Source organism: Myotis daubentonii, chromosome 10 (assembly GCF_963259705.1).
Source record: "Myotis daubentonii chromosome 10, mMyoDau2.1, whole genome shotgun sequence".
Taxonomy (NCBI): Eukaryota; Metazoa; Chordata; class Mammalia; order Chiroptera; family Vespertilionidae; genus Myotis; species Myotis daubentonii.
In genome coordinates, this window is record NC_081849.1 from 34,736,021 (window position 1) to 34,808,109 (window position 72,089).

Sequence of the window (72,089 nt, forward strand, 5' to 3'; positions counted from 1 at the left end):
TCATTTCCTCAGAGCCTTTTAGGAAAGGATTAATTTTGGTTTGCTAAGCACATTGAAGTTAAGTTGTTAATAACTAACAGACTTGATGGTAACATGTCAGGGAAATATACATTTTAACTGGAGACTCCTGAACTCCAATATGGCACCTGCCAGTGACATTTTAGGCAGTGTGAGAGGTCATTGGAGGAAAAAAGCGAGTTTTTCGTAGTGCTTTCAAGATTTATGCATACGGATGACTCCACCCATTCAGAAGGTGGGCTTTAATATAATGTATTAAGGCTACTGAATAAAATATTAACCCAGGACATGAAGGGTCAGGGAAAGTTTGTGGTTAGGAAACAAGAATAAAAGCATCTTTCAAGGAAAAGTTAGGAAAGAAATAGTAAGGTAAGAAATGAAGAACAAAATATGGGTATTTTCAGTCACCCCTGGAACCTCTGTTTTGTTCACATTTTCTTGTGTCTGGCTCAAAAAAGACCAGGCAAATACAAGTTATGCAAATAGAGTTATGGTGTCATTGAGCTGGGAGTGATTTGCTTGCCAAGGGAAATCACAGGGATTCTCTTTTCAAATCCTAGAGAACTGGGGGTATTTGCTGGTACCTAAGCTTTTGCATGAATCCAAGGAGATGACTTTCTAGGTCTCTGGTCTCAAGAGAGTGGCTTGGCCAGAGAGGCTGGTTTTCAATGTGGATGTGTCCCAGAACTCTCAGGTAGAAGCTGAGTCTGAGCAGAATCTTCCTGGAGAAGATGCCCTCCTCACTCTCATTGATCTCCATGGTTATCTTCTTCCTGAGTCGTTCGTTGGCTGCAGTGCTGCAGAATGGCTTCATGGTCACTATGCTTGGTAGGGAGTGAGTGCGATGCCAGACACTGCCCGCAGGTGACATGATTGTGGCCTGCCTGGTTGCCTCCAGTTCTGCCTACATGGGATGGCCCTCCTACCAGACATTGAATAACAGCTCACATTAATAAGTGTAATGCAAGTAAACCTATTTTTCTTGTTCTTCAAAAGTGAAATATTTCCTGTTGCGCACACCAAACAAGTCAGTACAAGACTAAAGACGTGGCAATTGGCTGCTAAAATATTTGCTGCTACTATTAGCGGAGAGAAATAGTGCGCCTGCACATAAGGTGCGTAAGGAAAATAAATGCAACATGATTATAATAATCAGTCATTAGCGAATGTTGTAGTTCATTATTAATAATTATGTATAACAGGATATTGTAAAAATTAAGTTATGAAATTTATATTAAAATGTTTTTTATATACCGTTGTATTGGCTGGGCCACAAAAATATTTGTTGTGGGCCATATGCGGCTCTTGGGCCGCAAGTTTGACATGCTTGCTGTAGGTCAGTAGTTCTCAACCTTCCTAATTCCGCGACCCTTTAATACAGTTCCTCATGTTGTGGTGACCCCCAATTTCATTGTTACAAATTGAACATAATTAAAGCATAGTGATTAATCACAAAAACAATATGTAATTATATATGTGTTTTCTGATCGTCTTAGGCGGCTCCTGTGAAGTTCAACCCCCAAAGGGGTTGCGACCCACAGGTTGAGAACCGCTGCTGTAGGGGCTGCATCCTGTGGATTTCCTCACCAGCTGCCTGCAGATATATGGTCATGTCTTAGGTGTCAGCTTTAAGAAGTATCAATTGCTGTGTAAGAAATGTTGCTAGTAAATGCAAGGGCCTGATATATTATCCACACCAATGTTGATACAGGTAGACAACAGGCAGAGAAAGAGTAGGCAAATAGGGCAAGCAGGAGGACCTTCGAAACTGAGCCTTAACAATATTTGCGTCTGTTTTGGGAAGAAGAACCTCTTTATCCTCTTCGGATTGCTCACATCCTCTATTCTTTCCTCTGCATTTGGTGCTGCTGGAGGGACAACCATCATCCAGGACCTTTCAGAGTAACCCTATAGGAATAGACCTTGAAGTCTTGGCACCCACCTTTTCCACAGGAGAGCTGAATAGGGGTGGCATGGTTTCAGGACTTCCGGTGATGGATAAGAGAGCCATCACCTTGGATATCATTTTATTCATTTTGTGCCTGATAGCTATGGTGAAGAATGGCTTAATTACTGCAGAACTAGGCATGCAGTGGTTGCTGTGGAGAATATTGTCACCTTAAGATAAATTATTGATCAGCCTGGAGCCTCTTGGTTCTGTCTGTAATGGGTGTTGATCAGTGAGAGAATTTGTGGTTTTTCTGTATCCAAAGTCCTTCCTGTACAATCCTGTACTCCAGCTCCTCGCCTTTCACTGGGACTTCTTGAATGATGCTACCTTATGGTTTTCCTACTGGCACAGTGTTTTCTATCATGTGAAAATTGCAATCCTCACTCACCCTGTCTTCCTCTGCCTAAAGCAGAAGGTGTTTGGGTTGGGTTGCTCAGCTCTGGGGTTCTTCAGCTTGAATGCCGTCTTATTTTTCATAAGCAATGAAAGCATATATAGGAATTATTGAAGGAGAGGTCTGCAATCTTGGAATGCCACTGGAAATACTATCAGGAGACTATTTGAGAAATTCTACTTCTTCCCTCTAAAAATTATTACTTGAGCAGTCCCTACCATTGTCTTCTTCACTGGCATGTTTTGCTCATCACATCTTTGGGAAGACATGACAAAAAGACCTTCCTATATATCTTGGGCTCTCATGCACACATCAAGGCTCTCACTGGTGCTCAACACTGCATGTATTTTCCCATCTCAGGAATTTAAATGGAAGGTGGTGATTTGTCCACAGTGGTCCACCCCATCATTCTACTGGTGAGCAACCCTGGCTGAGAGCTGGAGAGGGGATGCTCCTTAAGGTGTGGGGCATCTTGAGTTGAAAACCCTAGAGACGCTAATGCAGAAGGCATGGGGACACTGCCTTTTAGTCTCTTTGCCACATTTAATGCTCTTTTCCTCTTTGCCACATTTCATGATGAGGAGAATAACTTTAATGACTAGGATTTCAAGGTGAGATTGTAGGTCCTGAAATAGGGACTGGCACCAGTGATTTACACACTGAGCAAGCATGTAGCTAATACAGCTATGTTCCCTATGGGACTTTTACTTTCCTTGTGATGTAGCGCTTGGTGTTTAAAATTATCCTTCTGACAAACCAGATGCAAGGATCCTGACACAGCATGCAATTTTTATCTGTTGTCAGACTAGAGAAGATTTTGGAACCTCAGTTGTCCTTTGGCTCCATACTTCAAACCACCTTTCTTTTTATCACTTAACTGTCTTCCAACCATCTCGTTCAGTGAAGTTCTTTGTCCTCCTGTGCAAGAACTCCTGATGTCTGCATTCTCCCAGAGCAAGGCGGGGGTGGGGTGGGGAGGAGGACTTTATGTTTATGTGTGGCAGTGAGTGTTACCTGGGATTGTATATTTGCAGATAACCTTCTGAGTTCCTTCTGAATGCGAGGGCTTTATTATTTATATACTAGAGGCCAGGTGCATGAAAATTCGCGCACTTGTGTGTGTGTGTGTGTGTGTGGGGGGGGGGGTGTCCCTCAGCCCAGCCTACACCCTCTTCCAGTCTAGGACTTCTTGGGGGATGTCCACCTGCCAATTTAGGCCTGTTCCCCGGGGGGATCGGACCTAAGCTGGCAGTCAGACATCCCCCTGGCAGCCTGGGAGCCCTTAACGGAGGCGGGAGAGGCTTGTGGCTGAGCGGAGCTCCCCTTGTGGAAGAGCACTGACCACCAGGGGGCAGCTCCTGCATTGAGCATCTGCCCCCTGGTGGTCAGTGCGCATCATAGCGACCGGTCCTTACCCTTTTATTATTAGTATATAGGATTGTTTATGTTCTCCATAATAGTCCAATCTGTTAGTCGGTTTCCTAAATGTTAAGGTCCATGACCCAGATGTGATTTCTTTTATGTTGACTTTGGGACCTACTGAAATGACATGGATAGTTTCCTCTACATCTATCTGATCCTTCAGATTTAAGAAGGAAAAACGTCCTGGCATGTTTTGGTGAAAAATGTAGCCTGCTTTTCTGCTTGTCACATATCTTCTCAAACTTTCCTTAAGCTCAGTTACCTCATGAACCATTCAAACAAAAATCCCTAAACTTCCCTCTTTTGATTCCTCTCCTTGTTCTTGTGATGCTGACTGGGCTCTTCCCCACCTGCTATACTTTTGTGTCTTTGTGTTTCCCTCTTCTCCTGCCCTTGGTTCTTTCCTTAGCCAGTCCTCTTTTTTTCTTTGAGGTTAATCTGCTCCTGTTCCTTGGTGTTTACATTTACCCACCTAGCTTCAGTTATGAGCTTCACATAAATAACTACCAAAGCCTTGACTTTCCTCAACACACTAAACCTAGATTTTCTTCCTGTTGCTCCAACTCAGCAGGTGCATAACATCTGTCCTCCTCCCCCCTCTCCTCTTTCTTTCTCCCCACCAGCTCTTCCACTGCTCAGTCGAATGTATTTTTTTCTATTATTTTTAAAAAAATGTTTTAATTTTTTTTGAGAGAGAGAGAGAAGAAGAGAGAAGAAGAAGAAGAAGAAGAAGAAGAAGAAGAAGAAGAAGAAGAAGAAGAAGAAAAAGAGAGAGAGAGAGAGAGAGAGAGAGAGAGAGAGAGAGAGAGAGAGATACTGAGATTCAATGTGAGAGAGAAACATCAATTGGTTGCCTCCTGCACGGGGGTCAAACCAAAAACTTGTGCTTGTGCCCTGACTGGGACTCTAACCAGCAACCTTTTGGTGTACGTCCAACCAACTGAGCCACACCAGCCAGGGCTATTCTTGATATGCAGTGAGTCAGGCTTATAACCTCTGAGTTAGTTTTTACTCCCCACTCTCTGAGCCCTTTTACCTAATCAGGAACTTGTTTTCAATTTCAACCTTTGCTAAGTCTCTGTTACCTGTCCCTTTCTTCCCATTTCTGTGGATCCTATTTTAGATCAGAGTGTCCTCCTCTCTCACCTGGCTACTTAAATCTCTTCTTCACCACTTGCTTCATGATACTCTCCCCTCCATATACCCCATCAAAACTACCATTACCAGATTAATCTCCTGAAGGCATGACTGAGCATTTCTTCTTCTTTTTTTTTTTTTATTGATTTCAGAGAAAGGAAGGGACAGGGAAAAAGAGAGAGAAACATCAACAATGAAAGAGAACATCAATCAGCTGCCTCCTGCATGCCCCTTACTGGGGATTGGATTAAGCCTGCAACCGGGCATGTGCTTTGACTAGGAATCGGACCGTGACCTCCTAGTTTATGGGTTGACAATCACTGAACCACATTGGCCAGGTTATGACTGAGCATTCCACCCACAGCCTCCTCACTTCTCAGTGCTTATCAAATAAAGTACAGGCCCTAAACTTGGCATTCAAGGACCTTCAACATATGCCAGTAATTGTGTCTTTCACTGCTTCCATTCTAGTAGAACCCTATTTTGTAACAAAATTTGGATTATTATTATTCTAGACATATCTGGAGTTTTGTCCCTGACATGTTGAAGTGTGCTCTTACCCTGTTTCATATTTCCCCCCTATTTAACTTTTAGAGGTAATTTAAAGGGCTCTTCTTCAGGGCACTTTACTGGATACCCCTCCCCATAAACTTTAATGTCTCCCACCTTTGAGGACGTATACATGGGTATTGCTCAGGTGTGACATGAATTCTGCCTGTGGAATGACCTGTGCACTGGTTTTATTCTCCCCAGTAGATTTTAAAGCTCCTGAAGGCATGGGCTGCCTCCTAGTCTTTCATGTGCCCCTGGAAGCACTTACAAATACTTGCTACATTGAACAGAATGGTTCTATTGCACCTGGAACCCAGCTGTAAACACATGTCATTTTGTCTGTATATTTTTCTACCTACTACATTTTAATGCTTATGTTTGATTTGTATTCCCCTCACAGTCTGGCTGGCTTATTTTTTGGAGGTCAAACTTATATTTTTGTTTCTCTCTGCTTTATGTATAATGTAGAAATAATAAATGGGTAAGTGAGAGTAAAATTTGCCTGATTTTGCTATGCCTGGACTTTTGTTCTTTCTTGAGCTTTTACATGTTGCTAAGCAACTATGAACCACAAGCTTTTAGTTCCTTCATGTGGGAATCTAAGTGAAGCCTGGTTTTTTCCTCTTTGTTACTAACCCCGGCTCCTCTCGGCTCCTTCCACTCTTCACATCATTAGCCTAGGACAGTGGTCTGCAAACTCATTAGTCAACAGAGCCAAATATCAACAGTACAAGGATTGAAATTTCTTTTGAGAGCCAAATATTTTAAACTTAAACTATATAGGTAGGTACATTGTTATTAACTTAATTAGGGTACTCCTAAGCTGGCCTTTGCTAAAAATGTCCTCAATCTGATTGAGGTACATTCGCTGAGGTCGACCCCTTCCAACTCTCCCATCCACACTCGTCTTATATACTTGTTTCGTCTATCTCCTTTCGTTCATCCCCTCTGTATGTCCAAACCATCTCAACATACCTTTATGAATCCTCGACACTACATCTTCTTTCCACAATGTTCCCTAAAATTAACTTAATAAACTTTACTTGAAGTTTTAAGTCTTAGTTAAACTATAGGTACGTTGAATAAAACTTGATATCATACTTAATAACGATATTATTTATTGATAAAATTAAATTCCTTACAATTTACCTTACAATATCCATAAAATTAAATCATGACAATGACTGACAAACACTAATGCGAACAATGGCCTTGGAAAGTTTGGGTAAGTCAGGTTTGTATGTTGTTGTTTTTAATTTTAGGCACGATTCCAGGTTCTCATCAATAAGACGACTTCTCAATTTACTCTTGATAAGGTTCATGCTTGAAAATGTTCGCATAAATATGTAGACCCCAATAAGGAAAGAACAGCAAACGCTAGTTTTTTCAGTTGATTATATGAGTCAGGAATACTATTCCAGGTGTTAAAAATCAACATATCTTCCTTCTCCAGGTCTTTCAAAGCAGACCACTTGTGCTGTGAACTAAGTTCACATTTGCTTTTCTCCGATATTTCTATATCAGCACAAAGATGTTCAAATTCCGAGCTCCACAGTTCTTTGTTTTTTAAATCCAGCAATTGCATTTCAAAGTTGCCAATGTCAATATTAAAGGGAGAAAAATTTAATTCTGTTACAGTAGTATTGAGAGGTTTTTTAACAAAGGCTAACGTTGCTTTGCTGTTTCTGAATTCCTGAAACCTGTTGAGAAAAGCTTCCCTCATATTTAAAAGTGTTGTTTTGAAATAGCAAATGTCAATATCAGAATTATTTTCTTGGCGATGTTTCAACAGGCTTGGAGAGTGAATCAAAGTTTCTCTTTCAAAACCTTGAGCAAAAAGAGATAATTTGTTTTCAAATGAAATAACTTCTTCTAACATCAAAAAAACTGTGTTTCCTTTCCCCTGTAATTTACGATTAAGCTGATTTTTTAAAAATAATATATATTTTATTGACCTACCACAGAGAGGAAGGGAGAGGGACAGAGAGCCAGAAACATCGACGAGAGAGAAACATCGACCAGCTGCCTCCTGCACACCTCCCACTGGGGATGTGCCCACAACCTAGGCACATGCCCCTGTCCGGAATCGAACCTTGGACCCCCCAGTCCGCAGGCTGACACCATCCACTGAGCCAAACCAGTCAGGGCACGATTAAGCTGATTTAAATGAGATGTAATGTCTACCATGAAATAAAATTTTTGGATCCACTCATTGTTCGTTAGTTCTGGATAGTGAACACCCTTCTCAAGGAGAAATGCTTTAATTTCTGTTAATAAGGAAGCGAAACGTTTCAAAACGTTTCCTCTTGATAACCAACGTACCTTTTTGTGCAGCAGAAGATCTGCGTAATCACTTTCCATTTCAACTAAAAATTCTTTAAATTGGCGATGATTAAGAGCTTTAGCTATAATGGAGTTGATAATCTTAATCACCAATTCCATAACTTTGCAACTTTCTTCTGGAAATGTCTGCGCACAAAGCGCTTCTTGATGAATGATGCAATGGTAAGTAAGTATCTCGTGATTAATTTTTTCTTTCAAAATAGCAACAAACCCGTTTGTTACGCCGGTCATACTTTTCGACCCATCTGTTGAAAATGAGACAATTTTATCGAGTGGAATATGATGTTTTCAATGCACTCAATTACAGCATTTGCTATATCCTCTCCACGTGTTTGACCTTTGAGTGGCAATAATCCTAAAAGTTCTTTAGGACCTGCAGATGAAATAAATCGTACAAAAAGTGAAACTTGTGCTGTATCATTTATGTCACAAGACTCGTCAACTGCTATTGATAAAGCTGAAACCAATTTAAGATCTTCGACTTGCTGGTTGGTTATATTAGACGACATTTTGACTGTTCTATCTTTCACTGTTTTAGCAGACAATGGTAAATCTTTAATTTTTTTTTAGAATATCTGCTTTGTTCTTAAAATCCCGAAATAGCTCTACGGATGCATTTATAAAACAACTTTTTATGTATTCACCGTCTGTATATGGTTTTCCTCTCTTAGCAATCTCTTGACTAACCACAAAACTTGCAATGTAAACATTGTTGGAAGATTGCATCCAGTAATTAAATACAGAACTTGATTTTTCTTGACTCTTCTGAAGTTCCTCAACTGCTTTCTTCCTTGCATCACTGACAGGATATTTAGTACTAAATGACATGTGTTTAGTTGTAAATCAAATCTCAAAATTTGATTTCTTGTTATGTGCCAATTTTTCCTGACAAATAAGATGGGTCGGAAGGCCATTTAAGTTTTGAATAAACGGAGAACCAAGATGGCGGCATAGGTTAACGCCGGAGTTTGCTGCTTTGAACAACTACTTCAAAAGTGAAACTAAAACACGGAACGGACATCACCCAGAACCATAGGAACGCTGGCTGAGTGGAAGTCCTACAACTAGGAGGAAAGAGAAACGCATACGGACACTCAGAGGAGGCGCAGGGCTGAAGTCAAATTCTGAGGTGCGGAGTGCGCAGAGCGGGCTGGCGGCGGAGGGCGCGATTGTTGTTTTCAATCGGGAGGGAGTCGCAGACTCTGAGCTCCAGATACAGGCCAGTCTTTAGGGACCCAGGCTCAAACGGGAGAAGCGGACTGTCGGGCTTCGGTCAGAGCGAGTGCAGCTTTCTCTCCGAGCTTTGCAGCGGGTGCTGGGACTCAGAGAGGCAGAGCCCCTGGGGACAGGACTGAGAGCCGCCATAACTGCTCTCTCCGGCCCACCCTGTTGATCCTGTGCGACCCGCCCTACCCAAGCCCTGCACAGAGGCATTTGCCGGATAGCCTCAGGCAAAGGCTAGATTAGCACCTCCCTAGAGGACAGAAGTTCTCTCACTGCTGACACAGCTGATTCTCATAGCCACTTGGCCTGGAGGTCAAGCCCTCCCTGGAATTAGCTACAACAATCAAGATTTATCTATAAGACTTCGAACAAAGACCACTAGGGGGTGCACCAAAGAAGCATAACAAAATGCGGAGACAAAGAAACAGGACAAAATTGTCAATGGAAGAAATAGAGTTCAGAACCACACTTTTAAGGTCTCTCAAGAACTGTTTAGAAGCTGCCGATAAACTTAATGAGATCTACACGAAAACTAATAAGACCCTCGATCTTATATTGGGAAACCAACTAGAAATTAAGCACACACGGACTGAAATAACGAATATTATACAGACGCCCGACAGCAGACCAGAGGAGCGCAAGAATCAAGTCAATGATTTGAAATGCGAGGAAGCAAAAAACATCCAACCGGAAAAGCAAAATGAAAAAAGAATCCAAAAATGCGAGGATAGTGTAAGGAGCCTCTGGGACAGCTTCAAGCGTACCAACATCAGAATTATAGGGGTGCCAGAAGAAGAGAGAGACCAAGATATTGAAAACCTATTTGAAGAAATAATGACAGAAAACTTCCCCCACCTGGTGAAAGAAATAGACTTACAGGTCCGAGAAGCGCGGAGAACCCCAAACAAAAGGAATCCAAAGAGGACCACACCAAGACACATCATAATTAAAATGCCAAGAGCAAAAGATAAAGAGAGAATCTTAAAAACAGCAAGAGAAAGAAACTCAGTTACCTACAAGGGAATACCCATACGACTGTCAGCTGATTTCTCAACAGAAACTTTGCAGGCCAGAAGGGAGTGGCAAGAAATATTCAAAGTGATGAATACCAAGAACCTACAACCAAGATTACTTTATCCAGCAAAGCTATCATTCAGAATTGAAGGTCAGATAAAGAGCTTCACAGATAAGGAAAAGCTAAAGGAGTTCATCACCACCAAACCAGGATTATATGAAATGCTGAAAGGTATCCTTTAAGAAGAGGAAGAGGAAGAAAAAGGTAAAGATACAAATTATGAACAACAAATATGCATCTATCAACAAGTGAATCTAAGAATCAAGTGAATAAATAATCTGATGAACAGAATGAACTGTTGATTATAATAGAATCAGGGACATAGAAAGGGAATGGACTGACTATTCTTGGGGGGGAAAGGGGTGTGGGAGATGTGGGAAGAGACTGGACAAAAATCGTGGACCTATGGATGAGGACAGTGGGTGGGGAGTGAGGGCGGAGGGTGGGGCGGGAACTGGGAGGAGGGGAGTTATGGGGGGGGGGGGAAGGAACAAATGTAATAATCTGAACAATAAAGATTTAATTAAAAAAAAAAAGTTTTGAATAAACGCGAGTCTCGGTCCATTCAACTTTACATTCACGGTTTTCGTCTTCCGTTTTTCTTTGCTTCTTCTTTGTAGCCATGTCAAACAGGGCACCTAAAAAAATGTTTCATTTTATAATAATAAAGCCACCAACACAAAATAATTACAATTCTTAAATTGATGACAAAAATACCTGTAGGATTTGCAGCGGGTTGGAAAAGTACAGGTAACTTTATGCTTCGAGTAGCTACTTTTGTCACCTGCCCGCGATTTGCAGATGCCACTAGCACTAACCACTGCACAATGAGACTGCTGACTGACTGGCTCACTCAACTCGTGCATGAATCGCGCGCACCTCACCCGCACTGCGTAGCGCCTCCCTGCTTAGCGTCTCCTGTCGCCTGACCGACCAACACCCCCCCACTTCTTCTAACGCCACTTCTTCAAAATAGACTCGCCCAGGCCAAAAACCGACTTCCGCGCACGGGCCACAAAGTTTCAATCGCACTGTACGTGCGTGCCCGCACATATATTATAGAAGAGCCACACTCAAGGGGCCAAAGAGCCGCATGTGGCTTGCAAGCCGTGGTTTGTCGACCACTGGCCTAGGAGAACAGAACTTCTGCCATACTCTGAATGACTTCCCCACATGTCCCCTTGGAGCTTGTATGCATGAAAAAATAAAAGAGAAGCAGGTTTTGTTGTATTTTAAAAATACATAGTAATGAAACCATAAAAATACTAGAGGAATCCACAGGCAGCAAAAATCTCATATGCTGAAGCAATTTCTTCACCAATACCGCTCCTAGGGCAACGGAAACTAAAGAGAAAATAAACAAATGGGACTACATCAAAATAAAAAGCGTTTGCACAGCAAAAGAAACCATCAACAAAACAGCAAGAAAGCCCACTGCATGGGAGAATGTATTTGCAAATGTTATCACTGATAAAGGTTTAATCTCCAACATTTATAGGGAACTCATACAACTTAATAAAAGGAAGATAAATGATCCAATAAAAAAATGGGCAACGGACCTAAATAGATACTTTTCGAAAGAAGACAGAAGGAAGGCCAAGAGACAGATGAAAAAATGCTCAAAGTCACTAATTATCCAAGAGATGCAAATCAAAACAACAATGAGGTACCATCTCACACCTGTCAGAATGGCTATGATCAACAAATCAACAAACGACAAGTGCTGGCGAGGATGTGGAGAAAAAGGAACCCTCGTGCACTGCTGGTGGGAATGCAGACTGGTGCAGCCACTGTGGAGAACAGTATGGAGTTTCCTCAAAAAACTAAAAATGGAACTCCCATGTGGCCAAGTAATCCCACTTCTAGGAATATATCCCAAGAAACTAGAAACACCAATCAGAAAGGTTATATGCACCCTTATGTTCATAGCAGCACAATTCACCATAGCTAAGATTTGGAAACAGCCTAAATGCCCATCAGCAGATGAGTGGATTAGAAAACTATGGTACATCTACACAATGAAATACTACGCTGCTATAAAAAAGAAGGAACTCTTACTATTTGCAGCAGCATGGATGGAACTGGAGAGCATTATGCTAAGTGAAATAAGCCAGGCAATGAAAGAAAAATACCACATGATCTCACTCATTTATGGAAAATAAAGAACATTATAACTTGATGAACAAAAAGGTAGGTACAGAGGCAGTAAAGCATCGAACAGACTGTCAAATTACAGCGGGAAGGCCGGGGAGTGTTGGGGAGGGAGGTAAAGAGATCAACCGAAGGACTTGTATGCATGCATATAAGCACAACCAATGGACACAATACACTGTGGGGGGTGGGGGTGGGGCAGTGGGATGAGGGCATGTGACAGGGGTTAGGGGAGGATGGGGGAAGGTCAATGGGGAAAAAAAGGGAGATATATGTACTAATATGTGTAATACTTTAAACAATAAAAAATAAAATAAATAAAAATACATAGTAACTTATTATTGTTAATTTTTATCTATAGTCTAATTTCATCATGCTTTATGATGGTATTAATAATAACATTTGTGAATGCCTATTTTTTGTGAGGCATGGCTAAACTATTTATTTACTTAAATACTTTCTATACTTAATACTTAAAACAATACTGCAAAGTGGAAACTGAGGCTTAGAGGAGTCTACCGAGATCTCATAGCTAGGGAATGATAGAACTGGGATACGTTAGTGCTATAGTATTTAGTGTGGTATTGATGTGGGAGTAAATAAGTATATATTGGTGCTGCCATTGGAAAAATAAAGTTAGAACCAACATTTTTAAAAATACATGTATATTTTTGATTTCAGAGAGGCAGGGAGAGGGAGAGATTGAAACATCAATGATGAGAGAGAATCATTGATTGGATGCCTCCTGCATGCCCCCCACTGGGGATCGAGCCCACAACCTGGGCATGGGCCCTTGACTGAAATCAAACTTGGGACCCTTCAGTCTGAAGGCCTGTAATCTATCCACTGAGCCAAACCAGCTAGGGCCAAAGCCAACATTTTATCATAAATTCCAGAGAGATAAAGTCTAAAGACAGCTGATATTTAAGTTAAATGTTATTTAATTTTTAAAAGCCCTTCCTTTTTGATAAATCAATTTCCCCTTCAATTTTATTCTATAACTAGAAGCCCAGTGCATGAATTTGTGCATCTTGAAAGGAACTGTGGGCTGTGAAGCTGCAGTAGGCACAGGGGCGGGTCTCAGCCCATCCTCTGCACCCCTGTTAGGCCACTCCCACTTGGCCCCAGGTCCCCTGTCTGCTGGCAGCCCCACTCCTGCTGCCGCCACTCCTACGTGCTGATGGCTCTGGCCCCGCTTGAACCGGCTGATGGTGCAGAGCGATTGGGGCCAGCGCCGTCAGTGGGTGCGAGCGGCAGCTGCTGCCCCGATCTCCCCTCAGGAGCAAGGGGAGGTGAAGAAGCCCTCAGGGGCTACCAGGGCCGGCAGCCTTGGCTCGCACCCGCTGATGGTGACGAGTGATCAGGACCGCCACCAGGCACCAGCAGCGTGTGCAAGTGGCAGCTCCGGTGCTGGCTGCCGGTGTGAGTGGGGCCGGTGCTGGCAGTGGGTGTGAGTAGGGCCGGCCGCAGGTGCGAGCGCTGAGCGGGACTGTGGCGTGCGGGAGCAAAGAATTTTCAGTAACCACCAAAGGATCGCCCTGATGACAGCGACCGGTGCCCCGCCTTGGTCTGGTGCCCCTGCTCACCTGCTCCACCATCCCACTGCAGCTAATGCCCACAATGTACCACACATGCCCCCCTGGTTGTCAGTGCCCGTCATAGAGACTGGTTGTTCAATTGTTCCGGTTGTTCTGCTGTTTGGTCTACTTGTATATTAGCCTTTTATTATATAGGATATACTGCCTTTAAGTTTTACAGGAATGTTGACTGCTTTTACCCCATCTTTTAGTATGTAATTGTAAAGTATGTACATACTCTTCAGCTCCTACAAACCAGAGAAGCCCTGTTTTCTTAGGCCTTCTTTTTTTTTTTTTTTTAAATATATTTTATTGAGTTTTTACAGAGAGGAAGGGAGAGAGATAGAGAGTTGGAAACATCGATGAGAGAGAAACATCGATCAGCTGCCTCCTGCACATCTCCCACTGGGGATATGCCCGCAACCCAGGTACATGCCCTTGACCGGAATCGAACCTGGGACCCTTCAGTCCGCAGGCCGACGCTCTATCCACTGAGCCAAACCGGTTTCGGCTTCTTAGGCCTTCTTAAGCATGACTTGAAATATCAGCTCATAATGGAAATAATTGGCTAATTTGACTACAAAAAGCTTAAACTGATTTTTATAATTAAAAGATACTGTAAATGTAGGAATCACTGAAGTCCTCTTCAATTTTAAAGTGCAAGTAACAGACTCAGAAAATATTTACAAACTTTATTAATAGATAAAAGTTAGTATCTTTAATATACAAAGAGCTTCCTCAAGTCAATAAGAAAAATACAGCAAACTAATAGACTGGTGGTAATATGAGAAAAATAGATAATAGATTAGATATCACCAAGTAAAATGTGAAAAGGCACTTATCAACCCTGTTGATTATGGAAGTACACATTAAAAAACAATGACTTTTGCTATAAGCACAACTGCATAAATCCCCTTCTTTCCATGGATATTACGCAAAAGCAACAAGAAAGTTGGAAAGGACTCTAAAAACTCCATTTTCAGTGAAGGTAAGAGATAGATAATCCACAAATTTCAGATGATGTGAAATCACTGCCAATCACAGATGAGATCAGGTAGAATCCAAAGAGAAAATGAAAGAAGTAGTATGGAGAGGAGTCAGGGGCACAAAGCTAAAATTCCAGTGAAATATACTTTCTGCAGAAAAAAAGTCTCACTCTGAAATGCAAAAGAGCCTCTGGTATGCATGTATTACAGTTACTGTTGCTGTATTACAGATTATCCTAACAGTGGCTTAAAACAACCTTTACTATTAACTTATTGCCAACTTTCCCCCCTCTCTTAACTTATAAAAATAAAACTAACATATTCTAAGGTTATTATAGAAATTGAAAGAAGCCAAAAAAAGTGATGAAGGTAGACAAGTTCTATCATACCTCAAAATTTAAAAAGTGTGTATGACTATACCCCAGTAGAATAGACAGTCCAGAAAGTGAATACCTATAATATGGGAATTTGGTGTAAATTCAGTATAGGTAAAAGTAATATTTCAAATCAGAAAAAATAAACCCTTTAATAACTGGTATTGGGATCACAGGATGGCCACCTGAAAAAACAAATGAAGGTGCTGCCATACTTCAAACTCTATACCAGTATAAAGTCCAAATCAAATACAGTATTTTAAAGTTAAAAAAGAAAAAGTACAATTACTGGAAAAAAATGGGAGGATGAGGATTCTCTTAAAACCTTGGGGTGTAGCTCTTTGCCGCATCTACTGCGAGGATGAAGACCATTCTCAGCAATCGGACTGTGGACAGCCCAGAAAATGTGGACATCACTCTGAAGAGATGCACTGTTATTGTGAAGGGCCCCAGAGGCACCCTGTGGAGGGACTTGAACCACATCAATGTAGAGCTCAGTCTCCTTGGAAGAAAAAGAAGAGGCTCTGGGTTGACAAATGGTGGGGAAATAGAAAGGAACTGGCTACAGTTCGCACTATCTGCAGTCATGTACAGAACATGAGCAAGGGTGTTACACTGGGCTTCCGTTACAAGAGGAGGTCTATGTATGCTCACTTCCCCATCAATGTCATTATTAAGGAGAATGGTTCTCTTGTTGAAATTAGAAATTTCTTGGGCGAAAAATACATCCGCAGAGTTCGGATGAGGTCAGGCATTGCTTGTTCAGTATCTCAAGCCCAGAAAGATGAGTTGATTCTTGAAAGAAATGACATTGAACTTGTATCAAATTCAGCAAGCCACAACAGTTAAAAACAGGATATCAGAAAATTTTTGGATGGTATCTATGTTTCTGAAAAAGGAATAGTTCAGCAGGCTGATGAAAAAATCTCAGTTGTCCAGCTATGGAAACATCAAGATGCCAAATGATTTGTCACAGTTGTTTGTGAAACTATAAAAATGTACAATAAAAGCCTTGTATTGAAATAAAACAAAAACAAAAAACAAAAACCTTGGGGTGTAGAAAATCTTTAAACTCAGAAAAGATTAATCAATGAAAGTAAAAAAATTCTGCATAATAAAAATTCATAAGAAACTTACAAAAGATGTAATAAGCTGAGAAAATATCTTCATAATGAAAGTTTAATCTCTATCAAGAGCTTTTAGAAATGATAGGAAAAAGAGCAACCACCCAAAAGTAGAAGAGGAAGAGCAAATAATGCAAATATATAATTCACAGAAAAGGAAATGTAAATGGTCCTTAAACATGCGAAAGACAATCAACCTAATTTATAATAAGAAAAATGAAAATTAAAACCATACTGAGATGCCATTTTTAACTATCCATTTGGCAAAGCTATTTAAAAAAATATATATTTTTATTGATTTCAGAGAGGAAGAGAGAGAGAGAGAGAGAGAGATAGAAACATCAATGATGAGAATCATTGATTGGTTGCCTCCTGCACACCTCACACTGGGGATCGAGCCCACAACCTGGGCACGTGCCTTGACCAGGAATCGAATTGTGACTTCCTGGTGCGTAGGTCGACACTCAGCCACTGAGCCACGCCGGTCAGGCCCATTTGCCAAAACTTCTAAACTTTGATAACACTTTGCCAGATTATTGGGGAAATATTTCTAATGGGAGTATACAATAATACAGTCTCTATGAAAGGCAATTTGACAGTACCCATCAAATTTACTAATGTATGCACCCTTTGATCCAGCAGTCCTCCTCTAGGATTTTGTGTATCAGACCTACTCACGGGTCACAGTTTGTGTCGTGTCCTCTTGGGTCTGCTGGGACTTGAGTCTGGTTATAGGTGTAGAAGCAATGAGAGGAGGTGGGTGGGTCATTAGTAGGATCAGCAGTGCCTTACAATGAGTCTGTTACAGGCTCTGTAGGGAAGGGATGACCAACTTCCTCAGATAAGGGAGGAAGAGTTGTCTCTATTGGTAAAGATTTGACATAATTTAGGTTTTTAGCAATCTACATTCCAGATCTCCCACAGTATCAAACTGAATCTAGATTAATCCCCAAACCACTTCTCCCTCTCTCTTTCTCTCTCTCTCTTTGGTCTAGCTTCTTTTCTACAGGTTCCTCCTAAAAGCAGTTCCTTAAAAATTCACTTGCAGTAAGAACCTCCATCACAGGCTCCATTTCTAGAGAACTTGATCTAAGTGGTCAGTCTTCAGACTGTATTTCTCTGATTTACACTTGTATATCCCTTCTTGAAACATCCACATGGATGTCTAAGAGGCATTTCAAATTTGTATCCAAAACTGAACTCCTGATAGTTTTCTACTCTAACATGCTTCTCTCACTGTTCTTCCTGTTTCAGTGTGACAACTCTATTCTTCCAGTTGCTCAGGACAAAACTTTTTACATCCCACATTCAATCACTCAGCAACTTGGTGCTAAATCATTTGTAGATAACCTGCTTCTTTTGGGTGGCAGTTTGTACGTAGCAGGCAATTCCTTCACTGCAATCTATTGAAAGTCAACCTTTGACATGAGGGTTTGAAAAAATGAGGGTTAGACTTATTAACTCTACTTTCAAAATGAACCTGTAATTCTCCCAGTCATTACCACCACCATTGCTACTACGTACTCTGGTGCCCGCTACTATTAGCTCTGGCTTGGATTGTTGCAGTGGCCTCCTAACTGGTTTTTCAGCTTCCACTCTCATTTGCCTTTGTTCTATTTTCAACACGTTAGCTAGCAGGATCCTTTAAAAATGTGTCATATCATGTCACATCTCTGTCATAATTCTCCATTGCTTTTCAACCTAGGTAAAAGCCTCAGTTTCCATAATGAACAACGCCCTCTATGATTTTGTCCTTCATCCCATATCTCTGAAGTCGTCTCCTGCTATTCCATCCTTCTTTCACATGTTCCTGCCAGTTTGGCTTCCTCGAGCCTTTGCATTTGGTGGTCTCTCTGGTTGGAATGGTCTTTCTCAGATATTGGCATGGTTCACTCCCTCACTTCTTTCAGGTGTTGTCATTGCCAGTCTAAATTGCAGTTCTTCATATTGCTATTCTCTGCCCTGGTTTTCTTCTTAGCACCATCATGCTCTATTTTACTTATTTATATTTTGTATCATTTGTTCCCCTCACTCTAATATAAACTTAAAGAGTTCAGGGATTTGTGTCTGTTTTGTTTCCTACTGGCAAGTGGAAGAGAACTCAATAAATATTTGTTGAGTGCATGAATGCATTATTTTATTTATAATTAACTAGATTATTAATCCAAAATTCATTGTATACATACCTGTAGAAGTAACTATGGCTGCTAGAAGCTGAATCATGAATTAACAGTCTCATAAATTCAAACACTCCAGAGATGTGGGCTGGTTCACTTATATAACAACCAGCTTTCATAGTTTCTACAGTTGTGATTAGACAGAAGGAATTGCTGCCATTTATTTTACATTTATCAGGAATTTATTGAACATATAGACATGGAAGTCTAAGTACATGTCTTCCTGCCAAGTGCAGTGGGGATATAAAAGTAGCATCTAAACATTCAAGAAATCTGGCATGTAATGTACATAAACCAGTTAGAGGAATAGAAAACAGTGATGAGTAGACGTGACCATGAATCAAGTATAATCATTCATCGTTGACTTTGGTACTGAGATAATTCTAAAATGGAAATTAGACACAGTTGTCTAGCATTAGCTATGTATAATGTTTGGCTGTAAATTTGATATATCTCACATTTGTGATACTGGGAATTTCCACCTATCTTTCACAACACTCTGCTTGCTTCACAAATCTGTTTCAACATTTCTTAATGTTACCAATGGCCTCCTTTTCTGAATTCCTGTAGATTTTTGGCCTGTATCTATGGCCACTCTTGAGTAATTCATATAAGTGAAGGGGGATAATCTTGAGATCTAAAAAAGTCACAAGAACAAAGGCTTGCATGGGAGGAGACTTGTGAGGGGAACTGAACCTTCAAAATCAGGTCAGAATTGTGAAGCAGGGAGAGCGCCAGGAAGTGGCTTCTGGTGGCTGCTCTTGGGGTTGATTCGGTCACAGGATTATAATGAACCCAAGTTCAAATTGTTTGGATGGTTGGCCTTGGTAACAGATAACAGCTTTTTAAACTAGGCTTTAGCAGTGGGCAGCCAAATGCATTTTGAACTTTAGTAAGCTGAGCTAACTGACATGTCTTTTAACTATAAATAATTCTTGTCCTGCACTATAGCTATGGAAACCCAAGGCTGGGATGGCAGAGAACTATGGCTTATAGCAATTTTTTTGAGGACTTTTGTTTTCTTTCAGCAAAATTACACTTTTTTAAATCAAGAGGTTGAATAAACTAAGATACAGTGTTTACATAATACTATTTATTCTCTATTTTGCTGAAGGTGATTTTTTAAAACGTGAAATTACTCCATTGTCATCAGATTATTATCTCTCAAGTGCAGAATTTGTGGAACATGGATTTCTGCCTCCAGGGGGCACTATCATTTTCATAAAATAAGGAATTAGACTTGATTTTTGATGTTGGTGGCTTCTTACCCTATGGAGAGAGAGACTCTTTGGGAGCACTGTCATTTGAGTGAACACCAAAAGTAGAATCCATTCAATCTAGTAGAGATCAGATTTAAGGTGACTCTTGTCTTTATTGCTGGAAAGTTTCAAATGGAGGAGGACGATAGCTGGCCCAAAGATTTAGAATTAGGAAGCATTTAGAGTCTAACTCCTCTGTATTGTAATAGAGAAATCTATTATGAAGTTGGGTGAAAGCTGAATTTCTCAAGTTAAAGCCAATGACTGTATTATGTGAGTAAAAAATATTATATTTTACTTTATATATGTCTGACATTTTTTGTTACATGTATTATTGTTGTTGAGTTTTTACTAGTTTGTCATTTTTGGGAAAAATCAGCATCAACCTTTAGTATCAAGACCAGATTTATCAGGGCTTCAACCAGTAAGAATGCAAGCATCTTTGTATGCACAAAGGCTTGTTTTCTCTCAGCATTTCTGAACTAGACACAAACGTTCCTGCTTCTGTTATCATAGTATTTATGTAAAATCTTGCTAACTCAGTCCCCTCAAATAGCCAAATATTGAAAGCATCTGTAGCAAAATATGTCAGTAATGCAGTTTGTAGAAGGGTGACACGTAGAAATTATTTTAAAAAGGAAAAGCATCCAAGCTCATTCATTCAACAAATATTTGTTGAGCACCCTTTATGTGGGAGGTATGGGGGCTGAAAAGACACTGTCTTTGCTCTGTAAAATAACAACATTTCTGCCCTAACCGGTTTGGCTCAGTGGATAGAGCATCGGCCTGCGGACAGAAGGGTCCCGGATTCGATTCTAGTCAAGGGCATGTACCTTGGTTGCGGGCACATCTCCAGTAGGGAGTGTGCAGGAGGCAGCTGATCGATGTTTCTCTCTCATCGATGTTTCTAACTCTCTATCCCTCTCCCTTCCTCTCTGTAAAAAATCAATAAAATATATTAAAAAAATAACATTTCTAGTAGACTAAGAACGATGTCTGAAATTGAAGCATGTTATTAAAAGATTAAGACTTCATACTGTGTCAAGAAAATATTCTTTGAGATGATTTTTTTAATTGTGGTAAAACACATATAACATAAAATTACATTTTTAACCGTGTTTAATTGTATACTCCTGTGGCATTAAGTACATTCCCATTGGTATGTAGCCATAACCACCATCCATCTCCAGAATGTTTTAATCCTCCCTAAGACTGCATTAAACAACGCATTTCCCCTGCCTCTCCCAGCCCCTGGCAACCATCAATCCACTACCTGTCTCTGAATTTGACTATTCTAGGTACCTCCCGTAAGGAGAGCCATACAATATTTGTCCTTTTGTGACTGACTTAATTCACTTAGTATAATGTCTTCATATTTCATCTATGTTGTAGCATATGTCAAAATTGTCTTCTTTATTAAGGCTAAATAATACTCCATTGTATGTATATGCCATATATTGTCCATCCATTTATTTGTTGGTGGATACTGGGTTGCTTCCACCTTTTGGCTATTCAACAGTTACTTTGTGGAACAACGTTTCAGAACTCTGGAGTCTCCCCAGAGGGGAGCCATGTTGCTTTGTTGCAGTGACAGGCACAGGCACCCACAAGCCCTGCTTCTCTCTGGATTGGAACATGCCAGAAGGAAGGACTTTAACATCATAGAGATCTGGGCAGTCAGTCCTTGTCCTAGATCAGTAGCATACCCACTGGGGTAAAACTAAATTAAACTTTGAGATGTTTTCCTTTGCTTCACTATGCTGTTTAGACACATTTCTTTGCTTAGTTTAAACTTTGGATTCCAACTTCTGTTTAGGTTCTTCTGTCTTGTAGAGACATCTGGAAAGGGAATTGGTTTCCCAAGAAGGACTCAGCTGGTCCTCCTGTGGTTGCTGTCTTGGACTCTCTTTGACTTGCAATACTGGCAAATTTTGGGTCTGTTACTTGCATTTGAAAGCATCACACTTTATAGACCAACATGGTTTCCATCCTAGTTTTTCCTGGCCAGCCCAGTCCTGCAGCAAACATTAATCCAACCTTGGAAGTGAAATTGCTAAGGCCTCAAGAAGATTCTTTTCTTTTGCTTTGACCATTGGTTTTATAACTTTAATGTTCTTTTTTGCTTTGACTTGAAATTTGTGGTTGGTTTCCATGGACTTAGGAAATCCTGTCAGATCCTGGGTATTTAGAATGGGCTAGCCAAGAGTCCTAATGACAGCTAGTAGTCTTCTAATGACTAATAAGGAGGACCCAATACTATAACTAACTAACGAACTAACTAAGCTAACTAATACAAACACTAATAACTACTTTGATGCACTGCACTTGTATTCTGTAGATACTCCCCCCTTCCTCATACAGCAGTAGAGATTTGGGTAGTAGAGAATATTAGATTTTCTATTTTGGTCATGACCATGGAAATTAAAGGGCTTCAAGGCAGGAAACTGGTAATAATGAGAAGAACTAAACCAAATGACATAAAGGCTCTTGGAAAGTATGATACAGACTTGGGAGAATCAGTTACCCTTACAGGGTCTCAGTTTTCTTGTTTGTAGGATGGGAGTGGAGGTTGAAATCCTCAGGTTTTGACGATATGGTAGTGCTAGTATTGATGGCAGTGGTATGGGTTTGTAGGGAGGAGTGGACAGAGAGATGTGCTGAAAATTTCAGTTGGACCAATTAGTTAAATGCTCACTATTTATATAGAAGATTTGCAGGAAAGCAGTGATAAGTTAGTCTTTGGAAGATTAATATACAACTTGAATTACTGGTTCTCTCCTGCTCTTCTTCACCCTACCTTTCCCTGCCCCATGCCAGATAAATTAATTCTTCCTAGCCTCAAATCACAGAATCTTACTGGTTAATGTTGGAGATGAGGTATTTATTCTCCCTTAAGTATATCAAAATGGTTTATTGGTTTTATAACTTTAATGTTCTTTTTTGATAATACATGATTATTTCAGGAAACTTGGAAATATAGAGTATTATAAAGAAGTTTATCTTTTTTTTTTTTTAAAGGAAACCTTATTTATTTATTGTTAATCCTCACCTAAGGATATTTTTCCATTGATTTTTAGAAAGAGTGGAAGAGAGAGGAAAAGACAGAGAGAAACATCGATGTGAGAGAAATTCATTGATTGGTTGCCTCCTGCAATCAAGGTATGTGTTCTTGACCGGAATTGAACCTGGGATCCTTTGGTCCACAGGCTGAAGCTCTATCCACTGAGCAAACCGGATAGGGCTATAAAGAAGCTTAATCACTCAAACTTTCATTGTCTAAAGATGATCACCATTAACAATCATTATTCTTTCCAGACATTTTTTATCACATAAAATTGTATTTATATATGTGCATGCACAAAAATAATGCTGACATTTCAGAGATATACACAATTTTTATAAAATTAGGAGAATAAATTTATATTTTTTCCATGTATTATGAATATTTATCTTTTCTGCAGTAATAAACATTAGGAAGCCTTTCAAATACTATTGAAAGAGACTTTGAGAAATATATAAGTGAAAAAGAATGAAAAATATGAAATGATGAAAAATGAGTGAAATAACTCTTAATTTCACATATGAAATCTTCATTTGTTTCCACAGATGGCAGTTTTGTAGATCACCTAAATATTCTGTGGACAGTATGGCATAAAACATGAAAAGAATATATAGAGCTTGGAGAAAAAATATTTGATTCAATAAATTTGCTGAATAAGTAGGATTTTATTATAAAATCTTCACAGTAATTTTAAATGGAACCAGGATGCAATAAAATTGGTGATATTGTTTCAGAATTATTCCACCACAGTGGTGCTCTCCCCTCCCAACACCCAGCAGGACAGTCTGGAAAGGGACAGATTCTGAACAGTTTATTGTAGGCAATGCTTTTATCTTGGCTCATTGTTTTACAATCTACATTGTAATGACTGTCTTCTTAAATATTCCATTTCCTCTCTTCAATGAGGGAATCATGTGCCAATATCACCCAAATTCTCAGCCACTGTTATTCTGCATTTTTATATTATGTTCCAGGGAACATATTTTCATGTATATTGACTTTACTATTTTTTTAACCACTATAGACAAATGATATATTAGCTAAGACTGTCCCAGAGGCTATATTTTCTGACACTCTGCCACTTTGGGAATATTTATTATGACTCTTTTATTTTGCATCAAAAGTGTCAGTGGTTCTCTTTCTCTCTCTCTCTCTCTCTCATCGAATAATCATATTTATTTACCCTTGTTTCCATTCATCCTGTCATGGAAATACATGTTTGAACACTATTATAGTAAACACACGCCCTAACCAGTTTGGCTCAGTAGATAGAGCATCGGCCTGCGGACTGAAGGGTCCTGGGTTCGATTCCGGTCAAGGGCATGTACCTGGGTTGTGGGCACATCCCCAGTGGGAGGTGTGCTGGAGGCAGTGGATCGATGTTTCTCTCTCATCGATGTTTCTAACTCTCTATCCCTCTCCCTTCCTCTCTGTAAAAAATCAATAAAATATATTAAAAAAATAAACACACATCATATTATATTCTACATTTTCAGTTAAGATATTCATACTTTCTTATTGATTTCAGTCTTTTTTTAGCTTTATTAAAGTATAATTGACAAATGTAATTGTAATATATATAAAGTATACAATGTGATGATTTGGCATATGTATCTATTGTGAAAGGATTCCCACACTCAAGTTAACACACCCATTACCTTTGGTGAGAGCACAAGTTCTATTCTCTTAGCAAATTTAATTGTATAATATAGTGTTATCAACTAGAGTCATGATACATATTAGATCCTCTGATCTTATTAATCTTATAACTGAAAGTTTGTATTCTTTTCCAACCTCTCCCCATTTGAACCATCCACTAGCCTCTGGCAACTACCATTCAAGTTCCTGTTTTTTATGAATTTGACTTTTTTTTCTTGTTCTATATGTAAGTGATATCTTACATATTTGTCTTCCTCTGTCTAGCTTATTTCACTTGTATAATGCTGTCCAGTTTCCTCCATCTTGTGGCAAATGGCAGGATTTCTTTTTTTAAAGGCTGAATAATATTCCTTTGTGTATATATACCACATTTCTTTATTCACTCACCCATCAATAAATACTTAAGTTGTTTCCATACCCTGGCTATTGTCAGTAGCCTACAATGAACATGGGAGTTCAGATATCTTTTCAAGATTATGATTTCACTTCCTTTGGATGGATTTTTACCCAGAAGTAGAATTGCTGGATCATAGGTAGTCCTGTTTTTAAATTCCTGAGGAACTTACATATTGTTTTCCAAATGGCTATACCAAGTCCCACCAACAGTATACAAGGGTTTCCTTTTCTCCACATCTTCAGCAATACTTGTTATCTCTTGTCTCTTTGATAATAGCCATTATAATATGTGTGAGGTGATATCTCATTGTGATTTTGATTTGCATTTCCCTGATGATTAGTGATATTGAGCACTTTTTCATATACCTGTTGGCCATTTGTATGTCTTCTTTGGAGAAATGTGTATTCAGGTCTTCTGGCCATTTAAAATGGGATTATTTGTGTGTCTCCTCCTCCTCCCCCTCCCTCCCTCTCTCCCTCCCTCCCTCCCCCAAACCCCTTTCCCTCCCTTCCCTCCCTCTCCCCTCCCCATCCCGCTTCCCCACCCCTCCCCCTTCTCCTTCTTGCTACTGAGTTGTGTCAATTCTTTGAATATTTTGGGTATTAACCCCTTATGGAATATTTTTCCCCATTTCATAGGTTGATGATGGATTTGGATTCATTTTGATATGGGTTCTTTGCTGTGCAGAAACATTTTAGTTTGAGGTAGTCCTAATTATTTATTTTTGCTTTTGTTGTCAAATCCCAAAAACTATTGCCAAACCAATGTCAAGGATCTTACTCCCTTAGTTTTCTTGTAGGGTTTTTACAGATTCAGGTCTTACTTCAAGTTGTTAATCTATTTTGAGTTGATTTTTGCATGTGGTATAAGATCCAGTTTAATTCTTTTGCATGTGGAAAGTCAGTTTTTATAATACCATGACTTTTCCCCATTGCATATTCTTGGCACATTTGTCAAAAATTAATTGCATGGGTTTCTTTCTGGGCTTTCAATTCTCTTCCACTAATTGGACAATTTTTATACCAATACCACACTATTTTGATTACTATAGCTTTGTAAAATGAGGAAATGTGATGCCTCCAGCTTTGTTCTTTTTCAAGATTGCTTTGTCTAATCATGGTCTTTGTGGTTCCATATGCATTTTTAGGATTCTATTTCTGTAAAATATGTCTTTGGAATTTTGATAGGGATTGCATTGAATCTGTAGATAATTTTGGATGTGGTATGGACATTTAAAATATTTTTTAAACATTTATTTTTAGAGAGAGGGGAAAGGAGAGTGAGTGAGAGAGAGAGAGAGAGAGAGAGAGAGAGAGAGACATTGATGTGAGAACAAAACATCAATTGTCTGGCTCCTGCATGCCCCCTACCAGGGATCGAGCCTGCAACCTGGACATGTGCCCTGCTCCTGAATCAGACTGGCATCCTTTGGGTGCATGGAACCAACTGAACCACTTTAACCAGGCAGTGTGGATATTTTAATTCACCCAATCCATAATCATTGACTAGATCTTTTCATTTATTTGTGTCTTCAATTTCTTTCATCAGTGTTTTGTAGTTTGCAGTGTCAGATCCTTTACATCCTTGAGTAAATTTATTTCTAAATGTTTTATTGTTTTTGATGCTATTGTAAATAGCATTATCTTAATTTCTCTTTCAGATATTTCGTTATTAGTGATTTTTGTATATTGATTTTGTATTCTGTAACTTTACTGAATTTGTTTTTAGTCTTTTGGTGGTGTCTTTAGGGTTTTCTATAGAAAATGTGTTATTTGTAAACACAGACAATATTACTTCTTCCTTCCCAATTTGCATGGTCTTTCCTTTCCTTTCCTTTTCCTTTTCCTTTTCCCTTTTCCCTTTCCCCATTCCCCTTTCTCCTTCCCTTCCCTTCCCTTCCCTTCTCTTCCCTTCCCTTCCCTTCCCTTCCCTTCCCTTCCCTTCCCTTCCCTTCCCTTCCCTTCCTCTCTTTCTTCCTCCCTCTCCCTCTCCCTCTCCCTCTCCCTCTCCCTCTCCCTCTCCCCTCCCCCTCCCCTTCCCCCTCTCCCTCCTTCTCTCCTTCTTTTCTTCTCTCTCTCTCTCTCTCTCTCTCTCTCTCTCTCTCTCTCTCTCTCTCTCTCTCCTGATTGATATGGACTTCCAATACTACATTGAATAAAAGTGGTGAGAGTGGGCATCCTTGTCTTGTTTCTGATCTTAGAAAGGAAAGGTTTTCAGTGTTTCACCATTGAGTATGATGTTAGTTATGGGATTGACATATATGGATAGGATATTGTAGATGAAGAATACATGTTTTAAAGCTAGAATGCCTAACTAAATCCTAGTTCTGCCACCTATTATAGGTGTAACTATGAGAAGTTATTTCTCATGCACTTGCATTTTCTCATTTGTAAAATTAAGATAACAACAGTACCTATCTCATTGGATTTCTATTTTTCTTGCATTATTTTTAATTTCAAAGCTCAAATTTTCCCAAATTGGATCAATAGGATCCTTTAGAAGCAGGCTTCCTTTGGTTTTTGGTTTTTTATAAACAGCTTTATTAACTCATAATTTATATGCCATACAATTACTGCTAAATAATATTCTACTTAATTGACATAGCACATTTTGTTTATTCATTCATTAGTTGATATATATTTGAGCTGTTTCCATTTGAGGGCTATCTATCTATATATATAAAAGCCTAAGTGACCATTATGACCAAATGACCTGAACGACCAGTTGACTGGTTGCTATGATGATCACTGACCACCAGGGGGCAGACACTTAACACAGGAGCTGCCCCCTGGTGGTCAGTGTGCTCCACAGTGGGAGTGCTGCTCGGTCAGAAGCTGGACTCATGGCTGGTGAGCACAACTGCGGCGGTGGGAGCCTCTCCAGCCTCCGTGTCAGTGCTATGGGTGGGGGGTGGGGTAGGGGGGTGGTGGTGGTGGCAGGTGCAGTGGAGCTAGGATGAGTGGCAGTGGAGCTGCGCCTGGCCCCAGCTGGGGCTCCTCCCGGGTTGCCTGCCGCTTCAGCGCTGCTACATCTCCTGAGGGGTCCCAGATTGTGAGAGGGTGCTGGCCAAGCTGAGGGACCCCACCTGTGCATGAATCCGTGCACTGGGCTTCTAGTTGTGAATAATGCTGTTATGAACATTTATGCACAAGATTCTGTTTGGACATACATTTTCATTTTTCTTGGGTGTAGAATGGAATTTATGGGTCATATGGTAACTCTGTTTAACATTTTGAGGAACTGCACCCAAGCAATTTTCCAAAGAAGCAGTATCATTTTTTGCAATCCCACCGTAAGGTATGAGGTTTCGGTTTTCCCCTCTCATCAACAGTTGTTATTATCTATTTCTTTTCTTTTCTTTTTGCTTTTAACCACCCTAATGCATGTGAAGTGGTATCTCATGGTTTTGATTTTCATTTTTGTAATGACTAATAATGTGGAACATCATTTAGTGTGCTTATTGGCCTTTTGCATATTATCTTTGGAGAAATGTCTATTCAAATCCTCCACCTGTTTTTAAATTGAATTACTTGTCTTTTTATTGCTGAGTTGTATGTTCTTTGTATATTCTGGATGCAACTTCCTTGTCAGGTATATGATTTGCAAATATTTTCTCTCATTATGTGGCTGCCCTTTGTTTTCTTTTTTTTTTTTAATATATTTTATTGATTTTCTACAGAGAGGAAGGGAGAGAGATAGAGAGCTAGAAACATCGATGAAAGAGAAACATGGATCAGCTGCCTCCTGCACATCTCCCACTGGGGATGTGCCCGCAACCCAGGTACATGCCCTTGACCGGAATCGAACCTGGGACCCCTCAGTCCGCAGGCCGACGCTCTATCCACTGAGCCAAACCGGTTTCGGCCCTTTGTTTTCTTTCTTTTTAAAAAATGTTTTTGTTAATTTTTAGAGAAAGAGGAAAGGAGAGGAATAGAGAGATAGAAATATAGATGAGAGAGAAACATCACTGATCGGGTGCCTCCTGAACACTTCCTCCTGGGGATAGAGCTCACAACCTGGGCATATACCCTGACCAGGAATTGAACCAGCGACCTCCTGGTGCATGGGACGATGCTCAGCCAACTGAGCCACACTGACTGGGCTGAAGATTTACTCTTATGTTTATCTTGAAAAGTTTCATAGTTTTAGCTCTTATATTTCGATCTATAATGCACTTTGAGTTCATTTTTGTTTGGTGTGATGAAAGGTTCAATTTTATTCTTTTGTATATGGATATCTAGTCCCAGCATCATATTTGAAACTCATTAAGTTTTTATAAGTATAAAATATTATTATATGTAAAGCACTTAGAATAGTAAATGAGGATGCATAGCAGCACTGAGTAAATATTATTTATTATTTTATTTATTGTACTGAATTGTCATTATATGTTTACTTGTCTATCTCTCTCAAAAGATTATCTTAATGTTTGTACCTATGTGCCTGGTCTAGTGCCCAACAATCAGCACATGCTGGATAGATTTTGTTGAATGGATAAATTGTAAATAGGGTTTCTCTGCTCAGGGTAAGGCACAGGACAGATGCCATTTTCAACACCAACATTCTACTGTGTTAGACTTGAGTTCCTACCAAAGGGTCTCTCAAAGTTAGAACATGTTAACAGTGGTTGCCCTAAGGCATCTCCCCAGAGAGCATAGCGTACAATCCCTGGGTGCAGATCACTTCAGCACATTTATGTCTTTCTCATGTCTCTCTCCCCACTGCTTATTTCTTCTTCCCCTTGTCCCTGAGCAGGAGCTCCTGGAATAGAACCCCCCTCTAATGTTAGTCTCTGCCAGATCTTCTTTGCTGCAACCTTTGACTTTCTATCCCTAAAAGCTGAAGGTGCATGACTTACAGTCCCTTAACAGACTCCATCTACTTTCCCCCATCCCCCTGCCCCCCCCCCCGCACTCCCCCCCCCCCCCCATGATCTCATCTAGTTTAATGGCTTTAAATACCATGTTAGTGTTGAAGACTCCCAAATCTGTTACTCCAGCCTTAACTCTTTACTGAGATCCAGACTTAAATTTCAATTGTCTGCTTCATGTCTCATCTTAGATATCTAACAGGCTTCTCAAACTTAACATATCCAAAATAGTTTCTCCCACAAACATTTTTCTCTTAGTCTTTCTCATCTAAGTGAATGACTCCATAAAATTCTCCTAATTACTGAGATAAAATACTTAGGATTTATCCTTGATTTCTCTTTTTAAAACGTCATATCAGGCCAGTCTTTTTAATCTGCCTTCAAAATATGCCAGCAACTTATCACTGCTCACCACCTCCAGTGTTTTCTCTTGAGAACAAGCACCATCTGCTTGTACATGATCTATTGCAGTAGCCTATGACTGCTCTCTTCCACCCTTGCCTCTCCCAATTCCATTCTCTACATCAACAGTTGCTGAAAGGTTGGTGACCACTGCTCTACACAATAGCCCCCAAAATCTGTTTAAAACCACAGTAGATCACGCTACTTCTAGTTTAAAACCTCTAATGGCTTCCAGTTACATTAGGATAATATCCAAATTTCTTAGCATGACCAACAAGACTTTCTTGACCTTGCCCCTTAAATAACACAATGTTCAAATTTGAAATTTCTATCAGGTACACAAATTTAATGATAGGAGATTTCAGAGTGAGTTGCCAGTTCATGATATGCAGGTTTTCAAAGGAAATGTTACAAACCTGTTCCATACTCTTGAAATCCTTTGATAAAATAAAAGGGTTGAGACAGTAAAAGAGAGAGGATGTCTGAGGAGTAAATGTTTAGAAACAGCTGGGTATGACTCCTGTTTTGTATTTGGCAGAGGAGGACTAGGAATGTCTCCCCTCCCCTCCAACCTGGTGGTGGTCCAGAGCTTCCATGGGGCCACCACAAAGCTCACTGTTATTTCTTTAGCAGGGAAGCATAGTGGATCAGGGGCTTGTTTCTGCCTGGGGGACTAAGAGAATGAGATATAGACCAGTGGTTCCCAAACTTATTTGGCCTACCGCCCCCTTTCCAGAAAAAATATTACTCAGCGCCCCCTGGAAATTAATTTTTTTAAAATTTTAATAGCAATTAAACAGAAAGATATATGTATTAATGTTTCTACCTTTTTCGTAAAATATAGTAAAGAAAGGCGTAAATTAGAAACATTGAAGTTTGAAATTATGAAACTATTTATTGAACTCAGAATAGAAAGGTAATACAAAAAAAGTTAAAACAAATGCACATGTGGCCATCACTGCCCCCCTGGATCGCTGCAGCGCCCACCAGGGGGCGGTAGCGCCCACTTTGGGAATCACTGATATAGACTGACTGGCTAACTTTGGAGTGGAGTCAGGAAAATGTGGCCCCATTAAGGCTTGGGAGCAGGGTGTAACTATGAGAAGTTAAAAGGTTATGGAGCAGGGTTAGGGGTCAGCTGTGAGTCACACAGAAGAGAGCATGTGTGTGAGAGTGTCCTGAGATCTGACTAATAGGGCTGCCTACTAGAGTGTGGAAACTCCAGTAGCAGCAATTTGGTGATAAATGAGTGGGGGTTACAAAGGAATCCTGAGGGTCACTCAAAATAAAGATGCCATCTACCCATTGAAGGAGAGTAGGCCCAGTGGAGACTGGGAACTTCGAGATCCCTGAAAAGGTCCCATGAGGGAGAGAATCAGCATAAACACTTGCCAGGCCTACAGAGTACAAAGCCAGATTACTTTGGTTCTAGTTCAAGTGGGAGCCTTCCTGCCCTTTTTCCATTCCCCCTCTGCATAGCCCACACTACATGGGTTGAAGCTGCAGTTATCTAGTTACGTAATATTCATATATTGTACAGCAATGTCCAGCTTCTGGTTTGAGTATGTTTTGTGATTTGAAGTGATCTTGGGACAACCTATTTGATAAGAGTAAAGGGAAAAGTCATATGGTCTGCTGGAGTTCTTATTTTCTGGCAGGAGAAGATTCCCTGCCAAATAAAGTTAAAAAGAATGGTGAAAGAGAATGATATAAAATTATAGTTTGTGGTATTATGAATATGTCCAGTTATACATGGAAAAGCTCTAGTTGTTCAGGCTTCTCAGGCTAGGTTACCTCCTGAGAAAACCACTTTTTCCTCTCCTGCCATTCTCTAGCAAGCCTACTCTTCTGTTTTCTTCAAAGCACCAATTATTATGTGAAAGTGTCTTGTTCCTGTGTTTTCTTATTGTCTGTTACCTTCCATTGGACTGCAGATTCCATAAAAGCAGGAATCCCACCTCTTTAGTTTGCTGTTGTCCCCAGTGAATAGGTGCCCTGTGTGTATAAGTGCTCAATAAATACGGGTTGGCCAAAACCGGTTTGGCTCAGTGGATAGAGCGTCAGCCTGCGGACTGAGAGGTCCCGGGTTCGATTCCGGTCAAGGGCATGTGCCTGGGTTGCGGGCACATCCCTGGTGGGGGATGTGCAGGAGGCAGCTGATCGATGTTTCTCTCTCATCGATGTTTCTAACTCTCTCTGTCTCTCTCCCTTCCTCTCTGTGAAAAATCAATAAAATATATTTAAAAAATAAATAAATAAATAAATAAATACGGGTTGAGTGAATGAATGAATGTGAAAACTGTATAAGGAACAGATATCTGAGAGTGAGAAAAATGCATATTCACCCAATTTCAATGGGCCCTCTCTTTTTGTGAATTATTTTTATACAATTATACATTCATGCTGTGGTGGTAATAACTTTTATATTATTTGTATGACTAATTGTCTTAGCTTACTTTTTTATGGCACACAAACATAAAAATGTTTTAAACAAATGTGGAAGAAGCACAAATTTGATATATTAAACAGAAAACATTTGAGTATGGATTGACTTGAATCTATTTTAATTTCTTTTTTTTTGTTTAAAATATTACATGTGTCTCCTTTTCTCCCCATTGACCCCTCCCTGGCCACTCCCACCCCCCCAGGACAAGCCCCCATCGACCCAGTGTCCACATCCATTGGTTATGCTAATATGCATGCAAACAAGTCCTGTGATTTCTTACAGGCCACCCCCCCCCCCTTTGCCCTCCCCTGCTTCCCTCTGAGGTTTGATGGTTTGTTTGGTGTTTCTCTGTCTCTGGATCTATTTTTGTTCATTAGTTTATGTTGTTCATTTTATTCCACAAATGAGTGAGATCATGTGATATTTATCTTTCTCTGACTGGCTTATTTAGCTTAGCATAATGCTCTTCAGGTCCATCCTATTTTTATTTTTAACATGGTCTCATAGGGATCTCTCTTTTAAAATAATTTTTATTGATTTTAGAGAGAGAGGAAGCAGGGCGGGGGTGGGAGGAAGAGGTCAATTTGTTGTTCCATTTATTTATGCATTCATTGGTTGATTCTTGTATGTGCGCTCACCAGAGATCTAACCTGCAACCTTGGCATATTTGGATGACGCCAACTAAGCTACCCAGTTAAGGCTGGGATCTCTTTTTAATTTTGGTGTTGGAGGACAGTATTCACACATGCCTTGTAAGGTTTAGTTTCTCAGTGTGGTAGACAGACTCTAAGTTTGCCCCTCATGTCCCCCACCCCTGGTGTCCTCACCATTGTATAACCCCCTCCGTTTGAGTGTCTGTGGGGAATGTGACTTGTGTCTAGCCAATAGAATATAACAAAGGTGATAGGATGTCACACCTGTGATTACATTTTGATATTTAAGACTCTCTCTAGAGACTCACTTTGCTGGCTTGAGCCTCCATGTTGAAACAGTCCATTTGGTAAAGACTTCAGGCAGCCACTACGACATGAGGTTGACCTTCAGCTGACATCCAGCAAGAAGCAGATGCTCTCAGTCTCATAACCATGAGGAAATGAATTCTCTCACTGGAAGCATAAAGCTAGTTTAAACATTGTCAATCATTTATACCTCAGGGGCCAAGAAGGATTTAAGAAGAGGTTTGCTACAAAGGTATCTGAGCTTGAAGGGGGTGACTACTCCTAGGTAAGGATGGACGTGTAACAGGAAAGCTTGGCTAGATACAGACTTACTTAGCTTTAGTATTTGCTTAGGTCTTGGCCATATGAATGTCTCTCTGTACTTCTTGCTTATATACTTAATATCTTGAGAATGACCTGATGGGGAGGTGTGTGTTTACAGGGCCCAAGGATGGCATAAGAAGGATGAAACTCAGTCACAGACTCCCCGAGAAGCCCTCTACATTGATGTTAACCACGGCAACATGTAGGCAAAACCAGAAAAACCAAATCAGGGGCAGTTGGTAGCATAATGGTAACTGAGCCTGGGAGAAATTTGCATCCTGAGAGGAAAGGTGAGCCAAGTTCACCTTTCCTCCATAGCCATAGCCAAGCATCTTCCTTTTAAGTGAGCTCTGGCTCAAATGCAGAGCGTGAGCATTCTTTTCACATCCCCTGAGGAAAAATCAAAAGAAGGACTGTGAGTAGGGGTAATAAGGAGGCCAAGGACCTAGGCGGAGGGGTGGTGACCAGAGGAGGGGCCAAAATGCAGCCAGCATTCACAGTCCTCTTCATGCTGCTCTTTGTCCTGCTGTGTCTCCTGGGAATCCTGGCCAATGGCTTCATTGTGCTGGTGCTGAGCAGAGAATGGAGGCGGCTTGGGAGGCTGCTCCCTTCTGACATGATCCTGATTAGCTTGGGTGCCTCCCGTTTCTGCCTACAGTGGGTTGGAATGGTGCACAACTTTTACGCCTTCTTCCACCTGGAGGAGTTCAACAAGGGTCTTGCAGGGCAGCTCGTTAGACTCCAATGGGACTTCCTGAATTCAGCCACCTTCTGGTTCGGTACCTGGCTCAGTGTCCTCTTCTGCATGAAGATTGCTAACCTCACCCACCCTACCTTCCTCTGGCTGAAGTGGAGGTTCCCAGGGTCAGTGCCCTGGCTTCTGCTGGGCTCTCTCCTGACCTCCACCATCGTCACCCTGTTCTTCTTTTGGGGAGACTACGCTTTGAATCAAGGTTTCTTTATTAGAGAAGGTTATGAGAATATGACCTACATGGAGAGGGTCATGAGCATGGATATTCACTATTTCCTACCCCTCCAATTTGTCTTGTTCTCAATTCCTTGCTCTGTTTTTCTGGTCTCGACTGCATTGTTGATTCATTCTTTGAGGAGACACGCTCGGACAATGCAGCAAAGTGCCCACAGCCTGCAAGACGCCAGCACCCAGGCTCACACCAGAGCTCTGAAGTCACTCATCTTCTTCCTCATTCTTTACATTCTATCTTTCTTGTCCCTGATCATTGATACTGTAGGTTTCTTTTCCTCAGAGAATGACTGGTTCTGGCCATGGCAAATTGTAACCTACCTGTGCACATCTGTCCATCCCTTTATCCTCATCCTCAGCAGTCCCAGGCTTCGAGCGGTGTTCAGGCAGCTACTTCTGTTGGCCAGGGGCTTCTGGCTGGTCTAGGTGCCATGGTCTCCTTATTCTGATCCCCAGAAGAGACTCAAGTGAGGATGACAGAACCACGGCCCATTACATGGAAATATCTTCATAGGTAGATATCTACTGGATCATTGTGTGGGCTCCTCCTTTGAAAGGAGAGAAGGAGAACAAAATCCGGGAACACTCTGAGCATGATACCTCTATTGGGACACTATTAAAACAGGGCCCCATGGATCCCAGAGAGCCAATATTGTCCAGAAGGTCAGAATAGAAAATTTTGTGCTATTCTCTGTTTGTATACTCTGTGTTGAGAGGAAGCCTTAAAACAAAATAATGCTCTTCAGTTAAATGTCTTAAGTATACTATCTTATCTTGAAAACCTAATGGGAAATTAAGGAAAAATATTGTCCACAACTGAATTAGGGTGTAGATGGGGAAGCAACAACCTTCGCGAGGAAATGTCTAGGTTACTACTAAGGGACAGTTGTGGTAGACAGTGGCTGGGCTGTGAGGTCTAAATGCTCTTCCTTTTGTGGAGATTCTTTGCCTCACACCAAAGCTTGGGTAATTTGGCTTTAATTTTGTTAAAGCTATTGAAAGGTTTCTTTACACTACCCCCATCTCTTTTTTAATTGATATTTCCGTTGTTGTATCTCTTATTTTCTCCTCTCTGAAGTCTAAGTGGCAGCCAGACTTTTTCCAGATTTATTCTCCCCCCTCAAGCAAATGTTACCAAGTCACATGTGAATAGAATAAACATGTACTTTTGTTCTGAAAATCAAACATTCAAGAATTTCACTTAGTTTGTGTCAAAAAACTATTGAACTTCTTTTTTTTTTTTAAAGTAAAATAATGGTCTTATTAAATCTTTGTTTAAATGTTTTAAAATAGTTTGCTTCAATTACTGTGCAGTTAGTTGTTTTTATTTTTATTTATTTATTTTTTTGATTGTTGTCTTTTAAAAAAAAATTTTGTTTTATTGCTTAAAGTATTATAAAGAGTAGTACATATGTCTCCTTTTTTTTCCCCCTTGACCTACCCCCGGCCTCCCATACCCCCCAGTGTCTTGTGTCCATTGGTTATGCTTATATGCATGCATACAAGTCCTTCAGTTGATCTCTTACCGCCCCCCACCCCCCAACCCTCCCCGGCCTTCCCGCTGTAGTTTGACAGTCTGTTCGATGCTGCTCTGCCCCGTATCTATTTTTGTTCATCAGTTTATAATGGTCTTTATTATCCATAAATGAGTGAGATCATGTGGTATTTACCTTTCATTGACTGGCTTATTTCACTTAGCATAATGCTCTCCAGTTCCATCCATGCTGTGGCAAATGGTAAGAATTCCTTCTTTTTCACAGCAGCATAGTATTCCATTGTGTAGATGTACCACAATTTTCTAATTCGTTCATCTGCTGATGGGCACTTAGGCTGTTTCCAGATCTTAGCTATGGTAAATTGTGCTGCTATGAACATAGGGGTGCATATATCCTTTCTGAGTGGTGTTTCTGGTTTCTTGGGATATATTCCTAGAAGTGGGATCACTGGGTCACATGGGAGTTCCAGTTTTAGTTTTTTGAGGAAACTCCATACTGTCTTCCATAGTGGCTGCACCAGTCTGCATTCCTACCAGCAGTGCACAAGTGTTCCTTTTTCAGCACATCTTCTCCAGCACTGTCGTTTGTTGATTTGTTGATGATGGCCATTCTGACAGGTGTGAGATGGTACCTCATTGTTGTTTTGATTTGCATCTCTCGTATGATTAGTGACTTTGAGCATGTTTTCATATGTCTCTTGGCTTTCTGAATGTCCTCTTTTGAAAAAGTGTCTATTTAGGTCCTTTGCCCATTTTTTGATTGGATTGTTTTCCTTCCTTTTGTTAAGTTATATGAGTTCCCTATAAATGTTGGAAATTAAATCCTTATCAGTGATAACATTGGCAAATACATTCTCCCATTGCAATGGGCTTTCTTGTTGTTTTGTTGATGGTTTCTTTTGCTGTGCAGAAGCTTTTTATTTTGATGTAGTCCCATTTGTTTATTTTCTCTTCAGTTTCCAATGCCCTAGGAGCTGTATCGGTGAAGAAATTGCTTCTGCATATGTCTGAGATTTTGTTGCCTTTGGATTCCTCTAGTATTTTTATGGTTTCCCGTCTTACATTTAAGTCCTTTATCCCTTTTGAGTTTATTTTTGTGTATGGTGTAAGTTGGTGGTCTAGTTTCATTTTTTTGCATGTATCTGTCCAATCTTCCCAACACCATTTATTGAAGAGACTGTCTTGACTCTATTGTATGTTCTTGCCTCCTTTGTCAAATATTTTTTTTAAATATTTTTTATTGATTAAGATATTACATATGTGTACCCTCTACCCCCCCCCCCCCCCCCGCTCATCCCCTCACTCCCCCGTTGTCCGTGTCCATTGGTTAGGCCTATATGCTTGCATATAAGTCCTTTGGTTGATCTTTCCCTCTTGCCCCCACCCTCCCCTACCTTCCCTCCAAGGCCCGACAGTCCAATCAATGCCTCTCCGTCTCTGGATCAGTCCTTGTTCATCAGTTTATGTTGTTCATTATATTCCACAAATGAGTGAGATCCTGTGGTATTTATCCACTCTCCAGTTCCATCCATGCTGTGGCAAATGGTAAGAGTTCCTTTTTCTTCTTCCTCTTCTTAAAGAATACCTTTCAGCATTTCATATAATGCTGGTTTGGTGGTGATGAACTCCTTTAGCTTTTTCTTATCCGTGAAGCTCTTTATCTGACCTTCCATTCTGAATGATAGCTTTGCTGGATAAAGTAATCTTGGTTGCAGGTTCTTGCTATTCATCTCTTTGAATCTTTCTTGCCACTCTCTTCTGGCCTGCATGGTTTCTGTTGAGAAATCAGCTGACAGTCGAATGGGTACGCCCTTGTAGGTAACTGACTGTCTTTCTCTTGCTGCTTTTAAGATTCTCTCTTTATCTTTTGCTCTTGGCATTTTAATTATGATGTGTCTTGGTGTGGTCCTCTTTGGATTCCTTTTGTTTGGGGTTCTCTGCGCTTCCTGGACTTGTAAGTCCATTTCTTTCACCAGGTAGGGGAAGTTTTCTGTTATTATTTCTTCAAAAAGGTTTTCAATATCTTGCCCTCTCTCTCCTTCTGGTACCCCTATAATTCTGATGTTGGTACGCTTGAAGTTGTCCCAGAGGTTCCTTACACTATCTTCATATTTTTTGAATCTCTTTTCTTTTTTCTTTTTCGGTTGGGTATTTTTTGTTTCTTTGTATTTCAAATCTTTGACTTGATTCCTGGGATCCTCTTGTCTGCTGTTGGATCTCTGTAAATTATTCTTTATTTCAGTCAGTGTATGCTTAATTTCTAGTTGGTCCTTTTTCATGTCCTCCATGGTCTCACTATACTCCTTGAGGGATTCATTAAATTTATCGGCGGTTTCCATAAAATTCTTGAAAAACCTTATAAACGTGGCCTTGAACTCTATATCCAGTCGTTTGCTTTCCTCCGTTTCTGCAATTTGTGACATTTTTCTTTGTCTCCGCATTTTGGCTGCTTCCCTGTGTTGATAGAGTGGCCCTGTGCGCCAGGTGTCCTGTAGGGCCCAGTGGCTCAGCCTCCCCAGTTACCTGAGGTGGACACTCTTGGTGCACTCTTGGCGCCTTGGTTGTTGTAGGATCACTGGGAGGAATTGACCTCCAGGCAAGTTGGCTGTGGGAATCAGAATGGTCCCCCTCTGACCACTGGGTACAGTGGCTCCTGGGTCTAAGGAGGTGCTAATTCAGCCCCTGCCTGAGGCCACACAGCAGGAGCCACGAAGAGGCTCAGCTGTGAAGCAATGCAAGCCGCTGCGGGGCCTTGGGCCTTCTCTTGGAAGTTCCGGGTCTGCCTGGCTGGGCTGTAGTTAGGTACATTCACATGCAAAAGCCTCTGCCGCAGCCTGGGTGGGGCGGGGTCTCAGGGAGTCAAAGGGCGGTGAAAGCAGCTATGGTGATTCTCCGCGCCCTGAGTCGCGCGTCTCAGTGTCCCGGTAACGGCTGCAAGCACCTCTGAGGGAAAGCCGCCCTCAAGTTCGCCCGCTGCCGCCTGACAGACCAGCCTCTCCCCGTATGAGCCCTGGGTCCCCAGAGGCCCGCTGGAACCGGAATTCAGAGCAGTCGGGAGCTTGTGATTCAAAAAGACAGCCGCGTCCTCAGGCGCCACCCCCTTTCCGCACTCGCGAGCCGCCGCCGTACCTCTGCACTTCACCTCCGCAGCTCCGCTGGCTCTCAGCGTGCCCCTCTTTTCTTCTAGTTGTAGAAATTACACTCAGCCAGCCTTCCTGTTGTTCTGGACGATGTTTGCTCTGACCCTTGCGGCATTCTTCAATTGTTGTGTGAGGCGACAATTTCCCGGTGTTTATCTATGCCGCCATCTTCCTTTGTCAAATATTAATTGAGCATATTGTTCAGGTCGATTTCTGGGCTCTCTATTCTATTCCATTGATCTATATGCCTGTTCTTGTGCCAGTATCAGGCAGTTTTGAGAACAGTGGCTTTGTAATACAGCTTGATATCTGGTATTGAGATCCCACCTACTTTGTTCTTTCTCAGGATCGCTGCAGCTATTCAGGGTCTTTTTTTTATTCCAGATGAATTTTTGGAGAGTTCGTTCTAGGTCTGTGAAATATGCCGTTGGTATTTTAATGGGGAGTGCGTTGAATTTATAGATTGCTTTGGGTAGTATGGACATTTTAATGATGTTGTTGTACCAATCCATGAACATGGTATGTTCTTCCATCTGTTTATGTCTTCCTCTATCTCTTTTTTCCACGTCCTGTAGTTTTCTGAGTAGAGGTCTTTTACCTCTTTAGTTAAGTTTATTCCTAGGTAGCTTAATTTTTTTGTTGCGATGGTAATGGGATTTTTCTTTTAGTCTCTGTTTTTGTAAGTTCACTATTGCTGTTTAGAAATGCCATAGATTTCTTGGCATTAACTTTGTATCCTGCTACATTGCCAATTCATTTATTAAGTCTAATAGTTTTTTGATGGAGTCTTTAGGGTTTTTTATGTATAATATCATGTCATCTGCAAATAAGGACGGTTTTACTTCTTCTTTTCCAATTTGGATGCCTTTTATTTCTTCTTCATGTCTAATCGCAATGGCTAATACTTCCAGTACTATATTTAATAGGAGTGGTGAGTGTGGGCATCCCTGTCTTGTTCCTGTTCTTAGGGGAAATGATTTTAGTTTTAGCCCATTGAGTATGATGTTGGCTGTGGGTTTGTCATATATGGCTTTTATTATGTTCAGGTATGATCCTTCTATTCCCACCTTGCTGAGAGTTTTTATCAAAAATGGGTGTTGGATTTTGTCAAATGCTTTTTCTGCATCAATTGATATGACTATGTAGTTTTTTTCTTTCAATTTGTTTATGTGATGTATCACGTTTATTGATTTTCAGATATTGTACCATCCTTGCATCCCTGGGATAAATCCAACTTGGTCATGGTGTATGATCTTTCTGATGTACTGCTGGATCCGATTTGCTAGGATTTTGTTGAGGATTTTGGCATCTATGTTCATGAGGTATATTGACCTGTAATTCTCTTTCATTGTGTTGTCTTTATCTGGTTTTGTATTAGGGTGATGCTGGCTTCATAGAATGAGCTTGGAAGTGTTCCTTCCTCTTGAATTTTTTTTAAAAACAAATTCACATTTTATTTATGTTGAAATAAACTGTACAAAATTGACTTTCTTCACCAAAAATAACAGCAATAGTTTCTGTATTATTCCTAGATAAGCTACAAAACACATTTTTGTAGGTTGTGTAGGTTTTGCTTATAAATCAAGACGAGGCAGTAGATATAATCATGGGAAAAGACAGATTAAAACAGACCAATCTGTTGTCAGTATCCATAGCCTCTGATCCTGTCTTGACCATGAAACAGAAGTGTTCGACATATACTTGCTAAAAAGCTTATGACGATATAGGCTCAACAAAGGAATGTAAACAGCAACACCCAGATGTGGAACAATGGCAGGTTCTTCCTTCAATTTTTAACAGTAACTTGTTTAAGATTATCGAATAAAGACAAAATCTACACTGAAATCCTTGTTTGGCAAGCTCACGTTTCTTTCACTATCTGGTAATTTAACTGTTCATTAAAGATTTTTAGTAGTAAACTTAAAATTCCTGCTATTCAAAGGTTAGTCATGAGCTTCATTGTAAAATTTTATGAAACATATTCCTCTCACACCTTCTCAAAATTTATTTCTTCAAAGAACTAGTAACTCAATACCCAACAACAGGATCCACAGTGATAATAAATGTTATGTCTAAATTGACTTAACTAAAACAATTCCGAAGTGCCATTAGCAGAGACCACGCAGAAGTGCAGTGTGGCACTTTCAATGCTACCCTCTGGAAGAACAGTTAGTTCTCCAAAGCATGAGAGTTCAAACGGGCCATTTAAACAGTCAGATTATCAATGACTAATGTACTCAAGATATTCAACGATTAAGTGGCTTACATATATCTTATAGCTTTTCTATATTTTCAAATTTCTTAGATTTTTTCAATATCAAATATAAGAGAAAACCCATTTTAAAAGTCTCTCAGGTATTTTTGATAGTTTTGGAATTATCTGTAGGAAGATCTGACTTAGTGTTATAGAGTTTGATATATGTGTCCACCATTAAATCCAAATCATATTTTATATCAAAATTTATGTTAAGCAAAGCTAAGTTACTTGACCTTTGGTCTGTCAAAGTGTTCCTCAGGTATGCTTTGAGACGTTTTCGCCCATTTTCATAGCGTTCATTCTCAACCTTCATCACAGGAAGAATACATAAGACCTTCAACAATGCATAAACATTAGGAAAAAACTTGATGTCTGGCAGGTGGAGGGCTTCATAAATTGTGGATGGACGCTTTATATCTTTCCCTCTGTGTTTCCACTTGATTCTCCAACAATGCAGCTCAGCTGAGAGTGTATCAGGATTGGGTAAATCGCTTCTGTACATGTCAGCATGGTGCTCCTCTGATGTATTGAATTTGAGCTGTCGCATGACAGAGGGGACCAGAGATAAGCATTTAAGAGCTTTGAGGTGCTGTTCTGAGAATATATCTTTCATTTCCTGAATAATGTGTTCCATTGTTGGGACACTTAGAGCTTCTTTATAGTAACTCTCAGAGGTCAGCTGAGATTCCAGGTTCCCTTGATGAGCTCTGCGGAATTTCCCAGGGAGCTTCATCTGAATATCAAGTTTGGTTGCCAAATTGGTGGCTTCCTCAAACCAAAATTCATGATAAACTTCAATATTTTCCATCACTTCATTTAGTGAATGCAGCACCGCAGTCAAGCTACTGGCTGCAAAAAAGACATCAGAGGTCTGACCCTGGAGATTTTTCCCAAAGGCTCTTGTAAAAGATAGAACATTTTTAAGAACAATAATGCTAACAACGAAATCAAAATCTGTTACTGCACTACAGAGTTCAAATGCTCAGCCCGCTATACAGTTATTCCATCTAATGTTTGTATCATTATTTATACCATCTAAACATAAAACAAGTGCTTGTAGGAAGTCCACTAAAATTTTAAAAGCATCATGCCTGCCTGTCCACTGAGAATGGCAAATTTCCTTCAGTTCTTTACCCCTTTCTTCATTGTTCTTAAAGAGGACAGAAATTACATTGCAAAGCTCTAAAAGCAGTTGTGGTGATCGATGGAAAAAGAACAAACTTCCTCAATTGTTCCTAACGCAACAGACACTCCCATAACAAGCACCGATTTTGCCAACCACATATTTAAGGCACAGGAAGAGCAGAGTGTGTAGACAGCTTGGGGATATTTCTCCAAAAGTCTAGAAGCAACAACGTTCATTTTGGAAGAAAAGCCACTGGACACAATGTAAGCCTGGCCACGACAATATTCCATGTTTAATCCCCACTTCTCAGTTATCGTAGTGTGAAATTTCTTAGCCAAAATTTCGGCATCAGCTTCATAAGGCAGGAAACCCACAAATTCCTCTCGCAGGTTATGAGTTTCATCAGCAAACCTCACCAACACGGGCAGGTGCTCTTCCCCTGCTATGTCCACTACGTCGTCAGTGATAATCGAAAAGAAGTGAGAGTCTCTCACTTCCCTGAGCGTTTCTTCCCAAATGCAGCTCTCACAGATCTCTAGCATCTGTTTCTGCTGTGCTTTTGAACAGAACAGTGTGTTGACTGCTGTTGTCTCAAAGCGCTTTCTCAGAACCTCTTCACCAGAATTTATCCAGCACTCCAACAGTGCCTGAAAGTTTTTAGGAGTAAAGAGACCTTCTGGGATTTCATCAGCTTCATGTCCATCTAGAGGTATGTTTTGTTTTCCCCTAAGAATTACAATTTCAAATAAAGATTTTAAGTATTCTTTGTTTTCCTTCTCCTCAAGGGTTAAAGGTAAAAATGTCTTCATCCTGTTCTTCACCCCCTTCTGTATTGGAGTTCTTCTGAGCATTGGTGTTGCTGATCTCTTTATGTTTTCGTTCCTGTTCAGAAGTTTCGTCAGTTTTTTTCTGTTTCAGTGTCCTGATTTCATCTTCACTCAGTGACAGCTGGAGACAGTGGGCAGCATGGGACATGATACTGATATGAAGAAATGTCAGCAGGCTAGCTATCCCTCTTCATCCTGTGGGCTGCCAGAGTTACATGGATGACAAATCTGGAACAGTGTGCCTGCTGCAAGGTGTCTGAGGTTCCCTGAGATGGGGGTTGGGGGATGGGGGTGGGGAAAACAGAGTATAGGGAAATAATAGCTACAGGATGGAAGTGTTGAGCTCCTCACCCCTGGTACATATTACTAAGAAGAAAGCTGATTTAGAGGACTCTTGTGTAGTGTCAGTATTTTCCAGAAAAACAAATAAATATAATAGAGGTAAAAAAATGCATGAAAAAATAAATAAAAACAGGATTTCTCAGAACTTAAAAAAATATTCAAGTCTGGGTAAGGAAAAAACCTCACATCTAGATGTAGTTTAGCAAAACTGAAAATGTCAAATATTTTTTAAAAAGGCAGGTCACCTAAAAACAATCAAGAATCAGGCTGACAACAGACTTCAATGCAAAAAAAAAATCAGAATCAACATCACATAGACTATGTGTTTCCTCTATATCACTAAACATTTGAAATACAAAATGGTTTTTAAAAATAAACCCATGTCTGTGATTGCAGTTATATGTGGAAACTAAGTAACAAAATAAACTGATCAATGGGGTGGATCCAGAAACATGGAGGCATGGAATAGAGTGCAGAATCTCATAGGGAAGGCAGGGGAGGGTGGGTGGGTGGGAGGTAATGAACCAAAGACCTTGTATGCATATATGCATGTCCCATGAACTCAGACAATAGGGTGCTGAAGGCCTGGGGTGGGGAAGGGCAGGGGCAGGCAATTCTTTTATTCGTTTTCTGTGTAAACTATGTGGATTGTTCAAATGATAGATAAGATCAAATATTGTTGGTATTGCATTATCTCGAAGAACTGTCCTATAAGGACTCTCACAATGACTTCACAAGTGTCTGCTTCAAATAATTTTGAGAAATAAATAACCCAATCATTCTTTAGTTTTCTGGTGCCTCTGCAAAATGTATAGTTCTACAGATCATAGAGGTCTCAAAGTGTTTGGCACATAATCAATAATGTTTATTTAGTTGATCAGGTGTTTTATCTTCTAAGTCTGCTCTCCTACAATTTTCCACCCACTTCTGGCATCTGGCTGGATCCCTCAGGAACCTAAAGAAGGCCAGATCCAACTGCTTGCTCTTCCACGTGCAGTTGGGGGCCTTGCAGAAGTTCGGCATTGTCGCCCACCCGCGGCCAGCCCGGCGCTCCCCTCCCCGCCTCCTCAGGGCAGCTTACCTGCCCGTTGGGGCCGGGAGGGGAGCCTGGCCAGCGGGCTTGGCAAGGCTGGCATGCGGGGGTGGGGGGGGGGCGGAAAGCCACGAGGGGAAGGAGGGGCAGGAGGGGTGCCGCGGTCCAAGGCCGAGCTGGGGACACGGCTCCACCTCTTGAATTTTTTGGAATAGTCTGAGGAGGATAGATTTTTAGTTCTTCCTCAAATGTTTGGTAAAACTCCCCTGTGAAGCTGTCTGGCCCCGGGCTTTTGTTTGCTGGAAGCTTTTTGATTACTGCTTCAATTTATTCCATAGTTATTGGCCTATTGAGATTTTTAGATTCTTCCTGATGGAGTTTTGGAAGGTTGTATTTTTCTAGGAATATGTCTATTTCCTCCAGGTTGTCTAGTTTGTTGGAGTAGAGTTGTTCATAGTATTTTTTTTAACAATCCTTTGTATTTCTGTGGGGTCTGTTGTTATTTATCCTCTTTCATTTCTGATTTTGTTTATTTGGGTCCTCTCTCTTTGTTTCTTGGTGAGCCTGGCTAGAGGTTCATCAATCTTGTTTATCCTTTCAAAGAACCAGCTCTTGGTTTTGTTGATCTCTTGTATTGTTTTTTTGGTCGCTGTGTTGTTTATCTCTGCTCTGATCTTTATTATTTCCTTCCTTCTGCTTACACTGGGCTTTTCTTGTTGCTCTCTTTCTAACTCTTTGAGTTGTAGGGTTAGGTAATTTATTACCATTATTTCTTGTTTTTTTGCAGTAGGCTTGTAGAGCTATGAACTTCCTTCTCAAGACTGCTTTTGCTGTGTCCCACAGGTTTTGGATTGTTGTGTTTTTATTATTGTTTGTTGCCATGATGTTTTTTTTTTATTTCTTCTTTGATCTCTCTGGTAACCCATTCATTGTTTAATAGCATGCTATTTAGTCTCCATGTGTTTGATTTTTTGGGATTGTTTTTATTGTAGTTGATTTCCAATTTTATGCCATTGTGACCTGACAAGATGTTTGATATGATTTCTATCTTCTTGAATTTGAAGAAACTTTGCCTGTGACCTAATATATGGTCTATCTTTGAAAATGACCCATGTGCACTTGAGAAGAATGTATATTTTGTGGCTTTGGGGTGAAGTGTTCTGAAGATGTCAATTAAGTCCATCTGATCTAGTGAGTCATTTAGGATTGCTGTTTCTTTGCTGATCCAGTGATGTCAGTGGCGTGTTTAAGTCCCCTACTATGGTTGTATTGTTGACGATCTCTCCCTTGATATCCTCCAGAAGTTTTTTTTATGTATTTGGGTGCTCCTGTATTGGGTGTGTATATGTTTACCAGAGTTATTTCTTCTTGTTGGATTGCTCCCTTTAGTATTATGAAGTGGCCTTCCTTATCTCTTTTTATGTCCTTCACTTTGAGATCTAATTTGTCAGATATAAGTATTGCTTTTTTTTCATTTCCATTCGTCTGAAAAACCTTTTTCCATCCCTTCACCATCAGTCTGTGCATGTCTTTTTTTCTGAGTTGGGTTTCCTGTAGACAGCAGATATATGGGTCATGTTTTCTTATCCACTCAGTTACCCTATGTCTGATTGGGGCATTTAATCCATTTACATTTAAAGTTTTTATTGATAGGTACTTGTTTGTTGCCATTTTTATTCTTTACCCCTGTGTTCCTGCTTCGTTTCCTATTTTTTCTTTTTACAGCAGACCCTTTAGCATTTCTTGCATTGCTGTTTTGGTGGTAATAAACTCCCTTAGTCCTTTTTTGTCTGTGAAGCACCTGATTTCACCCTCAATTTTGATTGATAGCCTTGCTGGGTACAGTATTCTTGGATTCAGACCCTTGCTTTGCATGACTTTGTATATTTCATTCCATCCCCTTCTTACCTGATGTGTTTCTGTTGAGAAATCAGTCACTAGTCTGATGGGGGATCCTTTGTAGGTAACTTTCTGTCTCTCTCTGGCCACTTTTAAGATTCTTACTTTGTCATTGGTGTTTGCCAATTTAATTATAATGTGCCATAGCGTCGGTCTTTTGTGTTTCATTTTGTTTGGGCCTCTGTGAGCTTCTTGGATTTGTGTGAGTTTTTTCTTCCCTATATCAGGGAAGTTTTTTGTCATTATTTCTTCAAACAGGTTTTCTATTCCTTGCTCGGTTTCCTTTCCTTCTGGCACCTCTATTCGGATGTTTTTTTCATTTCGTGTTGTCCCAAAGTTCTCTTAGGCTCTTCTCCTGCTTTTTAATTTTTTTTTCTAGAAGCTGATCTGCTTGGGTATTTTTTCCTACATTGTCTTCTGGCTCACTGATGTGGTCCTCTGCTTCTTCTAGTTTACTGTTGATGCTTACTATTGAGTTCTTTATAGCAGTGATGTCATTTTTCATTTCTTCTTGGTTCTTCTTCATTTCCTCTTGGTTCTTACACATATTGTTGAATTTGTCTTCCATTCTTTTCATCCATCTTATGACCATTTCTCTGAATTATTTCTCTGACATGTTGCTTGCCTCCATTTCATTTACTTCCTTTTCTGGTGATGCCTGTTTTTCTTTCATATGCGGGCTGTTTCGTTGTCTCCCCATGATCTCTCTTCTCTGGGTGTCTGGTTATGTAGTTCTCTCCTTTCCGTGAGGGGGTGCAGAGCTCCTCTGAATCCACGTGCTCACGCCGCTTGAAGACCAGTGTTCCCAGTTTCGCAGCTGTTCGCAGCTGTTCACTGGGTGCTGTTGTTGTAGATTCCTGGGATTTTCAGGCTTTTGACAACATCCACTCTCCCCTTCAAGATGGTGTGGTCTCTGCATTAGAGCCGGTCGCTCCAGGAGGGATCTCAGCAGCAGTGGAAGCTGTCCGGTCAGGGGAACCTTGTCCGGCAATCCCCCACAGTCCCCTGGAGTATAGCTGTCCCTCAACTCACAAACAAACACTCCCTGTGCGACCACACACTCTTCCTTCATTCTCTCACTCACGCACTATCTTGCAGTCTGCCTTCCCATCAGCAGCCATCTTCGCAATTCCTATGCAGTTGTCTTTAGAAAGAATTTTGTAGAAAACTTTAATTAGAGTTAGGTGCCTCTAAGGCAGGCTTAAAAGTTTTTGCTAAAAGGCATCAATGCAAATTTCAGAGACCAACTGGTAACTGGATTCCTGATAAGAAGAAATTTTAATCTCTTGGAGTGAAAATAATTTCCCTACCAATTAGGGTGAATGTTGCTGAGTGGATGCATACTCATGAACTAGAATTTTGGGGGAACTTATTCTCTATTTTTATTTTAAACATTTATTTTTAATAGGTGATGCATTTATATGATTAAATATTTTAAATATACTTTAAAAATCTCCCTGTTCTCTTCTGAGGCATTCTTACCAGTTTAAAATATGTATTTTTTAATTTTTCAATTACACTTGACATTCAATTTTATATTAGTTTCAGGTGTACTCTTACCAGTTTTTTTGTCTGTCCTTGTAGAGATATTTTATTTTGTAGTAGAAATCCACTAAAAGCAAACTAACAAAACAGTCAGTTAACTTATGCACATCCAGTAGCTAACTAACCAACAACTAACTTATTAACTATGTTCTCCCTGTGTCTTTAAAATAATTTTTAAAAAATTTTCACAAGGATATCTCTATTGACTTTTGAGAGAGAGAGGAAGAGGGGGGGAGGGAGAGTAGGAGAAGGAGGAGGAGGAGAAAGAGGAGGAGGAGGAGGAGGAGGAGGAGGGGGAGGGGGAGGGGGAGGGAGGGAGGGAGAAAGAGAGAGAGATCAATGTGAGAGAAAAACATCAATCAATTGCCTCCCATATGTGCCCCGACCAGGGATCAAACCTGAAACCTAGGTATGTGCCCTGACTGAGAATCGAACCTGCAACCTTTTTGGTGTATGTTCCAACCAACCGAGTTACCCCATCAGAGCTCCCTGTATCTTTTGATGTGAATGGTTGTACAACATGCATGCTATTTTTCGGGTCATAGACCATAATGTCGTGGTTATAAGCCCTAGAGCCCAGCAGAAGGAGCCTGATTCTCCTGCCCCTTTCCCCAGGGCTAGCAAGAAGAGCTGGGATCCCCATTGGGCAAAGGAGATAGTCTTCTTCTCTGGGAGGAAGTGCACAAGCATCTGGGGGACCACATTGGAGGTGTAGCAGATGCCCACCACCAAGTGGTTGCGGAGGAAGAAGTACATGGGCAGGTGCACTTGGGCATCCAGCCAGATCAGCAGGGTGATGAGCCAGCAGGGTCAGCTGATAGGTAACCCCTTATAGGACAAAAAGTCCAGCTGTGTTTACCTGCCAGTGGAGAGCCCCAGTAGGACAAATTCACCCATCCAGGTCACGCTGTCCCTCCTCTAGAACAGGTGGACCAGGCTGTTGTGGGAGATGGAGGTTAGAGAGGCCAGAATCAGAATCAGAGTTCAGGGCCTGGGACTGAACAGAGGACTTTAAGGAGAAATGCAAGGACTTGTGTATTTTCTCCATTAGACTCTGAGCTTCTTGAAGTCAGGGACTTTGAATGATTTTTCTTTTTATGCAAAGACTAGAGGCCTGGTGCACAAATATTTGTGTACTCGGGGGGGGGGTCCCTCAGCCCGGCCTGTGCCCTCTCACAGTCTGGGACCCCTTGGGAGATAACGACCTGCTGGCTTAGGCCTGCTTCCGGGTGGCAGAGGGCAGGCCCAATCCCTAGGTGCAGCCCCTGGTTGGGCTCAGAGCAGGGCCAATTGGGGAGTTGGGGCGCCACCCCCTGTCATGCACAGAGCAGGGCGGATTGGGAGGTTGTGATGCCACCCTCAGTCACGCTCAGGGTAGGGCCGATTGGGGGGGGGAGTGGGGCACCGCCCCCTGTCACACTCAAGGCAGAGTCGATGGGGAGGTTGTGGCGCCACCCCCTGTCACGCACAGAGCAGGGCCAATCAGGGGGTTGGGGCGCTGCCCCCTGTCATGCACAGAGCAGGGCCCATCAGGGGGTTGAGGAGCTCCCTCCTGTCACTCACAGAGTAGGGCCGATAGGGGAGTTGGCACACCGCCCCTGTCACACACAGAGCAGGGTGGATCAGGGGGTTGGGACGCCGCCCTCTATCACCCACAGAGCAGGGCTGATCAGGGGGTTGGGGCGCCGCCACTGTCACACACAGAGCAGGGCCCGTGGGGTGGGGCAGGTTGGGGCGCCGCCCTCTATCACCCACAGAGCAGGGCCAATCAGGGGGTTGGGGCTCCTTCCCCTGTCACGAACAGAGCAGGGCCGATAGGGAGGTGTGGCCCCGCCCCCTGTCACACACAGAGCCGCAGGGCGATCAGAGCGTTTGGGTGCTGCCCCCTGTCACGCTGATCCCAGTGCCAGGAGGCCTCAAGGCTCCGCTGATCCCGGTGCTGGGAGGCCTCGTGGCTCTGCTGATCCCGGTGCTGGGAGGCATATTACCCGTTTACTATATAGAATACAGGCCTGGTGCACGGGTGGGGGCCGGCTGGTTTGCCCTGAAGGGTGTCCTGGATCAGGGTGGGGGTCCCCACTGGGGTGCCTGGCCAGCCTGCATGAGGGGATGATGGCTGTTTGCAGCTGGTCACACACCCTTCAGCGTGGGGGTCCCCAATGGGGTGCCTGGCCAGTCTGGGTGAGGGGCTGAGGGCTGTTTTTAGGCTGGGACTGAAGCTCCCAACTGCTCCTTTTTTTCTTTTTCTTTTTTTATTCTGGGCCAGCTTTAGCTCTGAGGCTCCAGCTCTTAGGCCTCCGCTCCTGAAAGCAGGTATCTGGTTTGTTTTGGTTCTCGAAACTCTGTATCAACTCCAGCTCTGAGATCCCAGCCAGCTGAAAGCTGGTTTCTGGAGTTTTGTTTAGCGTCTGTATTTGTTACAATGTTTGAAACTGCAGGCTGAGGCCTGCAGCGGCAGGTGGGGAACTGTTGGAGCCCTCCGTCACTGAAGCAAGCAAGCCTCATGTTAGTTTCAAGGTGCCTGGCTGCCAGCTGCCATCTTGGCTGACAGTTAATTTGCATATCGCCCTGATTAGCCAATGGGAAGGGTAGCAGTCGTACGCCAATTACCATGTTTCTCTTTTATTAGTGTAGATTCCTAACAAATGTTTCACAATAAAACATTTTTGTTGGGAGCATGAATAGAAAGAGTTTAAAGGTCCTGAGGATTATGCTCTGATCCCAAGATGTAGGACTGGAATTCTCTTCTTATGACCCAGGCTGGTCGGTGGCTAGGGCAGTAACAGAGAAGATGGCTCATTTGGTTCTCAGCCTACTGATGAAGCAAGTTCAGTCCTAGGTTGATAAGATTAAGGCCTCATTGGAGATCATTATACCAACTGTAATTATGTTCCAACTCGGTGCGATTATGCTATTTCCTTGGTGAAATGCTGGCATTTATTTGAATGTTAAAGTGAGTGACTAATAAAAGATGAATGGACACATCATTTACTTGCAGTGACAGCATTTGGAAACTGACTGTGCCCACAGATGATGTTAGTAAGGGAGTGCCTCTAAAACCCTGAACTTTGTTGTATATAAATCTTCTGTTATAGCAAAGACATGCTTGTCCTTGGAACACCTCCCTGTTTACTTTCCTGGTCTTTAGCCTCTATCCAAGGATAAGTGTGCCATTTTTATTGTTAATATGAATGCACTAGGCAATTTTATAGTCTTCATTTTGTGTTTATTAGTAACAAGCCCCTCTAGTCCCATTTCAGTATGTGCCTCATGTGTCTTTGCAACATGATGGGAGAAGGAAGTGCTGTCATAGTAGCATAATAAAGAGAGACCACAGGTATATGGACAAGAATCCAACTGCTGGAAAAGCCCATTTGATTGCCCAGTAGGGGAAGCTTGAGAGGGAAGAAAAAACTCCAGATAATAGCATTCTGATGTGAAAATCCCACAGGAAACCATGGTGGTTCCTAGAGAAGTGCTTTCCACATTGGCTATACATTTGAATCACCACATGCTGGAGTAATTAAATTAAAATCTCAGATGGGTGGAACCCAGACATTAGTATAATAGTAACTGTTCATGTTTCCCAGCTAATTAAAATGTGAATCTGGGATCACTGCTTTAGAGGGAACCTCGAACCTTACTTCTGAAGATTCAATACATGGCTTTTGAGAGAGGAGTTTGTTTTGAAATAAGCCTAGAAGAGTTTTTGAGGAAGAAAGATCTTTTGGGCTAAACTTCTTATTCGTTGTTTGTAAAAGTTGAAGCCAAGAGAGTTTAGATGACTTGCCTCAAATCCCACTATGAATCAGTGAAAATGTAGTCCTAACTATTGTGCCTTGATGTGCTGGGTCTGCCTTAGTCTTAGCTTTCTGAGATCTGGTTCCCAAACAGCATTTTAGAACACCTTAGGCCCAGGGAAGAACTAGTGAGTATCAAATGAGGTGATGTGTGAGAAAGCCCTTCTTAAGTTTTAGAGCATTCTCTAAATGAAAAGGATTTGTGTTGAGGATATGAGAGATGGACTATAGAATCCAATGAAATACAAATGAAAGAAATTCAACCCAAATCTTTCTAACAGGGTCTGAAGATAGGGCTCAAGGTTGGATGGGTGAAGAGGGCAGAACAGCTGGATACTTTCATCTTTATTTTCTGAATGGTTGGAAGATAACCTAATCCGGTTTCTAGTGCTTCTATGGCCAGAAGGTGTCATTGTAGAAAATGCTAAGAATAGAAAATGGCTTTGGTGCAATGCCCAGCAGCTGAGTTTCTGAGCCCTGCGCCTTTTCGCAGAGCCTCCCCTTTCCCCCACTTTTTTTGTCAGCATAGTAAGTCACCAAGATTTAGCAATCAAATTTGGCTCCTGAGCACTGAGAACAGCAACAGTTGAAGAGAATAAAATGCAAAATGAGAGTCACAAAAGAATGACAGCTGGAAGGAACTTTTAGGATCATTTTAACCTCATCATTTTACAAATGAGAAAACTGAGGCTTAGACAGTTTAAATACATCAAATCTCTCTCTCTCTCTCTCTCTCTCTCTCTCTCTCTCTTTAATTAAATATTTATTGTTCAGATTATTACATTTGTTCCTCTTTTTTCCCCCCATAACTCCCCTCCTCCCAGTTCCTGCCCCTCCCTCTGCCCTCACTCCCTACCCACTGTCCTCATCCATAGGTGCACAATTTTTGTCCAGTCTCTTCCCTCATCTCCCACACCCCTTTCCCCCCCCCCAAGAAGAGTCAGTCCATTCCCTTTCTATGTCCCTGATTCTATTATGATCACCAGATTATTTATTCACTTGATTCTTAGATTCACTTGTTGATAGATGCATGTTTGTTGTTCATAATTTGTATCTTTACCTTTTTCTTCTTCTTCCTCTTCTTAAAGGATACCTTTCAGCATTTCATATAATACTGGTTTGGTGGTGATGAACTCCTTTAACTTTTCCTTATCTGTGAAGCTCTTTATCTGACCTTCAGTTCTGAATGATAGCTTTGCTGGATAAAGTAATCTTGGTTGTAGGTTCTTGGTATTCATCACTTTGAATATTTCTTGCCATTCCCTTCTGACCTGCAAAGTTTCTGTTGAGAAATCAGCTGACAGTCGTATAGGTATTCCCTTGTAGGTAACTGAGTTTCTTTCTCTTGCTGCTTTTAAGATTCTCTCTTTGTCTTTTGCTTTTGGCATTTTAATTATGATGTGTCTTGGTGTGGTCCTCTTTGGATTCCTTTTGTTTGGGGTTCTCTGCGCTTCCTGGACCTGTAAGTCTATTTCTTTCACCAGGTGGGGGAAGTTTTCTGTCATTATTTCTTCAAATAGGTTTTCAATATCTTGCTCTCTCTCATCTTCTGGCACCCCTATAATTCTGATGTTGGTACGCTTGAAGCTGTCCCAGAGGCTCCTTACACTATCTTCGTATTTTCAGATTCTTTTTTCATTTTGCTTTTCCAGTTGGGTGTTTTTTGCTTCTTCGCATTTCAAACCTTTGACTTGATTCTTGCGCTCCTCTGGTCTGCTGTTGGGTGTCTGTATAATATTCTTTATTTCAGTCAGTGTATGCTTAATTTCTAGTTGGTTCTTTATCACAACATCGAGGGTCTCATTCGATTTCTTGAGGATCTCACTACATTTATTGGAGGCTTCTAGACAGTTCTTGAGAGACCTTAAAAGTGTGGTTTTGAGCTCTATATCTTCCATTTCTGACATTTGCGTCCTGTTTCTTTGTCTCCGCATTTTTTATGCTTTCTTGGTACACCCCCTAGTGGTCTTTGTGCACAGTCTGGTTGTAGTTAAGCCTTGATTGTTGTCGGCAATATCGGGGGTGATTTGACCTCCAGGCGAACTGGCTATGAGAGTCAGTTGTGTCTGCAGTGGGAGAGCTTCTGTGCTGGATCTCTAGGGCGGTACTAATCTAGTGTTTGCCTGATGCTCTCCGGCAAATGGCTCTGCGCAGGGCTTGGGTGGAGCAGGTCCCCGGGGATCTACAGGGCGGGCCGGAGCGAGCAGTTATGGCTGCTCTCAGTTCCGTCCCTAGGGGCTCTGCCTCACAGAGTCCCAGCAACCGCTGCAAACCTCAGAGAGAAAGCTGCCTTCGAGTTCCGAGCGAAGACAGACAGTCCCTCTTCTCCCATTTGAGTCTGGGTCCCTAGAGACTCGCCTGGATCTGGAGCTCAGAGTCTGAAACTCCCTCCCGATTGAAAACAACAACCGCGCCCTCCGCCACGAGCCCGCTCCGCGTGCACTCCTCATCTTAGTATTTCACTTTAGCACTGCGCCTCCTCTGAGTCTGGGTATGATATTCTCTTTCCTCCTAGTTGTAGAATTTCCACTCAGGCAGCCTTCCTGTGGTTCTGGATGATGTCCGTTCCGTCTTTTAGTTGTTTTTTGAAGTGGTTGTTCGAGGCAGCAAACTCCGGCGTTAACCTATGCCGCCATCTTGGTCCCAATCTCTCTCTCTCTTTTTTAAAAAATTGTTTTATTGCTTAAAGTATTACAAAGCGTATTACATATGTCTCCTTTTTTCCCCGCCCTTGACAATCCCCTGGCCTCCCCTACCCCCCAGTGTCTTATGTCCATTGGTTATGCTTATATGCACGCATACAAGTCCTTCAGTTGATCTCTTACCCCCCTCCTGCCCCCCAACCCTCCCCGGCCTTGCCGCTGTAGTTTGACAGTCTGTTCGAGGCTGCTCTGCCTTTGTGTCTACTTTTGTTCATCAATTTATAATGGTCTTTATTATCCATAAATGAGTGAGATCATGTGGTATTTTTCCTTCAGTGACTGGCTTATTTCACTTAGCATAATGCTCTCCAGTTCCATCCATGCTGTTGCAAATGGTAAGACTTCCTTCTTTTTTACAGCAGCATAGTATTCCATCGTGTAGATATACCACAGTGTTCTAATCCATTCATCTACTGATGGGCACTTAGGCTGTTTCCAGATCTTAGCTATGGTGAATTGTGCTGCTATGAACATAGGGGTGCATATATCCTTCCTGATTGGTGTTTCTGTTTTCTTGGGATATATTCCTAGAAGTAGGATCACTGGGTCACATGGGAATTCCAGTTTTAGTTTTTTGAGGAAACTCCATACTGTCTTCCATAGTGGCTGCACCAGTCTGCATTCCCACCAGCAGTGCACGAGTGTTCCTTTTTTCCACATCCTCTCCAGCACTTGTCATTTGTTGATTTGTTGATGATGGCCATTCTGACAGGTGTGAGATGGTACCTCATTGTTGTTTTGATTTGCATCTCTCGAATGATTAGTGACTTTGAGCATGTTTTCATATGTCTCTTGGCTTTCTGAATGTCCTCTTTTGAAAGGTGTCTATTTAGGTCCTTTGCCCATTTTTTGATTGGATTGTTTATCTTCCTTTTGTTAAGTTATATGAGTTCCCTATAAATGTTGGAGATTAAGCCCTTATCAGTGATAACATTGGCAAATACGTTCTCCCATTGCAATGGGCTTTCTTGTTGTTTTGTTGATGGTTTCTTTTGCTGTGCAGAAGCTTTTTATTTTGATGTAGTTCCATTTGTTTATTTTCTCTTTAGTGTCCAATGCCCTAGGAGCTGTATCAGTGAAGAAATTGCTTCTGCATATGTCTGAGATTTTGTTGCCTTTGGATTCCTCTAGTATTTTTATGGTTTCCCGTCTTACATTTAAGTCCTTTATCCCTTTTGAGTTTATTTTTGTGTATGGTGTAAGTTGGTGGTCTAGTTTCATTGTTTTGCATGTATCTGTCCAATTTTCCCAACACCATTTATTGAAGAGACTCTCTTTTTTTAAAAAAATATATTTTATTTATTTTTTACAGAGAGGAAGGGAGAGAGATAGAGAGTTAGAAACATCAATGAGAGAGAAACATCGATCAGCCGCCTCCTGCACATCTCCTGCTGGGGATATGCCCGCAACCCAGGTACATGCCCTTGACCGGAATCGAACCTAGGACCTTTCAGTCCTCAGGCCGACTCTCTATCCACTGAGCCAAACCGGTTTTGGCTGAAGAGACTATCTTGACTCCATTGTATGTTCTTGCCTCCTTTGTCAAATATTAATTGAGCATATTGTTCAGGTCGATTTCTGGGCTCTCTATTTTATTCCATCGATCTATATGTCTGTTCTTGTGCCAGCATCAGGCAGTTGCCAGCATCAGGCAGTTTTGAGAACAGTGGCTTTGTAATACAGCTTGATATCTGGTATTGAGATCCCACCTACTTTGTTCTTTCTCAGGATCGCTGCAGCTATTCAGGGTCTTTTTTTTATTCCAGATGAATTTTTGGAGAGTTCGTTCTAGGTCTGTGAAATATGCCGTTGGTATTTTAATGGGGAGTGCGTTGAATTTATAGATTGCTTTGGGTAGTATGGACATTTTAATGATGTTGTTGTACCAATCCATGAACATGGTATGTTCTTCCATCTGTTTATGTCTTCCTCTATCTCTTTTTTCCACGTCCTGTAGTTTTCTGAGTAGAGGTCTTTTACCTCTTTAGTTAAGTTTATTCCTAGGTAGCTTAATTTTTTTGTTGCGATGGTAATGGGATTTTTCTTTTAGTCTCTGTTTTTGTAAGTTCACTATTGCTGTTTAGAAATGCCATAGATTTCTTGGCATTAACTTTGTATCCTGCTACATTGCCAATTCATTTATTAAGTCTAATAGTTTTTTGATGGAGTCTTTAGGGTTTTTTATGTATAATATCATGTCATCTGCAAATAAGGACGGTTTTACTTCTTCTTTTCCAATTTGGATGCCTTTTATTTCTTCTTCCTGTCTAATTGCAATGGCTAATACTTCCAGTTTTATGTCGAACAGGAGTGGTGAGTGTGGGCATCCCTGTCTTGTTCCTGTTCTTAGAAGCAAATGTCTCTTTAAAGAGACAAGGACCAAAAAAATATAAACTCTAAACCTCAAACAATGGGGTAAGTAGGAAAATATTTTGGACTCCTCCTCCCTTTTTCTAACCTGTAACTTTGGATAATCTAGATGTATGCACTTTTGCTGTGGAGACAAGAATATAAGTATTATTTTCTATATAAAATATGTTTTAATTATTATAATTAGAAGGTGTCAGTAGATTATTGTCCCAACTATATTAGACATCTGTAATATTTAAGAGATGCCCTATTCTGATTTTTAAAAGTTGTTTTTAAAAACATTGCTCTGGATAAAATGATCACTGCTTCACTTTCTATTTTAGGATGTGGAGAGCTCAATCATTAATGGTATGTTATCAGAGCAGAACAAAATTATCACCTATGGGGAATTGCGATTTTTTTCATGTAGAGCTCAGCTCACTTCTGATGGTGTGTGCCATGATTTTTAGTCAAACATGGTTTTTTTATACATCCCTCAGTTTTCATAAGAAGATGTCATTAGACCTGATTGTGTAGAAATATTTGTGTTTGAGGTCCTTAATATTGGGCTTTTTGGCTGGCCATTTGCCACCACAGCAAATCCCAGAGGGAAACACTCAGAAAGATGTCCATGACGTATGCATGGTCCAGTCCTGCTCATCGGGGTTGTGGGGAAACTTGGTATGACTTTGGCTCTAAGTTCCTATATGAATCCCCCACCCTACTGAGCTGAGCTGGACCATGTGTGATTTGCACTTCTTGTTAAGGACAGTTTGATCTTGTGGGCACAGTGAATTTTGTAAATTACAGCTTCCTCTCTCCCCTTTTCTCACTGATTGCAAAAATCTTAGACATATAGTTGTAAATTTTACCAAGGAAATTGACTTTCTTGGAATATATTTTGTGTATTTCCCTGAGTTTAGTTTTCCTTTCTAATTTATATATGCATATATATTTTTTTCCATTATTCTGTAGGGTATATGTATTTGTAAATTGTTCCATTATTCTATAGGGTATATGTATTTGTAAATTGTTGTAATTTACATTTTTAGACTAAGTCAGGACCCAGAACAGTCCATAGTTAAAATTCCACTTCTCTATTACCTCCAAAGATAGTATTGTAGATTGTGGTCCTCCCACTTGCTTCCTTATACACACCTACACACATTCACACACTCCCACTTGCATACTCTTATGACAGGTCACGTCTAATGTTTTTATTCAGAGCTCCTCATCAGAACCCGACTCAGAGCAGCCTCATTTCCTTGTTCCACAGACTGTAGATGAGCTGATTCAACATGGGGGTCACCACCAATTTGTCCTGCTCGGCTGAGGCCGTGGAGCAGGGATGTGTGTAGGTAACCAGGGCCATCCTGCAGGACATGGAGACCACAGTGAGGTGGGAGGCACAGGTCCCACCTGGAAGCTTTGCTGCATCCACCAGTGGAGTGGATCTGCAGGATGGTGGCCATAATCTGAGTGTAAGACAGGGATACCAGGCAGCAGGATATCAGCAGCACCACCAAGCTGGAGGCCATTATGACTATCTGGCTGAGGGTTATGTCCACACAGGCCAACCTGAAGAGTGCCAGTGTCTCACAGGCCAGCATGTGGTATCCACAGGTTAGCAGGTGCTTGGTGACCTCCTTCTCTATTGCAGAATTAGCCACTTCCACAAGCCAAGAGACCACTGCCAGGACCACCTAATGCCTCGGGCCCATTGCTACCATATAGTGCAGGGGGGTCACAGACTGCCAGGTTGTGGTTATAAGCCATTGCAGCCAGCAGCAGGAACTCAGTACACCCCTCAAGGCCAGCAAGAAGAGCTGGGTCCCACATCAGGCAAAGGAGATGGTTTTCTTGAGGACGAAGTGCACCTGCTGGAAGTGTAGCAGATGTGCACCACTGAGAGGTTGCAGAGGAAGAAGTACATGGTCAGGTGGAGTCGGGTGTCCAGTTAGAAAAGGAGGATGATGAGGCCATTGCCCAGCAAGGTCAGCAGATATGTGGCCCCAAACAGGACAAAGGATCCAGTCTGGGTCTGCCTGTCACTGGAGAGCCCCAGTAGGATAAGCTCATCTACTCAGATCAGGTTGTCCCTCCTCATGGAGCAGTTGGACCAGGCTGCAGGGGGAGGAGCAGAATCAGAGAAAGGCAAGTACAGGTCATATTTTAGGAGTCTCAGATTAAACCATGGGCTAGAATTGGTATAACTCCCCTCAGATTCCTTAACCTAGGTGCTCAGGAGAGATTGCAGCAAAGGTGCTGGAGAAAGGGACAGTTGGGTTCTCACACTAAACTGAGATTCTCAAGGATAAAGTCCTGGTTATTGTCATGCTTTTATATCTAGGATCCAGCACAGTTACAATTATATAGGAGATAATCTATTAATGCAGAGGAAAGACAGAGGAAAAAACATGTTGGAGAAAAGGGAGAAAGAATGATAGGGAAAATAAAGAAAGTAAAAGAGAAAGAAAAAGGAAGGAATGAAGAAGAGGAGAAAAGCAGAACACAGCAATGAAAGATATTCTGCAACGTGGGGGGAGCAATTTGTCCAGTATTATAATCAGACACTTGAGACTAAGAAGGGTCTCCAGGTTCCCCGTGTCATTCATAAAAGACTGGATTCAGTTACTTTTCACGTTTCTTCTAGGGTCCAGTCTAGGTTACTGCCTAGCAAGGAATCCTCTCCTGTCATTCTCCTTGTGCCTGTCAGTCCAGATGAGGTTTAAATCTCTTAAAACATTGTCTGTTCAGCCCCTCTATGTGCCAGGGACTGCGCTAGCCATCAGACACCTGTCTGTGAACAAGCAAGACAGAAGCACAAGTCCTTTTTTCTTGGTTCTTATAATGTAATCAGGAACACAGATTAAATTAATAATTACAAAACTTAATTAAGTATACTTGTTCCACGTGCTATGAAGGAGATGAACAAGGTTGCTAGTTGGTTAATTAAATTTGCAGCTGTAATTAAATGACCAATGCAGTATGCCTTCCTTCTTAATAACACACAATTTATATAGTAAGTTGAAGGCATTTAGATGTTTAAATAAATGATTAAAAAATAATGTAATGAGAGTATTTGAAAACCAATTATACTTAACATGTTGCTACTGAGTAGGTGCCGGGGTCCAACCCCAGCAGGTCCAGGGGTCCCCAAAGGTGTGGACGGAGTCGGCGAAGAAGGAACGATACAGAGATAGCGTTCAGTTGATCATCATAGCCGGGTTCGCTTGTCAGGGTCTCCAGCCAGGTTCTGTACAGGTACTCCAGTCAGGTTCAGTGTCCAGGTTCCAGTCAGGTTCTCCTGCCAATCTCTGTAGTCAGGTTCAGTCCAGGATCCCTTGCCATGTTCTCCCGCTAGGCTCTGTCTCTAGGCTCCGAGGCCAGTCCCTCTCCAGGATCCTCCGGCATGCTCTCTCCAGCGAAGTTCTTCTGTCTCTAGAGAACGTTCTGTGTAGGTTCTGTGCCTAGGCTCTGTCTCTCTTGGTCCTGTCTTCCAAGCCCTGTGTTCTCGATTCTGTGTTCTGAATTCTGTCTCATGAGTTCTGTGTTCTGAGTTCTGAGTGTTTCTGTCTTGTTACAACTGTATTTATACCAGTTGATTCAATCCTATCAATCTCTATTACAAAGGTTAGGGCGTTTCTTATCTCCATTCCAGGGAGAAAAGATTATGTAGTTTAAGCATGATTGTTCCTAGTTAAAGGGATTAATTACCCGCCTGGCACTTAGTTGAGGGGTTTTATTCCCTCCCTAACTTCAGGGGAAAATCCCTACCTGGGGATTCAACCTTTCTCGGAGAGGTGACCTTGGTTAAAACACAGCGCCAAGAAGGTGAGCAAACATATTAAGAACCGTATGCCATATATGCCAGGTCCCTTGAAACAGCAAGGATGGACCGGCTCCCGGCAAGTAGGAAGTGACTGAAATCCACTGAATTGTTTTCAGAGGCAGTGAATTCTCATTTCTCAGCTAAGATTGCTCTGGGCTCTCCCTCCCAACATGTCGACCAGCCCTCTATAAAAATAGAATTAAATGCCACCAGCTTTTCTTAATACAAATGTAATCTCAAGGCATATTTTTTGCTTTTAAAATAATTCATAAATTAACTCATTTATTAAAAATACTAGAGGCCCGGAGAAACCAAGATGGCGGCGTAGGTTAACGCAGGAGATCGCTGCCTCGAACAACCACTTCAGAGATATAACTAAAGGACAGAACGGACATCATCCAAAACCACAGGAAGGCTGGCTGAGTGGAAATTCTACAACTAGGAGGAAAGAGAATATCATACCCAGACTCAGAGGAGGCGCAGTGCTGAAGTGAAATACTCAGGTGCGGAGTGCGCGCGCGGAGCGGGCTGGTGGCGGAGGGCGCGGTTGTTTTCAATCGGGAGGGAGTTTCAGACTCTGAGCTCCAGATCCGGGCGAGTCTCTGGGGAGCAAGACTCAAACGGGAGAAGCGGGACTGTCTGGCTTCGGTCGGAACTCGAAGGCAGCTTTCTCTCCGAGGTTTGCAGCCATTGCTGGGACTCTGAGAGGCAGAGCCCCTGGGGAAGGAACTGAGAGCAGCCATAACTGCTCGCTCAGGCCCTCCCTGTAGATCCCCGGGGACCTGCTCCACCCAAGCCCTGCGCAGAGCCATTTGCCGGATAGCCTCAGGCAAAGGCTAGATTAGCACCGCCTTAGAGATCCAGCACAGAAGCCCTCCCACTGCAGACCCAGCGGACTCTCATAGCCAGTTAGCCTGGAGGTCAACTCACCCCCGGTATTGCCGACAACAATCAAGGCTTAACTACAACCAGACTGTGCACAAAGACCACTAGGGGGTGTACCAAGAAAGCATAAAAAATGCGGAGACAAAGAAACAGGACAAAACTGTCAATGGAGGATATTGAGTTCAGAACCACACTTTTAAGGTCTCTTAAGAACTGTCTAGAAGCTGCCGATAAACTTAGTAAGGCCCTCGAAAAGACTGGTGAGACCGCCGATAAATGTTGTGAGATCCTCAAGAAATCTAATGAGACCCTCGATGTTATATTGGGGAACCAACTAGAAATTAAGCATACACGGACTGAAATAACGAATATTATACAGACTCCCGACAGCAGACCAGAGGAGCACAAGAATCAAGTCAATGATTTGAAATGCGAGGAAGCAAAAAACACCCAATGGGAAAAGCAAAATGAAAAAAGAATCCAAAAATGCGAGAATAGTGTAAGGAGCCTCTGGGACAGCTTCAAGCGTACCAACATCAGAATTATAGGGGTGCCAGAAGATGAGAGAGACCAAGATATTGAAAACCTATTTGAAGAAATAATGACAGAAAACTTCCCCCACCTGGTGAAAGAAATGGACTTACAGGTCCAAGAAGCGCGGAGAACCCCAAACAAAAGGAATCCAAAGAGGACCACACCAAGACACATCATAATTAAAATGCCAAGAGCAAAAGACAAAGAGAGAATCTTAAAAGCAGCAAGAGAAAGAAACCCAGTTACCTACAAGGGAATACCCATACGACTGTCAGCTGATTTCTCAACAGAAACTTTGCAGGTCAGAAGGGAATGGCAAGAAATATTCAAAGTGATGAATACCAAGAACCTACAACCACGATTACTTTATCCAGCAAAGCTATCATTCAGAATTGAAGGTCAGATAAAGAGCTTCACAGATAAGGAAAAGCTAAAGGAGTTCATCACCACCAAACCAGTATTATATGAAATGCTGAAAGGTATCCTTTAAGAAGAGGAAGAGGAAGAAAAAGGTAAAGATACAAATTATGAACAACAAATATGCATCTATCAACAAGTGAATCTAAGAATCAAGTGAATAAATAATCTGATGAACAGAATGAACTGGTGATTATAATAGAATCAGGAACATAGAAAGGGAATGGACTGACTATTCTTGGGGGGGAAAGGGGTGTGGTAGATTCGGGAAGAGACTGGACAAAAATCGTGCACCTATGGATGAGGACAGTGGGTGGGGAGTGAGGGCGGAGGGTGGGGCGGGAACTGAGTGGAGGGGAGTTATGGGGGGGGGGAAAGAGGAACAAATGTAATAATCTGAACAATAAAGATTAAAAATAATAATAATAATAATAAAAAAACGAAAAAAAAAACACAAACAAACAAACAAACAAATACTAGAGGCCCGGTGCACAAAAATTTATGCACTCGGGGGGGAGGGACGGTCCCTCAGCCCGGCCTGTGCCCTCTCGCAGCCTGGGACCCCTCAGGGGATGACCACCTGCTGGCTTAGGCCCGCTCCCCGGGGGATTGGGCCTAAGCTGGCAATCAGACATCCCTCTGGCAGCCTGGCAGCCCTAGGGGGATGTCCACTTGCCAGCGGGGAGCAGACCTAAGCTGCAGTTGGACATCCTTAGCGCTGCTGAGGAGGCAGGAGAGGCTCCCACCACCACCGCTGTACTGGCAGCCATCAGCCTGGCTTGTGGCTGAACAGAGCTCCTCCCATGTGAGAGCACCCTGACCACCAGGGGGCAGCTCCTGCATTGAGCGTCTGCCCACTGGTGGTCAGTGTGTGTCATAATGACCAGTCATTCCCAGTTGTTCTGCTATTAGGGTCAGTTTGCATATTACCCTTTTACTATATAGGATAGAGGCCTGGTGCATGGGTGGGGGCCAGCTGGTTTGCCCTGAAGGGTGTCCTGGATCAGGGTGGGGGTCCCGCTTGGGTGCCTGGCCAGCCTGAATGAGGGGATGATGGCTGTTTGCAGCTGGTCACACCTTTTCAGAGTGGGGGTTCCAACTGGGTGTCTGGCCAGTCTGGGTGAGAGGCTGAGGGCCGTTTTCAGGCTGGCGGGTGACTGAAGCTCCCAATCTCTCCTTTTTTTCTTTTTTTTTTTTAATTCTGGGATTTATTTACCTTCTATGGCTGTCACTGGAGCTGAGAGTCGGCTTTCGCTCTGAGGCTCAGCTCCAGCTCTGAGACCTCTGCTGCTGAAAGCAGGTCTCTGGGATTTATTTACCTTCTATAATTGAAACACTGTTGCAACTCCAGCTTGGCCGGCTGGCTGAAAGCATGGGGATTGTTTAGCTTCTATATTTGCAACATTGTTTCTTAGAGTGCAGCTCAGAGGCCGGCAGCGGCGGGGGGGAACGTTGGCTTCCTCCATCACTGGAGCAAGCAAGTCTCCTGTTCGCTTCAGCTGCCTGGCTGCCGGCCGCCATCTTGGTTGGCAGTTAATTTGCATATCTCGCTGATTAGCCAATGGGAAGTGTAGCGAAGTTATGGTTAATTACCATGTTTCTCTATTATTAGATAGGATATCGCATATATGAGGCACTATGCGTTCAACCAGGTTCTAGGAAATGCTCCCTTCTTTAAAAATACAGATTTTTAATATTCACCCAAGTATATGTTTTTATTGATTTTAGAGAAAGAGATAAAGAGAGAGAGAGAGAGAGAGAGAGAGAGAGAGATTGATGTGAGAGAGAAACATTGATAGGTTGTCTCCCTTACGCACCCTGATGGGGGAATCAAACCTGAAACCTGAGTATGTGCCCAAGTAGGACCAAAGCCACAACCTTTTGATGTACGGGATGATGCTCTAACCAACTGAGCCCACCTGGCCAGGGCAGAAATGCCCCCTTTCAATGTTAGGAATTTGTGTTTAGAAAATCAGCAGTGCCACAGAATCAAATAAGAAATTTGGAAAAAAATAAGATCTTGGTAAAACCTGTGAGAATAAAATGAGAGCCAAACAGAGGACAAACAAATGCAACACATCAGTGTTAAAACCAGAGTGGAGCCATGGAATCAAATACAGTGGAATTGAAAAGCATAATCCAATGCAGATTTCTTCTGGCTGGAAATAGTGGCCTGGGCTCTTACTGGTGGAGGGAGAGAGCAGAAAACCTGGATGGAGCAAGCATTTTGCCTTCTAAAGTAGGTTGATTAGAGACTGGGTTCTAGGGCCCGAGCCCTGTAGCTGGTGGGTGGCTGGGGTTCTGAGTATGGCCCAGGGACCCTGTGGCTTCCTACAGAGCCTGGTCCTTGTATCAGCAAAGGAAGTAATTCAGTTCTGATATACTGTGATTCAGAGGCTACTGCAGCATCCAGAATCCTTACTTTCAGAGTCACTGTCATGAATCAAGAGCCCCTCCAGAGGCCTCTCTTATTATATAAGGATATAAAAATGATATAAATAGAAGACATCAGATAGGCCATGTTTACCATCCATTTCATTGTATAGATGAGGAAACCAAGGACTTTTTTCAGTACATTTTGATGCTGTTTTTAGATTATGATAAACTATTTTTTTCTCTTTGTTTTAAATATATTTTATTGATTTTTTACAGAGAGGAAGGGAGAGGGATAGAGAGCCAGAAACATCCATGAGAGAGAAACACCAGCTGCCTCCTGCACACCCACTACTGGGGATGTGCTCGCAACCAAAGTACATGACCTTGACCGGAATCGAACCTGGGACCCTTCAGTCCGCAGGCCAATGCTCTATCCACTGAGCAAAACCGGTCAGGGTGATAAACTATTTTTATTAATAACTAGAGGCCCGGTACATGAAATTCATGCACTGGGGGTGGGGTGTCCCTCAGCCCAGCCTGCACCGTCTCCAATTTGGGACCCCTCGAGGGATGTCTAACTGCCCATTTAGGCCCAATCCCTGTGGCATTGGACCTAAACGGGCAGTTGGACATCCTTCTCACAATCCAGAACTGCTGGCTCCCAAATGCTCGCCTGCCTGCCTGCCTGCCTGATTGCCCCTAACTGCTTCTGCCTGCCAGCCTGATCACCCCCTAACCACTCTCCTGCCAGTCTGATCGCCCCCAACTGCCCTCCCCTGCTGTCTTGGTCCCCCCAACTGCCCTCCCCTACAGGCCATCTTGTGGCCACATGGGGGTGGCCATCTTGTGTGTTGGAGTGATGGTCAATTTGCATATTATCTATTTCTTATATAGGATTAGCCTTGTCCTCCAATTTTTGGGGTAATTAGAGAGTTTCATTCCACATTACTTGACTTAGTGAACATTTACTAGACACTGAGTAGTGCCTGGTCCAGTGGCAGATGATGGGGTAACAAGGATCAGTATAGCCTCATCTCCCTGACCAGGAACTCAGCCTGGTGGGAGGACAGAGATAATGAGTTATGATCTTATCAGAGTTTTCAAAGGAAGCTTAAATATCAAGTGTGGCAACTGGAGACACAGAGTCAGAATATGTGTAAATAGCCAGGCAGATATATATAAAAAATAGGTGCTTAGTTGGCATGGCTCAGTGGTTGAGTGTTGACCTATGAACCAGGAGGTCATGTTTTGATTCCCAGTCAGGGCATATGAGTGGTTGCAGGCTTGATCCCCAGTGTGGGGTGTGCAGGAGGCAGCCAACCAATTATTCTCTCTTATCATTGGTGTTTCTTTCTCTCTCCCTCTCCCTTCTTATCTGAAATCAATAAAAAAATAAATTTTTAAAAAATAAAGTAAAAGTAAAGAAACAATCAGTCCATTTGCTTCTTGGCAAAAAAGTACATTGAGGTTTAAGGTGTATGTAGATTGGAGACCTGGGTTTCAACCTGTATCATAAACCACCTAGGTATCATTATAAAGCACTACCTTTTTGAGCCATATTTTCTTTGCCTACACAATGGGCAAGTTAGGCAAACACCAAGATTTTTTCCAGCTCTAGAGATCTGCAATAAATGAATATTCATAAGCTGTAGTTTAAAGCATGATAAAAAGGGAAAAAGAAATTATTTGGTCTTTGATCACTCTATGTAGTAGGACTAGAGTCAATAAAATATTATGAGTTACTGGTTTTAGGAATCAAAGCATTCATCATCTTACATAACTAATGAAGTAGGAAAGGAGTCATAGAAATAGAAATGAGAGAAACTCTTTGCTCAAAGCTGGAAGACTTGTAGACTTACAGATACACACATGTGCTTCTTTCTAAAGTTGGTCCCAGATATTTCCCAGAGTGAGGTAATCCCTAACACTAAGTTTTTCACCAGCTCAGGGGCCAAAACTGAGAAAAGGTGGGGTTATGTCTATCTTTGGTTCTTACAATAATCCCAGCCCTTCTCCATTCCTTCTTCTTAACTCCAATATAATGAAAATCCCTCTTGACCAAGAAAAGAGCTTATCTCTTTTGATCTCTACTCTTCAGTTCTTTGAATGTATGTCTGTATATACCGAGCACTTCAGTTTATGTTGCTGATTGGATGACTGACCAAGACTGAGGACTCTATTGAGAGGCTCACAAACAAGGAGTTGCCTCGTTTAAGTCATGGGAAGAATCAAAGAGCCTCTAGGTACAGCCAGTGAGAAAAACACAGGGGAGAATCCCAGGGCACTCCTGGCTGCTCCCAGGGATTTGGACTGTATCCTCTTGACCTCCTCATAACCTTCCCTGTGCGGGATTCACCGAAGCTGAATGTATACCTTATGCACAGAGCCTATGTTGGATCGGGAGGAGCACATCTCTCAGGAAGTTCTTGAAGCAGTTGTCCATCCTCTTCCTGGGAATGGAAGTTTTACTTTGTCAGCCTTAGCTGATACTTTTCAGAACCTAAGAAGCCCCAGAGGGCAATTACTTGCTCTTGGTGTAATTCTTTACTCATTTTCTTCTACTATGCCCTCCTCGCCCCCCCAATTCTTGGCAACCACCACAGCTCCTTACTCTTCTAAGTTCCCAGTGGGATAAATATTCTGAAAATGTTTTATGTTAACTTTTAATTATTCTTCTAGTTATTAGGCTAATGAGCCCTTCCATGACTCTTTGAGGTCTTTCACTGCCCTTCAAGGCTATGGCATTGCTGGAGACTTTTGGTAGGAGTCAGGAGACAGGAATAAAGTCTAAGCATGATAGTCCTTCCAAGGAAAGAAAAGGAATGCATCTTCTCCCCTCCTTGCATATATCTATTTTAAGTAACCAGGGAATGGTGCGTAAGCATTGCGCAGTAGAATCAGTATGTCCTTGGCCTATAAGCCATTGAGAATTCCGAAGCTCACAAACATTACAATATTTGTACAGGCTCCTTGGTGGTCTCCCATATCACATTTCTGTTGAATTCAGTTTTCTTTCCATGTTTTCATACCACCAGAAGCTTTTCCAGCTTTCACTATTCTTGATTTCTCAGTTTTTGATCGCTTTCCTCAATGTTTTAATCTCTTCACTGGCATAACTATAAGAAACAGAGAAAACAGTGAGTCAGGATGGGGTTTTATTTCAAACAAGCAGCAGCTGGCCGCAGTGTGCCCCATACCTTTCAATAAAGGGCCCCAGGCCCAGCACTAGCAGCAGCTTGCCTTGGTTCACAGCTTGTCCTCTCCCAGGCATCTCCAAGCCCAACACAAGTAGCAGCCATCTGCAGATCACTCTGTAGCTTGTTCCAGGTGCCCCCAGTCAGGGCACAGGCAGGAGCTGATTTTACACCTACCGGGAGGCCCCACAGCAAGTACACCTGGTGGTCAGCTTTAGACCATGCCAGATTACAAACCAATCATATCAATGAGTGACACACTCAAGGGGCAGACATGGTGAATGCCAAAGCTCCACTGAAGCATGTCCTGCTCCACAGATGTGTCTCCTACAAAGCAGCTCTTTTGCTGTAGTCGAAGCTGGTCTGCACAGCTGATTGGCTTGGGGCCAGTCCCTCCCAGTGACTCCAATAAAGGCTCAATTACAACAAGACAGTGCACACAGCCCATATAGGGGTGCACCTAGAGTGCCCAGGTCAGATGACTGGGGAGGCTGAGCCATTGGGCCCTACAGGACACCTACTACACAAAGCTACTCTACCAATTCCAGGAGCCATAGCAGCTCTACCTAGTACATTGAAACAAACACAGGAGAGCAGCCAAAATACAGACACAAAGATATATGTTACAAATGAAAAAAACAGAAGGAATCTGCAGAAAAAGAACAAAATGAAATGGAAGCAAGCAAACTACTAGATTTAGAGTTCAAAACAATGGTTATAAGGATGCTCAAGGCACTTAATGAGAACTTCAAGGAACTTAGAGGGAATTTCAAGGAACTTAGTGAGAACATCAATGTCATATAAAAAGTACCAGTAGAAATTAAACATACACTAATTGAAATGAGGAATAATTTACAGGGAATCAACAGTAGAGTAGAGGACACTGAGAATCAAGTCAGCGATTTGGAATATGAGGAAGCAAAAAACACCCAATCAGAACAACCCAAAAGAATAAAATAATAGGAAGACAGTGTAAGGATCCTTTGGGACAATTTCAAGCATTCCAACATTTGCATCATGGGGGAACCAGAAGGAGAAGAGAGGGAGCAAGAAATTGAAAACGTAGTTGAAAAAATAATGACAGAAAACTTCCCTTACCTGGTGAAAGAAATAGACTTATAAGTCCAGGGAGCACAGAGAGTCCTGAACAATATGAACCCAAAGAGGCCCACACCAAGACACATTATAATTAAAATGTCAAAGGTTAAAGACAAAGAGAATCTTAAAAGTAGCAAGAGAAAAGCAATTAGTTACCTACAAGGGAGTGCCCATATGACTGTGAACTGATTTCTCAACAGAAACTTTGCAGGCCACAAGGGAGTGGCAAGAAATATTCAAAAGTGATGAAAAGCAAGTGGTGACTGGGAGGGTGAGCCACTGGGCCCTATAGGACACCAAGATTACCCAACAAAGTTATCATTTATAATTGAAGGTCAGATAAAGAGCTTCACAGACAAGAAAAAGCTAAAGGAGTTCATGACCACCAAACCAATATTACATGAAATGTTAAAGGGTCTTCTTTAAGAAGAAAAAATATGAACAATAAAATGGCAATAAATACATATCTATCAACAATTGAATCTAAAAAATCAAAGTATATGAACAAGGAATCTAATGAACAAAATAAACTGATGAATAAAGTAGAACCAGAGGAATGGAAACATGGACAGATTGACAAGTCTCAGAGGGAAGGGGAGCAGTGGGGAACAGGGAGAGATTAACCAAAAAGCTTATGTGCATATATGCATTACCCATGGACACAGATAATAGGGTGGTGAAGGCCTGGGGTAGGGCGGGATTCAAGTGGAGGGAGTAAAAGGAGGAGGACATCTATAATACTCTCAACAATGAAGATTTTAAAAAAAATTCTGCCTCAAAGTAGCTATGGCTACAAGTTTTGAATCACTTATACAATGACAGGTAAAACTATAAACATTCTGTGGCAACACAAACTCTGGACTAGGGACAGGATAATTGATGTTTGCTCTAGCTTTGGTATAAATAGCTCCATGACTTTGGGCATGTCATTTAATCTTTCTGGGTCTCAGTTTTCTCATCTGTGAAATGGATATTTGATTAGAACTTTAAGGATCCTGCAGCTCTAGAAGTCTGTGTTTTCCAATGTGGCCATTACAGTATTCTCCTTTCACCCTAAGGCAGCCGTGGGCAAACTACGGCCCCCAATCAGGCCCGTTTGAAATGAATAAAACTAAAAAAAAAAAAAAGACCGTACCCTTTTATGTAATGATGTTTACTTTGAATCTATATTAGTTCACACAAACACTCCATCCATGCTTTTGTTTCGGCCCTCCGGTCCAGTTTAAGAACCCATTGTGGCCCTCGAGTCAAAAAGTTTGCCCACCCCTGCCCTAAGGTCTAAGACTGGAGTCAGAGCATTGTGGGTTCCAGACTGTGGCCTTGAGTACATTGGAGTGATTTTCTCCTTTGAGTCTGATCCACACCAGGAGTTGCATTGACAGAACCAATGTTTTATACACTGGATCCCTGGCTCTTGGAGAAAGTTCAGTTCCTATAATGACTATGCAGTCTCAGACCTGCTGCTTGCCTGGGTCTTTTTCTCACTCCTTTGGAATTGCCCCAATACTACTCACTTCCCCACCCTCTACTCCTTTGCCCACATATCTCCTTGCCATAAGACTTTCCTCTTACTAAGAATAGTTCCAGTAAACTGCTATATCTGGTTCTCAGTTAGGCACCTACTTTCAGTTCTTTCCACTGGAAAAAAAAAGAATTAGTGTTTCCTTACCTTTTTCCACTTAAATGTCAAGAGGCACCTTGTCAGAAGCAGGGTATGTGGGCTGATGACCGCTATATTTGAGGGCAGCTTCAACATCCCCAGATATAGCTCATCACTACTAAGCTCTGTCATGGGAGGGTCAGACACTGCTCTGCTTCCTACTGTTACACTTTAGGAAATGCTTAAAATGGTATTTCTGTGCTTTGTCATCTCTTTGTGACTTGGGGGAAGGTTTTCTTCCCATAAGGAATTCAGGGACTTCCCTTGTATCATATCCTGAGTTCCCTGTGCTTTCTACTTGATCAAAATCTTAGTGTCCAACTCCAAAGGCTGTGCATTTTGATTTAGGTGTCTCGGAACTAGAATTTTGGAATTAATAAAGATTAAATGACATTGATCTAATATTCCCAAAGTATTAACTGTTAAACCTATTATTCTCTATACAGTATCCATCTTGCATGGAGAATTGGCCATCTCCTCTCTCCTCTATTCAACTCATTATACCTGTTCCCAGGAACAGGTGGGGGCTTCTGTTTCAACTCCATGAAATTCTAACAAGGGAATTATCAGAGATCTTCTCCCCATTGGTTTCTGTGGTCTCTGTGCTCCATATACATCTCAACCCTGATCTATATTCAGCTTCTTCTTCTTGGCCTTTGGCCTGGGTTGTTGGTCATTCTGTTCCATTCCATTCTCCATGGTTGCAGCTGACTGGCCCAATGTAGTGAATCCATG

General features: G+C 41.7%; 3 protein-coding genes and 2 pseudogenes across 3 annotated transcripts; 3 read left to right on the forward strand and 2 right to left on the reverse strand.

Moving 5' to 3' along the window:
- Positions 1-1,991: 1,991 nt before the first annotated feature.
- On the forward strand, positions 1,992-2,731 carry TAS2R60 (taste 2 receptor member 60). The gene is given in 4 exon segments (XM_059656075.1): positions 1,992-2,157; positions 2,160-2,209; positions 2,211-2,598; positions 2,601-2,731. Coding segments are annotated over 4 exon segments (735 nt in total).
- Positions 2,732-15,546: 12,815 nt separating this feature from the next.
- On the forward strand, positions 15,547-16,208 carry LOC132211468 (large ribosomal subunit protein uL6-like; annotated as a pseudogene).
- Positions 16,209-34,342: 18,134 nt separating this feature from the next.
- On the forward strand, positions 34,343-35,269 carry TAS2R41 (taste 2 receptor member 41). Its single transcript, XM_059656138.1, has one exon. The coding sequence runs from the start codon at positions 34,343-34,345 to the stop codon at positions 35,267-35,269; it is 927 nt and encodes a 308-aa protein (XP_059512121.1).
- A 5,672-nt stretch (positions 35,270-40,941) lies between these two features.
- Positions 40,942-45,062, reverse strand: LOC132242861 (52 kDa repressor of the inhibitor of the protein kinase-like). The gene is given in 5 exon segments (XM_059712051.1): positions 40,942-42,950; positions 42,953-43,658; positions 43,660-43,809; positions 44,639-44,749; positions 44,835-45,062. Coding segments are annotated over 5 exon segments (2,307 nt in total). The 5' UTR covers positions 45,054-45,062; the 3' UTR covers positions 40,942-41,829.
- A 13,513-nt stretch (positions 45,063-58,575) lies between these two features.
- LOC132211470 (olfactory receptor-like protein OLF3) lies at positions 58,576-59,465 on the reverse strand (annotated as a pseudogene).
- Between the last annotated feature and the right edge of the window lie 12,624 nt (positions 59,466-72,089).

What these genes read in the sequence shown, in the direction of transcription:
- TAS2R41 (XM_059656138.1), top strand. Translation starts at nt 34,343, where the DNA reads ATGCAGCCAGCATTCACAGTCCTCTTCATGCTGCTCTTTGTCCTGCTG.